This window comes from Erinaceus europaeus, chromosome 9 (genome assembly GCF_950295315.1).
Source record: "Erinaceus europaeus chromosome 9, mEriEur2.1, whole genome shotgun sequence".
Taxonomy (NCBI): Eukaryota; Metazoa; Chordata; class Mammalia; order Eulipotyphla; family Erinaceidae; genus Erinaceus; species Erinaceus europaeus.
The window spans coordinates 55,806,563-55,878,651 of NC_080170.1; the positions used below are offsets into that span (position 1 = coordinate 55,806,563).

Below are 72,089 nucleotides of genomic sequence, written 5' to 3' on the forward strand. Positions count from 1 at the left end.
ACTTACTATTTCAGATTTGTCATAAAAGTATTGGGTTGTTGGAAAAGTCATGATGTATTTTGCATAGAAAAAATGTGTCATGACTTTTCAGAAAGCCCAATAAGTACAATGAAGCATTTGTCCTTCGGTTACTGGCTTATTTCACTTAATGTGATATAATCGAAGTTCATTTATATTGTTGCAAGTGGCAAGATCTCCATCTTTTTTTTAAAGGATCCCATGTGCTTTAGAATCTATTCATCCACTGATGGGCATTAAGTTTGTGTTTATATCTTGGCTTCCTTGCTATTCTGAATAATGCTGCTTTTGATACTTGCCAGGAACTGTTACATATATTACCCTGTTTTGGGCAAAGGTTAATTATCACTTCAATATTTGTAAATTCCCTACTTGGATATTCTCAGTCAGTAATGTTTAATAACACTGGTATACATGTAACTAGATTCACATATATGTATTCACACTTGTATGAAGATGGAAATGATTTTATTTTGCCAGAAACTGATTTTTTTTGTCTGTAACTCCCATCTGACAGAGTGTAGGAAAATGAGCTAAGTAATAAATTAATTTAAATTCTCTCTGATCTTACAGCCTGAAGATGGTTCAGTCTGTAAAGTACATGGTGTGTCATGATTAAGAGCCTTCATAGGAGGACTAGTTGGTGGTGTGTACCCAGGAGAGCACATGCCACTATACACAGTTAAACACCAGTCTTAGTCTACTTGAGCTTCTATGACAAGTGCTCAGGCTGGGTGGGTTATGAGTAGCAGAAATTTACTGCTTATAGTCTTGAGCCTGGAAATTGGTAAGGGGTCTAGAATAGAATGCAAACCTCTCCTGTGTTCTACTGTGATGATAGGCCCTAGGAGCTGTGTGGCATCAACTTTATTTTGTAAACAATTATTTCTTTTCATTTTTATATTTTTATTTAAAAACCTCCCACCTTCTGCACCCCATAAAAATCTTTGGTGCATATTCCCAGAGTGATAGAGAATAGGGAAATATTATATAAGCATGCATGTGTATAGAGTAGCATAGGTATAGAACAAAAAGCAACCTGACAATGCTGATGACAACCACTTTTTCAAATAAGAAAATGTTTGGACACATTGCAAACTAATAAGTTTACCTTGTCAAAAAATGAAGACCTGATTATGAATTTCTGAATCTAATTATATTTTATCTCTCCATAATTCTGGGGTTTCCACAAGCATAATTCAACTGGTAATGTTATGGTCTATCTATGAAGAAGGTTCTGTTTCTTGAGGTGAGATAATCCTTCAAATAAATTTCCAGCCAACCATCTCTTTGACTCTCAGAAAAGCCATGGACTCTCCAGGGGGTAAAGTAATATGTAATTGTGTAATTAAAAAAAAAGAATAGGGACTTTCCAATGGAGGGGAGGGGATATGGAACTCTGGTGGTGGGAATTGTATGGAATTGTACCCCTCTTATCCCACAATCTTGTTGATCATTATAAAGTAAAAAAAAAAGAACATCCTTTAATTTTTTTCCCTACAGGGTTATTGCTATGGCTTGGTGCCTGCACTATGAATCCACTGCTCCTGGAAGCCATTTTTTCCTTTTTGTTGCCCTTGTAGTAGTTATTATTGTTGCTATTTCTGCCATTGTTGGTAGGACAGAGAGAAATGGAGAGAAGAGGGGAGACAGAGAAGGGAGAGAAAGACACCAACAAACCTGCTTCACTGGGACTCTAACCGGGATTCTTGCACTAGTCCTTGCCCTTTGTGCCATGTTAACTTAAGCTGCTGTGCTACTGCTCATCCTCCCTCCCAAAAAGAACCTTCTTAGCACTATATGGGAGCACCATGCACAGCACCAAGGGAACTTCATGGATAGTGGAGCTATGCTTTGGTTGGTCGCTCTCTCCCTAAAAAGTACACAATGGGGGCCAGGCAGTAGTGCATCAGATTAAGCACACATGGTGTAAAGCACAAGGACAGTGTAAGGATCCTGGTTCAAGCCTCTGACTCCCCATCTGTAAGGGAGTTACTTCACAAGCGGTGAAGCAGGTCTGCAGGTGTCTGTCTTTCTCTCCCCGTCTTCCTCTCCTTTCTCAACCTCTCTCTGTCCTATCCAACTACAATAACAACAGCAATGACAACAATAACACTAATAACAAGGGCAACAAATAAATGGGAGAAATGGCCTTCAGGAGCAGTGGATTCATAGTGAAGGCATGGAGCTCCAGCGATAACCCTGGAGACCAAAAAAAAGGACAGAATAATAGGTAAACTGAGGAAACCACTCAGTGGTATTTGGCATGTATAAAACCTTGGGTGCATTCCCTGAAATAATAAAAAATTATATTCTTCTATCAAAATGGTCACCTAGGCTCTGTGAGAACAGTTATTCCCAAATAATAAAATGTTTTAACCATTCAAATAACCTCCTCAGGTTCTCCATGGCAGTGAATTCTGAGAATGAAGAGGGAAGGAGAGAGGTGACCAGATCACCTTGTGATCACCTTGACAAGCGCTGGAGGGGATGGAGGTGTCCTGGCCCATGACCAGTCCCTCTTCCTGGACCTCTGTGCTTCTCTGACTGTGGGAGATGTGGAAGCTGGAGTGGCATCTGTGCTTAGAAGCTCCTATCTCTACCTGAGCAGACTGAGCTGACTCCCTGTGCCTCACTGGCCTCCAGACAATGTTCCTGCATCCTGAACAAGGTCAGTCTGTCCCAAACACCATAACTGACTCTTGCAAGGCGTCAAACACACTCAGTATTCTAGGATCAGACTTTCCTATGAGGGCCCTGGGGACCAGACTGTGATCAGGGCTGGTGTAGATACACACCTGCACTCAGTATTGTCAGCTGTGCATGACCAGCCTCCAGCTTCCAGTGCCAAAGCCAGAATGGGGCTGAGGACACCAGAGCAGGTCTCTGTGTTCTGTTCTCCCATCACCTCTCTATTTCCATTAACTCTTGGTTTTATTTCAATGTCTTATTTTAAATTATACAATTAGTGATAAACAAAGCATTAAAATTTTTACATAAATGATTCCTTAACACACTGATACAGTGAAAGTAACTGTGGCCACCAACACCACAGAAGCAGTGGCCTTCCCCACCTACCTTTCTTTATACTCAGAAAGCAGACTCAGGCCTAATGCAGACCAGCACTTCCCCCTAGAACTCAGCGGGGGGGGGGGGGGACAGAACTCCCAGGTCACAAAGGGGAGGAGGAGTCAGGGTGGAATCTCACAGAAGGGGCTGAGTAGTCACAGACTCAGCCACACCCATGACCTCCCTCTCCAAGGGCTTCCTGAGGTTCTCAGAGGGTCATATGCTCTGCCTTGCAGGTGAGGACACCACCTTGGGGACAAGATAATGATAACCCCTGAACAATACCCCCCTGAGCTGAGATCCTGCTTCATCTCTTCAGCCCCTGGAAGACAGCCTGGTGTGGGGGGGGGGGAGCTCAAAGGTCCTAGGTAGGTTCTGGACCCCTCCTCTCCAGGGATCTTGGCTGTGTTCTCACCAGGGAATTTCGCTTCTTTTCAGGCTTCAGTTTTCTTTTCTGTAAGATGAGAATGTAGGCAGTCATGCTTTACAGTACTTTACCACTGCGCTTTACAGAGACTTATTACACACTGCAGATGTGTTCAGCAAGTCTGTCAGTGCACATCTCTACCAGCACATGCTCATACCATCATGACTACGTGTCACAGTGAAAGGGACACTTTGTTCTAATGGAACAAAGGAACTTAGGGAAGAAAGTCTGAACTGCCTGCTGGCCTCTAACCTCCAAGCACTAACCAGCGGCTGCCAATAATGCGATTGTCCACAGGGCAGCAGCAGCAGTGACCTGGGCCATCACCAACATCAGCTGGCCATGCCCCAGAAGAACCTGCTGTGATACTCAACAGCAGCCAGTCGCCTGCAGCCCCGGGGGCAGAGAGGAGAGCAGCCAGAGCCCAGTGTCCCTTCACCAGGTCCCAGGACTGTGTGAGGATAGAGCTGACTCGAGGCTGCTCCTCAGGCTTTCCTGTGAGAATGCCCACTGTGATTAGACACCAAAACTGCTGAAACCTCTCACTTTCCCAACATCCTGATGGCAGAGTGTCACCTTGGTGTCCCCAGAACACTGTCACAGCAGTGGGGACATCAAGGAGGGGAAGGAGGTGTCAGTCTATTTTGGATTGCTGATATTCCAGAGGCCATGTCTGAGCCCAGAGAAGTGTGACTGCTGCCAGGGGCAAGGGCTTCCACACAGCTATTTCTGGCCTGTCCCTGGGTGCTGTGTCACTGGAGGAGCTGTGACATCATAGTCACTGCTGATCCACCAGAGCTTGACACCATAATTGACTCACAGAACATCAGCCAGCCGTGGGGGCTGCCAGCCTGGCTCAGTCTCATGTAGAGTGGCTGGGTCAAAGCACTCAGACACTCCTGGGGGACTGGGACTAGAAATGACCCTCCTTTCCTCCTGTGAAAAGCCCCCTGTGAACACATGCCTCTGACACCATGTCCCTGACATGGGAATGCTCTCCTTCCCTAAAGACATATGCAGCCTTTGTCATCTTCTCAGCAGCTGTTTCAGGATGGTTAGAGCCACAAGTGACAGATATTGAGGAATACACTTTCCACACCTCATGGAACCAGAAGTCTGGACAGAGGAACTGGGCATCAGCATAGGCTGGTGACTCAGGAGTGTCTCAAGAATCTACAGAAAAATCAGTGATGGTTTTCCTTCCTGGCCCCATGATTTCCTCCCCATCTGACACTACTGGACCAGGAAAAGTGGTGCCACTGGAAGCTGATCTCAAGTGTCTCTGTCTTTCCATCCAGGTAGATGCCTTCCAGGCCCCAGAACACTGCCCACCACCAGGACAGGATGGCATGCCAGCCCTGAGCACCACTGCAGGGGGAGAGGATGCCCTGGCTGGCCCTGACCATGGTGGTGAACCCACTGCCTCTGAACAAAGAATAGATTTCTACACAGAGAAACGGGAGGCCTGACCATTATGCAGACAGTCAGCCATGTCTGCTGACAGCCCAACCCATCTGGGTCCTTGCAAAGCCACTCACAACACTGATTTGGAAACTGCTTCTCCACATTTATCTTCTTAGCTACAGACTCCACATCTACAATCACATATCTCATACATGTATGCATATAGTGACTTTAAAAGCATCTGAAAAAAGCATGGATTGTTCTAGAAAATTTTCCAAATTTCTGAGGTCTCCCTTGGGAGTTAGGACACAGAGGAGGCCTGGAGTCAGGGACCCTGGCTCAGCTCCCAGCTCTGTGCACTCGCTGAGTAGTTTGGAGAAATACTTTAACCTCTCTGTACCAATTTCTTTCTGGAAAAAGAATAGAATGACAGCTTACCTCACAGGGCTGCTTTGAAATCAGACAGTTAATGAATGTGAAGCACTCAGAACCGGGCCGCCTGGCATGTGCTTGGTATACTAAATGTCCCTTACTCCATGGCGAGGTTTATTTTTGGTTGTTCTCTTCTATTGCTGTTCTACTTATCTGCACCTCTCCCAGACAGTAGAAGCAGAAAGCTTTCCTCTAAACTGCTCAGTATACCCTGCATTCAGTCATGTCCTTCATGGCTTCTGCACAAAAATCAAACAGCAATAATGATCTTCCATGCACCTCTGCTAATACATGACTTCAACATGCAATTGTAGATTTGGTTTTTTTGAACTCGGACAAAAGGTTTACAATGTAGTTCTGCCTCATCCCATGGCTGCCCAGCAGGATGAGAGGTTGCCTGTCACTACAGGAGGAAACGGGGGCATGAAACCCCAGGATTCTCAAGGCTGCTAGTTCTTCATCCCAAAGTTCACCTTCTTCATCACCCCTTCACTCTACCACATGGATTTCACCCATGTCTGAGCTTAGTCTCTCAGCCATCAGCAACTATGGGAGCCTAGGGCAGTGCTATAATCTAAGTTATACCCTCCCTAAATTCACATGTTGAAGTTACAGTACTCAGAATGTCACTTGAAGATAAATTCTCCATAAGGTAAGATAAGTTCACCTGAGGCTTCTGGGGTGAGCTCCAAACCAATCTGAAAGGTGTCCTTCTACCAAAAGGAAGCTGGCCCCACTCACATAGACCTTGGGACTGTACACAGAGGAAAGCCCATGTGAGGGAGGGCATGCAGAGAAGGCTCCCCTCTGCCGGCCAAGGAGAGGGGTCTCAGAAAGCAGCCTACCTGCTGATACCTGCACCTTGGACTCCCAGACACCAGAATCATGAGAGGTGGGCAGATTAGTCTTTGTAGACTGGGTGAGCTGACAGAAGCTCCAGCAACAACACAGCCTGAGCAGTCTCTGTGCTCTCATCAGGAATACCACTGAGGGGAGGAAGAGAGAACTCACCAGGTGGGGTGCCTGCCTAGTCACATGGGTGACACAGGCTCAAGTCCCTAGTATACCACATGGGGACACTACAACACTGGAGGGAACATCACTGCTGTGGTGTGTCTGTGCCTGTCTGTCTCTTCTCTGTATCTGAAAAAGTCAGCTGGGATCAGTGAAATCCACACATGCAGAAGGACCTGAAGATTCAAAGAATCTTCCTGCCTGAGAAGTGCCTCTAACCCTCCTGCCCCACCTCTGCCCCTCTCCTGTTCTCTGTGTCACACAGAGCATTCTTGGTCACTGCTGCCCAGCTTTACCCACTTCACTAATCAAGGTGCCTTTGGAGCCCACAGGAGTGAATTGTGCCTCTCAGACAACAAGATCAGGAGTAGGAAGGACACCCACACTAAACAAGGTTGCAGAGTGAACCTCTTATCCCCAACCTGACCACCAATGAATGGCCAGAGCACAACAGTGTCAGCAAGCTGCAGGCTGCCTTCGATCACAGATATCTGGGGATGAGTTTGGGGAGAGACCTAACAAGCCTGTCCTAAACAGGCTTCATCTGACTTACTAGCACTAACCCCTAGGTGTCCTGCCAGAGTCAGTCAGGCTCTGGGAGCCAGCCGCCCTCTCTCAATATGGAAAATGTCCAAGGGCCTAATAAAGGGAAAGGGTGGGGAAAGAAGGCAATAATGAGAGCAGAAAGAATATGAGACAAGGTAGGGTGGGACAGTATTTAAAAGTATTTTTTTTTACTAGAAATTTAATAATTTACAAGATTATAAGATAACAGAGGTATAGTTCTGCACCCATCCCACCACCAAAGTTCTATGCCTCCACTCTCTCAATGATAACCACCATAGTTCTCCCAAGGTCTTAGATATGGGTTGACCTTTTTTTTTGTTTGTTTTTTCAAGTTCATGTGCTTCAAGTCTGTATATCCCACATATTAGTGAAATCATCCAGTAGTTTTCTTTCACTTTACTTACTTCACTAAACATAATCACCTCCAGTTATATCCATTTTGTCCCAGAATATTTTTTAGTTATGAATAGTACTCCACTGAGTATATATCCCATAGCTTCTTTATCTAGTAATCTGTTGATGTACTTTTAGGTCGCCTACGTATCTTTGCTATTGTAAATAATGCAAGTATGAACACAGGGGTGTATCTCTGGTCAGTGACATGGATGGTCAGATGCACTGTCAAGCTCAGGACTCACCCCAGTCTAGTCCCAGTCCTGTCACTCTATAATGTTATCCTAGAGGTCAGGGGACCTTCTGCCTTTGTACACAGAGAGGGAAAAATGCACTTGGTGTTATCATAAAATCTAGACTGTGTGTTCTATGATATAAAATGTAGAACAGCTTGCTTCAGGGGAGGACAACTACTCGGGCTGTCTATCTTGTTTATAAATTCAGCATTAGGGCATTCATTTACTTGTCCAGCCTGCCAGCAGGCATGTATTATAGACTTTATGTGTGCAGGTCAAAGACAGAGGACAACAGAGAAAACAAGCCCACGTCCCCCCAGAGAGGCTCCCAGTCCAGTGGAGGAGAAAGACAATTACAAGAGCAAGTGCAGAGTTCTGACCTGTCAGCGTCCATACGCACCAGGTGAGATATATTTGATGTGGATACATCTGGTGACTCTGTCTTTTCTCCACAGTCCACAGGCAGCACTGAGCCCTAGCTGGCATGCCACCTGTCATGGGCATGACCATTCTCTGGGCAAGTTCTCACAGAGGGATCTGGCCATTGTTTACCTATCTGCACTGTGAAAGTGCTGGGCTCATCATGCCTTGCACCTGGGGGCATAGAGGGAGAACGTGGCCCACATGAAAAGGGACCTGGGGCCACTAGTCCAGACAGCAGGGTGATTTCTCTTTGTTCTGGGACCACTAATGAGCTAAGTCCCCCACCCCAGCACAGCTTCTCCCAGAACCTGGTCAGATGTGTCTATTAACTCTAGCCCACCATCAGGACTATCTCTCTGTGTGAGGCTCACACACTGTCTTCCCTCAGCCAACAGGATACTTCACCAGCACGCACACAAATGACAACATGGAGTTAGGATACTGAGGAGAGCAACATGGCTTTTTTTCACCTGAGTCATGCAGGGGAAGAATTGAATACAAATAGCCCAAATTTTAAAATGGGATAAAGACTAGAACAGGCATTTCTCCAAAGAAGGTATACAAATAGGATTATGGAAAAAAGTTCAGCATCACTAATCACTAGAGAAATGCAAGTCAAAACCTCTATATCTCCAACAGTATGGCTGTTACCCAAATAGAAACAAGTGTTGGCAAGGAGAAGAAATGGGAACAATTGTATGCTTTTGGGAAGGTGAAGTGGTGCAGCCTCCATGGAAAACAGACTGATGTTACTCACAAAATTAAAATAGATCTACTTCCAAATAGATTCTCTTCCAGGGCCTTGAGGAGATCTTTGCACATCCATGTTGGAAGAGGAGATATCCCAAGAGTCCATCAGTAGATGGAAGGGTAGAAAAAATGTAGTCGCTTCATACAGTAGGAAACTACTCAGCTGAAAATAAGGCAAGGGAATCCTGTCATAGGATGTGATGTGGATGGCCCTGTAGGACTTATGCTAAATTAAATAAGCATGTCATAAAAGGATAAAATCCTGCTAATCCACTTCCCTGCACTATGCAAAGAAGCAACTGCTAAGAGCAGAAGGTAGAGTTGTGCTTGGAAAGAGGAGGACAGGATGAGCTGCAGGAATATGACTGATGTTTCAGTGGCACCAGAAGGAAAGGCTACTTTTTTAGTCTGTCATATGACACTGTGCTATGATGAACAACACCTTACTTTTGACTCTGGAATTTAAGAGAGAAGATCACATGCTATGTGTTTTTTGATACAAAGACATGTTTCAAACAACTCTGTCTCCAGTTTCTTTTTAATTGTTGAACTCAACAGTTATAAGCTGATAGTTATATCTTGCATTACAGCATCACACCTACTGTGGCAAATGACAACAGTTATTATTTATCTTTCCCCCCAGCATTATCTGTGGGGCTCAGTGCCTGCCCAATTTCCCAGTCACTATTTTTTTCTTTTTATCTCTGTTTTGATGAGAGAGAAAGAAAGAGAGAGAGAGAGAGAGAGAGAGAGAGAAACAGAGGAGAGACATCTTTAGTACTGTTCAACAGCTCTTGAAGGTAGGAGGGATCTAGGGCTTGAACCCAGGTCATCATGTACTCTACTTGGTGTACCATCACCGAGCTTCTAACAGCTATCCTCCTAAGAAGTCTAGAACCATCAGTGTCAGTTGCTGTTTTCAGAACTGAAAAAATAATCATGAACATCAACCCCAGGAAAAGTGAGAGCTGATCTAACTGCTTTCCTATAGCACAACTGAGAAACCTGGGAACCAGGGCTTATAAAAGACTAACATAAACCCCCACATAACAAGATAATGTAAATAATAATTGGACTCCTTTCTTCTTTTAGTTTTATCTTTTTTTTTTTTAGTGCCACCGGGTTATCACTGGGGTTTGGTACCAGAACTATGAATCTACCACTCCCAGTGCCCCCCATTCTCTCTCTCTTTATTGAATAGGATAGAAAGAAATTGATAAGTGGGGGGGGGATAAAGAGAGAAAGATAGACACCTGTACACCTGTTTCATAACTTGCGAAGTGTCCCCCCTGCAGGTGGGGAGGAAGGGACTTGACCTTGGGTCCCTGCACATGGTAGTATGTGTGCTTAGCTGGTTGCACCATTGCCTACCCCCCCACACCTAGCTTTTCTTTTTTGCCTCCAAGGTTATTGCTGGGGTTTGGTGCCTGCACCATGAATCCACTGCTCCTGGAGGCCATTTTTTCCCCTTTTGCTGCCCTTGTTGCCTCGTTGTGGTTATTATTATTATTGCCATTGTTGATGTTGTTCGTTGCTGGATAGGACAGAGAGAAATGGAGAGAGGAGGGGAAGACAGAGAGGGGGAGAGAAAGATAGACACCTGAAGACCTGCTTCACCACCTGTGAAGTGACTCCCCTGCAGGTGGGGAGCCGGGGGCTCAAACCTGGATCCTTATGCCAGCCCTTGCACTTCATGCCATGTGCGCACAGCACTACTGCCCGACCACCCCCCAGCTTCTTTTAAACCAGTATTTTGTTCACAGTAATTTCTAGAACCTGATTATGTGCCAAAACCATTTAGAAACCCAAAACATAAATACATACATCCTAACAAAACTGTTGAGTCCCAAACCTCTGGACTAGAACCCAGAGCCCATATCTAGAAAAGCTTCCCTAGTGAGTCTTGTGCAGGTAGTCTTCCAACTGGTGCTCCCCACCTCCAGATAATCCAAGCCTGTGGCTCTACCTAGTGCACATCATATAGTGGAAAATCAAAGCCCAGAAGCCCAGCAGATGCTCATTCTAAATTACTCAGTATGGTCTCCCTAAAAAATGAGGGAAGGACTATGTCATATGCTTAATTGATAGTAACAGTTTATCAATAGCTATATATTCATCCTAGATAGTAAATATGAAAGTTAATTGATAGTAACAGTTTATCAATAGCTAGATATTCATCCTAGATAGTAAATATGAAAGTTGTTTTCTGTGAGAATTTTCTTCATCCAGCCTAAAAATCAGGTTTCTTAAGTCAAACTCCAAACATAACACTTCTTGGAATGGAAGATTAATCATTTTAGTAACCTCATTTGCCTCACTGACTCTTAGGGTGGATGGATGGTGACAAGACAGAGCATCCAGAAGGGCTTGTTCCTAACCTTGTAGTAAACAGTGAGACCAGAGGTGCTGTCACAGAGGTCATTCCAACAAAAATAAGAGCACAGGGAATGATTGCCACTTCAAGGTGACATTCAAACCATCAACTTTTATTAAGGGACATTTGACCTGTGCTCCGTACCACCTTTAGATCCATTATATCCTCTTCCGCCCTGTGTGCTGTCTTCTCTGCTTATACTGAGGAGATGGTCCAGCCACAAAGAGTAGCCAGTGATTGATGGAGCTGATTCTCTCACACAGTCCTCCCTGGGACTATAAACCTGTTTTTTTTTTTTTTTTTTTTTTTTAGCCCACACCCTGGGGCTCAAGAGGGAGTGTGTGTCTGTGTCTTAGATCCTACCTTTGCCCCAAAGATCTGAGGGTCCAGCTGGGAGACAAAATGAATACAGGAAAAGGCTCCATGTTGAAAAATATACTCAGAAACAAAAAGCACACAGTCTACTACATAGTACTGGCCAGGTTACTTGTCCTCCCTGGCTTTTGGTTTTATATTTTCCACAAAAATGTCAATCTTATGAATCCAGACTCTGGTATTCTGATTTGAAGTACAGCTCCTTCTTCATTAAATACTAGATCTAAGTCTTTTCTGCAGAAGCATTAGAGTCAGATGCTTATCTAAACATAGGAGAGGACAGCATTGGGAAAGTATCATATAAATATAAAGTACTGCACAACACTCTAATGCAATATGTAAATATTACACATGCTATCCTTGGAAAGGTCAGAAGCAATCCTTACAAATTAAACAGAAATAGTTTTGCAATGAAACAGTTATAATTAAGTGAGAAATAATAATACACAGTCTATCAGGTCCAATCAGTATTTGCGAGAAACTTACTCAAATTGGATCAAATAAGTTGACAAATAATAAGCTGACAAATAAGTTCCTTAATGAGTAAATTTCCATTTCAAGGGCTTTTGGGCTTTAACTAATTGAACCTGTAACTGGCACCCCTATTGTAACTAATTTCTTTGTGCTTTTGTTTTTCTCTTTTGTAAAGTGGGGCTGAGAAATTCACATGGTTTTATTTAGATTGCATGAACTGATTCAGGTAAGCCACCTTAGGTAATTCAGAGTTCTCAGATAATACTCACATAGCTACCAACTAGCTCAGTTTTAATACCCTTCTGTCGCTTACACTTCTGCTACTGTATGATTCAAAATGAGCAAAAGAATATTCACACGAAGCTTGAGTCCACTGTAGAAGAGATTTTATGATGTACAACACTATGGAGTAATTGCCACAAGCACTAAATCATTACAGTGACTCCTAATAGGGAGTTAAGCATCCCAGTATGGTGTTGCCAAAAAAAGTTTCATAGAAGAATTAGTTTTTGAGGTAACCTACAAAGTTAGTGGGGTTCTGTTTGCTGAAAAGGAAAGAAATTCCATTAGTCAAGAAGGAGAGAACAGGCTCTGGAATCAAACAGACTTACCTTTGGCTATGGCTGCAGCACTTATGACGTCTATCTTTCAAAATTATTAGGGTTGAGCAAGATAACTCACCTGGGAAGGTACCTGGTCTTCTGTGCCTAGGAGCAGGGTTTGAGGCACAGTCCCCATCACACTGGTAGAAGCTTCAGTGCTGTGGTATGTATGTATGTATGTATGTATGTATCTATCATCTATCTGTATCAATCATCTATCTCCATTGATATATCAATCATCTATTGATCTCTATTGATCTATCTTATATCATCATTTTCCATCTTTCACCATCTATACATCATCTATGTTCTATCTACCTACCTATCTATCTATCTATCTATCTATCTATCTATCTATCATCTCTCTTTATTTATCTCTCTCTCATCTATCTGTAAAAGTTCACCCAAAACAGTGGAACTTTTATAATATATCACCTTGGGAATTTGTGTAAATCACATAGAACAATGGCTAGGAAGCATTTTATAAGAAAGAAAAACAGATTTCAAGTCAACAGAAGGAAGAACTTTCTTACAGTTTCCTAACACTGGGCTGTTTTGTCTTGAGAAGCATTGAGCTTTCCATAGCCAGGGCTGTGTAAGGCCCTCTATCTCATTATCTATATCACTCCTCACAATGTTGTGACTTCATTATCAGACATTAGTTTGTATTATTTTGAAGTTCATTTTAAGTCAATTTTTCCTTGTAAGATCGGAGTTATAGGTACTGACGATTGGTAGTTTAATTAGAAAAGTTTGGTAACAAAAGAGAAAAAACTGCACAGCATGGAGGAACTTAGCTATGGCTATACTTGAATACCAGATGAGGATTTGGCTCCCAAAGGAAATAAGTGTGATGTGCTTCTGAGGCATCTTTCACTCTGATGGTCCCTGCACTATTACTCAGAGATGTTTCTTGCTTCCTTACTGCAGTAGAATTAGAATCCTCACTATTGGTCATTTCTCTGCTCTCTTCTGTTTTTCTCCTTCCATCCACTCCCTTGATTCCTCATCTCTAATCCCACTATCATTTTCTCCAGCATACATTTTCATCAACCCAAGGTGCTTTGAAGAAACCCCATGCTACAAGTTAGGGGGAACAACTTGGCAGCTTGTTCTCGCCTGTGTATTTGAATGTCCTCTCAACTCCTTGGAGGAAAGATACCAAATAAACTCAAGCTATTATTATCACACAGTACAGAGCATATTGCTGGTGCCACATAAATAATTCCCCTTGGCAAGTCAATAGATTGAAAGTGTGAGTAGCTGCAGCCTGGCTGGGACACAGTTACAGTGAAATAGAGCTTTGGAAGGAACCTTCCATCAAAATAATGGCCATGGCTGTCAAAGAGGGACTCATGTCCTCTCAAGTGGGTGATTTTAAGTAATTTAAAATTCAGGGAGGTTTTTCTGGGAATGTGTGTCCAGTCTCCCCCTTGGAGAGTCAGACTTGGGTCTGCTAAGGTCAATAAAACTTACCATAATCAACACAATGAGGACAGACTTGCCATTCTGCTGATATAGAATTTGTGATGTGTTCAGAATGCCTAATATTAATAGCCATAAATATAAGTAATTCTAGCCTTCACCCAGTATTATGTAACAGCTGCTACCTGATTAGAATCTTATAATAATCCTTCCAAAACAGGTATATTATGCCATTTTACTATTGAGAAAAAAGAATTTTTCTAGGACTATATAGCTAAAATTTAGTGAAATAGGATCATTCTGACTTCAATTTGACTTAAGACATAAGCCAAACTGCCTCCAATGCAAAAGAGCCAAGTGTTTAAAAAGAACAAATGGGTGGGGGTATAGCATAATGGTTATGCAAAGAGACTTTCATGCCTGAGGCTCTCAAGTCCCAGGTTCAATCCCATAAGCCAGAGCTGAACAGTACTCTGGTAAAAAAAAAAAAAAAAAGAAAGAAAAAACTAGTATTTTAATACATCCAGAGGAAATACTTGAGAAATCTCAGGGAAAATTATTTTTCAAGCATTCTCATGAAGATTAAAAGCATGCACTTATGTTTTAAATTATATATTAATTCTTATCATCTCATTAGTTACTCCAATAAAATTAACTAAGGATATCCACCAGGTAACACTTAAACTATTTTAGTAGATAACAGGATAGTGTTAGTCTCTAATTTTCAAATTTGGGCCAGTCTTATTACTTAGTGCAGAATTGCTCTAAAAGGCCTTTCAGGCCTTTTTACAATTAGATTCATGATATTGGTGCCAAAGCAGCTCTTCACTCTCAGTTCCATGAAATGCATCTCAATCTGAATTAGCCAGCTCCAGATTCATAAATCTCTGCTTCTTACTCTGATGGTCCTGAACTCACCAAATGCAAATTAGGGTGAATTAATTCTAGTCCTCCAAGCTCTTCTGCAGTCAACGATTGGAGGCTAGAAAATGGGATCTTTTCCCAAGAATGTAGTACTCCCATCTCCTTTTTCTGTGATTGAAAGTGGTTATATCTGCACACACTATTACATTTTACTGTTGACTGTAAACCATTAATCCCCCAGTAAAGAAGTAAAAGAAAGTGACTACATCATGATGGAATTGTGAAGGATCATTTTGTTTGTTTAAAGTAGGTGATTGGACAAGGAAGACAGAATTAAAATACCCAGTTTCTATCTCATCTTGGACCTACCACCAAATGACTAAAATCAAGTAAGTCTCTTTCCTTTCTCTAGGCCTGTACTTCCTCATGTGAAAAGCTGAGATTCTGATAGATGTTTTGTGAATGAATACTGGAAGAGAGAAATAAATTTGGCTGACCTCCAATGCACTATCACTACTACATTAATGACAGACCAGATTTCATCCTCTGGCTGGAGTAGGACCATAATGGGCTGAAAGAGCTTTATATTATAGGGGTAGAAGGAAGGGAGATTCTTAGTTGAAGAAACAGTAGCTGAGAACTTTCCCCCAAGTTAAAGAGATATATCACTGGCTCTAGCACACTTAAAGAGCTCCAAGGAAAAGAAATTCAAACCTAAGATAATCAATGCATATAATAATTAAAATGGCAAAGATCAAATACAAAGAGAAGATTCTAAAAGCTGGCAAAGAAAAACAAAGAGTTACTTATTTCCATAAGACTGTCAATTATCTCTCTATAGAAACTCAAAGGGATAGTAATGACTGGTGGGATATAATCAATTTTGAATGGAAAAGGCCTCCACTCAAAGATACTTTGTCCAGGTATCAGTCATGTTTGGAGAGACCCCCCAAAAAAAATTCAAAGAAGCAACAGTTAAAGGACTCTATTACCACTAAACCCAACCTACAAGAAACACTAAAGAGACACATATAAATGTAGAAAGACTTCACTCGGAGGAGGCAAACAGACAAATCAGGAAGATAAGCAAATTCCAATGAAGACTATGGACTTAAACTTTAGAACTAAAGTTAACAAAGGAGGAAGAGACTGGGAGTCCCATGGATGCTGCTGGAGGGGTACTAGTGCTTTTGGGGAAGAGGCTAGTGGTAAAATGATATTCTGAAAAGCTAGAAAACTGTACTTCTAAAACATCTGTAGGCATGTGAAATCAAGCTTAGATCAAAAGTAAAGACTATTATTAATGAAGAACTTTAATAAAAAGAAAAAGTCTTATTAACTTATGCCTGGCTTTAACCTAGAAAAGGGTCTATAATTCCATGGGTTCTATTCAGAGAGTAAAGATTATCAACTTAAAGCATCAGTGTGCACTTTAGTCATCTAAGGCAATCTCATCATAATATTAGCATCTCCAAGGGAGACTCTGATGCTTTAAATCAACAGTGAAACTGACACTTCAAGTTCCCAGCAAAGCCACAATGAAATGATACAACCCATGATCCACTTTATTTCTATAGGGAAGGCCAGGGTTCTTTCTTCTAGAACAAAAGCCTGAGAAAGTTGTTTCAGTTTTGCTTTTGATCTGGCCTAGTTTAGAAGATGAATCAGCAGCTTTCCAGAGGCCATGGAAAATAAGCTCCAATTTAAATCTTCCCCCAACCATACCAGTCCCTGTTCAATGAGTCTAGTTCCCTGGGCTGGAAAGTCCATACAGAAAGTCTAACTTGATGGAACTCAAAGTTGGAATTCCCAGACTCAATTACTCTATTTTTCTCAATGATCAATCAGTATTAAGTCAGTTTCAACTGACCCATGTCCAGATGCTAAACTGCTGGGAGAAACAGGCTTAATAGGGGGGAAAAGGAAATGCAAGAAAAAGTTCTCAGAATTTACCTAGGCAAAGTAGAGCTGCTGCTGTGGGAGGCTATTATGTCATTTCAGATCAGTCATTAGAGTCTTGGTTTTGACATAAATTAGCATCCTGCTGCTTCAATGTTGTTAAAATTCAATTATAAAGAGTGAAATAAAAATGTATAACATACAAACACAGGTATTGTAAAATTTAAATAGAAAAGGATAACTTTCTTCAAGACAATACGTTTCTACTTGCTCACTGTATATCTGTGTGCATATATTTATTCATTCAGTGTATGCTCACTCTATGAAACACTGTGATGAGGTCAAGTATACCTATAGAACCATTTTCTTACCTCAAGAAGCCTACAGTCTAGAGAGATAGATGAATAAACATAATAAAACACAGCTACAACAGATCCTATTTTCTTTCACCCCCCCCAATCCAATTTTAAACTAACTTTGACATAAGCCTTAAGTTTTTTCTCCTGCTCTATCTCAGCTATTACCTCCTTAGACCAAGCTCTGTCACTACTTTTTTTTGTTCATTTTGTTTTTGTTTCCAGGGTTATTGTTGGGGCTTGGTACCTGCACTACGAATCCACTGCTCCTGGAGGCCATTTTTCCCATTTTGTTGCCCTTGTTGTTAATTGTTATTATTGTTATTGCTGTTGTTGTTGCACAGAGAGAAATCAAGAGAGGAGGGGAAGACAGAGGGAAGGAGAGATAGACACCTGCAGACCTGCTTCACTGCTTGTGAAGCGATCCTGCCCCCTGAAAGAGGGGAGCCGGGGGCTCGAACTGGAATCCTTATACAGGTCCTTCAGCTTTACATCATTTGCGCTTAACCTGGTGCACTACTGCCCAGCCCCCAATTGCCCATTTTGTTGCCCTTGTTGTTTATTATTGTTGTTGTTGTTGCTGTCATTGTTGTTGGATAGGACAGAGAGAAATGGAGAGAGGAGGGGAAGACAGAAAGGGGGAGAAAAAGACAGACACCTGTAGACCTGTTTCACTCTCTGTGAAGCAACCCCTCTGCAGGTGGGGAGCCGGGGGCTGGAACCAGGATCCTTATGCCAGTCCTTGCGCTTTGGCCATGTACACTTAACCCACTGTGCTATCACCTGTCCCCAGTGCTATCATTTCTTATCTGGACTACTGATATACCTCCTTGAATGTCTCCCTTAGTTCATTACCATCTCATTTCTTTAATCCGTTGCTCACAATTAGCCAGAATAAGCTATTGACATATTAAAGTATACCACATACTAAAGTATATCAATTTACAACTTTAATTTTTATAATTTTTATTCATTTATTTTGGATGGAAACAGAGAAATTTAGAAGGAAATGAGAGTGAAATAGATAGATAGAAAGATACATGTAGCACTGCTTCACTGCTCATGAAGCTTTCCTCATGTAAGTGGGTACTGTGAGCTTTAACTTGAGTCCTTGAACACTGGAATGTGTGCGCTCAACCAGGTGTATCAGCCTCCCCAATTTACAACTTTAAATAAGTGAGTTTCTAGGGCCAAGGAGTTAGCTCAGCCTTCATGCCTTCCATGACACCACACTGAGCACCAAAGAAAAAGTGGATGGAACCCCATGGATGGTGAATCAGTGCTTTGGTGTTTTGCCTTCTCTCTTCTCCCTCCCTCCTCTCTAGTTTTCTCCTTTTAAGAACAGAAAATAAAAATTGGGCCAGGGAGATGACTCAGCAGAAGATAACATGTGTCAGTCCCTTATTCAATGCCAGGAAGATCTACCTGCGAACAAGCCCTGGCCCTCTCAACTTACATTGAAAATGGATTCCAGAAGAATTTAAAGACGGGTGCTGTCTTTGTTGCTCTCACAGCAGCCTATGACACGGTCTGGCACCGTGGTCTCCTAGTCAAGATCTCAAGATGCCTGCCTCCATGGGTGGCCAACACTATATCGTTTCTTCTCCAAAACAGAAGATTCCGGGTGCATCTGAGTGACAAGTCTAGCAGATAGAGACTTGTCTCAAGTGGCCTCCCCCAGGGCTCTGTTCTGGCTCCTACGCTATTTAATATTTACATCAATGACCTCCCAGAAACTTCTTCAAGGAAGTTCATCTACGCCGATGACATCTGCTGTGCAACTCAGGCATCCAAGTTTGACATCCTCAAGGAAACACTCATGAAAGACATGTCTCTGATATCTGATTACTGTAAAAAATGGCGACTAATCCCTAGCACTGCAAAAACGGTATCATCTGTTTTCCATCTACACCATGCCTCGGCTTTGCGTGAGCTTAATGTGCAGCTTGGCGATACGAGAATCCGGCATGAAGCCCAGCCAGTCTATCTTGGCGTTACTCTCGATCACACTCTGTCATTTCACTAACATCTCATAAAAACTGCAGCAAAGGTGGGCGCGAGGAATAACATCATTGCAAGACTGGCCAGCTCCTCATGGGGCGCGAGCGCTTCCATCATCACTACGATCATCATCTCTGGCATTATGCTATTCCACTGCAGAATACTGTGCCCCAGTATGGTTCTGTAGCCCCCATGTCTACTTGGTCGATTCCAAATTATATTCCTCCATGAGGATAATTTCTGGAACCATCTGTTCCACCCTGGTTCCATGGCTGCCAGTTCTTAGCAACATCGCCCTGCCAGATATTCGTCGGGATGCGGCATCATCTAAGTTCATTTCTCACATCTATGCTCGAGTGGACCTGCCAATATATGCAGATATCTTCGCCCACCCTGTCCAACGCTTGACGTCTCGTCACCCAATCTGGTCCCCTACGCCTACACTGAACTTCTCTGTTCCAGACTCTTGGAAACAGAGTTGTCAGTCAGCTGAGGTAAAGAACAAACACCTCATCACAGACCCCTGCAAGCGTCAACCTGGCTTTGACCTAGCACGTTATGATTGGGCCCTCCTCAATCGCTATCGAACAGGCCATGGCCGGTGCGCCGCCATGTTCCATCGCTGGGGAGCCAGAGACGACCCGAACTGCCCCTGTGGCTCCAGACAGACTATGACCCACATAGTCAACGACTGCCACCTCTCCAGATTCAAAGGAGGTCTCGAAACTTTACATCAGGCTCAACCTGATGCTGTTGACTGGCTACGGAAGAAGGGCAAACGCTAGAAGAAGATTCAATGCCTCATTAAAACATTAGTAGACTGCTGAGACACTTAGAATGAAAGAGTCTACAGTGTCATAGGTATTTTAACCCTGTTGATCTTTAATTGTCTTACTCTTCCACTTAGAAGCACCAGCTAGACTGGCTTTCTTTTTCTTCTTATTGTTGTAAATCTTGGCATGATTCACCTCTTCTTGAAATTCAAGCCTCAGCTTAAATGCCTCACCTTCAGAAATAGAATTTATTGATCACATTATCTATTGATAGTTACAGCTAGGTAGTCTTTCTTGATCACATCATCTATTCATAGTTATAGCTAGGTAGTCTCTGTTGTGATAGGCCATTTGATTATCTTTTGAAAACTTACCATATACACATGCATATGTACACACACACATACTCATATTTATGTATTGCCAGTATTCATGAGGACATGGATTTCTTATTTATTTTACCAGAGCACAGCTCAGTTCTGGCTTATGGTACTGTGGGGGATTGAATCTGGTATTTTAGAACCGCAGGCATGAGATTCTTTTTGCATAACCATTATGCTATCTACTCTCAACCAAGATTTCTTATTTATCATGCCATCCACAATGCCAGTAGTACCTAGCAAGTGGCTGGGATGGCAAATTCAAGCTTCATATCAGATAGAACAGTGTAGACTGGCAGTGCTGCAGGTGCTCCAAAATTATGAGCAGAGTGTCGTGTCTATAATTAAAGGCTCTTCATCCAACATGAGGGGTGACAAACATGGAGGCCTCTTATGTGACAAGTGCCATCACCCAACATGGTAGATCAGTCATCACAGGGACAGCATCTCACTCATGTTAGATGCAAACAGAGTAGTGACAGGGAAGAATCAAAGATATCTGTATTTCCCCCTCATAGTGAATAGTGCATAGTACTAATGTAACATAGTTTTAGCAAAAAAAAAAGTGACTTACTAAGTGACTCATAATCATTATAACATGCAATAAAAGATCAAAGATTCTATCCTCAAGTTAATAACTCATACAAATATAAGTACCTTGTGTTTGAATGCACACACACATGACAAGGAATACCCATGCAGGCAAAATCAGCTTCTAGCAGAAGTTTCTGAAAAGTACCCATTAAGTTAGCTAAGTATGTTACCTCCATGACTTGTTCTGGTAGCAGCACTGCCCATATACTTCATGACTTCAAGTTGTCATATAGAATTCCTTCTTCTAAGCTTAAAAAAAACCCATATATTTATAGTCATAAAACTGATTCCTGCCATGAGACCTGGTAGTGGCACTCCTGTCTGAGTATACATATTTTATTGTGCAAGGACCTGGGTTAAAGTCTAGTCCCCACCTACAAGGGGAAAGCTTTTTGTTTCTATCTCCCCTACCCTCAATCTGTTTCTGTCTCCCACTTCCCTCAATCTCTGGCTATCTCTATCCAATAAACAAAGATAATTAAAAAAATATATACATATACATATACATATATATGTATATTGCATAGAGACAGCCAGATATCAATGGGGGAAATGAGTGATAGAGAGGGGAGAGCCAGAGAGACATCCGCAATACTGCTTCACCATTATCAAAGCTTTCTTCTTGCAGGTGGGGACCAGGGGCTCTAACCTGGCTCTTTGCACACTGTAACATGTAAACTTAACCAGGTGCACCACCACCCAACTTCATAAAGATAATTTTAAAATTTTATTTAAAAATCTGATTCCTAAATAAGTCAGAGAAGGATGAATATGGGATGGTCTCACTCATAGACAGAAGTTGAAAAATACTACCGTGATGCCAACCTGCCTTCCTTGGGCAGATGACCTCACCAATGTGTCCTGAAACCCCACATCCCCAGAGTCCTACCCCATTAGGGAAAGGCAGAGACAGGCTGGGGGTATGGATGGACCTGTCAACACCCATGACTAGTGGAGAAACAATTACAGAAGTCAGACCTCCCACCTTCTGCATCCCATAGAGATTTTTGGTCCATACTTCCAGAGGAATAAAGAAGGGAAGCTTCCAATGGAGGGGAAAAGAATAAGTTGAAAAAAATAAGAGAACACAAAGCAGAACTTGGACTGGGCTTGGTGTATTGTTCTGGGGTGTAAAAGACGCAGGTCGGGGGCAGGTTCAGATCCTGGAACATGATGGCAGAGGAGGACCTAGAGGGGGCTGAATTGTTATGTGGCAAACTGGGAAATGTTACACATGTATAAACTACTGTATTTTACTGTTGAGTGTAAACTGTTAATTCTCCCAATAAAGAAAAAAAAAAGCTGATTCTTGCCTTTGCATATAACTTTTCAATTTATAAGATATTGCAAGTATCACCTCCTCTTCCCATCACAGGGTCTGCTGTTGCAATTTTACATATGAGAAAATGTGATGTATAGAAATGTATTGGGTTGTGGCAAGAGTAACAGCTGACTTACAATGTCAAGGTCAAAACCTGGGTCCTGGGGCTTAAAGGGAAAACCAGACCATAGGAACCTACACTGGTAAATTTGATGATGAAACAGGGACAGGCCCCCGGAAGCCCAGGCAATTCAGGGATGTGTAGTGGTGAAATGAAGTTTTATGCCCAAACAGAGACCTTGGTGGGAGTTAACCCATATCTGGGTAGAGTGTGCATTGGCCATTGCCTTTCCAGGGCTTCTGGCCTCCAGCTGTTCCTTTTCCACTGTGGCTAATCCATCACCAAACACACAGCCCTTTTCCAAGTTATTAATCATTTAGATGCAGTATTGCCTCTGCAAAACTCAGAAAGTAACTACTATAATTCAGAAGAGGATAAAAAAAAAATCCTGGGATGGGTAGTGGTGTCTCAGTCAGAGGGACTCTATAGACAACAGAGAAGAGTTGGAGGGACATTTGGGGCAGACAAATCACTAGGCTATAGAGCAGGTGAGCACAGGGAACTATTCCTATGATTTAAGAGCACAAGCTCTCAACTCCCTCTCTATCTAGCCACTATGCAGGAACTAGGATTTGCCTAACCTAGGATTTGAAGTCAGACCATTCATTTCTAAACTGTAAAGCAAAACCACCAGTAGATGATGAAGTCAGAAATCCCCTTGCATGGAACTCAGTTGAGAGCTGTCTTTGAAATACATGAAGTAAGTAGGTGCTATGAGTCCAGGAATTGCACTAGGCTAAAATCAGCCAGCGTATTCTGGAAGTAATTTCTGAGAAAATTTCCCCTCCCCATGGAACCCAATGTTCTGGGGTTCAGCTTACATTGGCAATGAGTCTAAGAGGACTAGTGTGATCCCACAGGGACAGTTTGCCTATGGCAAACCCAGTTCTGAAGGTGAGTGACAGTAAGGCCCTGCTCTCTGGGGAACAGACCTGATCTCAGTGATAAATGGTCAGACTGGCTCCTTTCACCACCCACAGACTTCCAGACAACCCTGGACATGATACCCTCTCAACCCAGCCAGATGCTGAGCCTAATCCTTACCATGGAACCAGGCTACTCATTAATTCTTAATGACTATCCAAGTGACAGATATGTGTGTGTGTGTGTGTGTGTGTGTGTGTGTGTGTGTGTGTGTGTATCTCAGGTTCTCTGATGCACAAAAGGGTTGTGGCAGTTAACAAAATGTCTACACCAAACAGACAAAAAGCCAGTGAATGACAATGTCTGCATATATTTACTACAATGATTTAGCTGCAAACACAACAGGACTCCAGGCCTCAGTCATTGAGTAATGCATTTCCTTCAGTCACATAGGGAGCCTTAGCCCTGGCCACAGACAGAGCTGAACTGAGGCTGAGCATCTGTGCCAACTGGAGATCTGCAGTAATGAAGGCAGAGATTCTTAACCCACTTCAGGCAATACTAAGATCAGGAGCCTAATAAAATATGTCTGATGGGTTACAAAAGCAATCACTCAGTACGTGGTGAGATGGAGAAGAGCCAAGTAAAGTTTCTAATAATATTAAAACAGAGAGAAGACACACAGGGGGATAAAGGTAGCATGACCCAGGAGCAGATGATTAAATCTGTTGTGTGTACTTTCATTATTACAATAATCACAAAATGGGGCTGGGTGGTAGTTCACTCAATAGGGCACAAATGCTCCCATATATGAGGATCAGGTTCAAGCTCTCAGCCCTCATCTATAAGGAGAAAGTTCATGAGTGGTGAAGCAGTGCTATGTGTATTTACTCTTCTGTCTGTCTCTGGCTCCTTCTCTGGATGGAGCTTGAAAGAGTCATGTTAAGTGAGATAAGCCAGAAAGAGAAGGATGGGTACTGGTTGATCTCACTTATGGACAGAAGTTGAGAAATAAGAACAGAAAGGAAAAACACAAAGTAAAACTTGAACTGGGTTTGTTGTATTGCACCAAAGTAAAGGACATAGGGTGGGGAGTGAGGTTGGGGGGTTGGGGAGGCTTTCAGCTACTGGTGCATGATGGTGGAGGAGGATTACTCTGGGGGTGAGAGTGTTTTGCAGCAAACTGAGAAATTTTGTGCATGCATCTATAACTATTTAAATAAACCATTAATCCCCCAATAAAAATATTTTTAAACTTACACCTATATAAAAAAGAATACCTACCAGGAATGGCAGCATGTATAGACACTGAGTGTCAGTAATAACTCTGGTGTCAAAATTAAAAAAACAACAAACAGAGCATGAGGTAGCTGCAGAAGATAAAGAGACTCTAGGAGCTAGAACAATGTCTAAGAGGAGATGGGAAGCAATTACAGAAGCCAGACCTTCTACCTTCTGCAACCCTCAACGACCCTGGGTCCATGCTCCCAGAGGGCTAGAGAATGGGAAAGCTATCATGGGAGGGGGTGGGTTATGGAGATTGGGTGGTAGGAATTGTGTGGAGTTGTACCCCTCCTACCTTATGTTTTTGTTCATTAATCCTTTCTTAAATAAAAAAAAAAAAAAGAGGAGATGGGATGTGAAGGGCCTGAATGTAAAGGATCTGCACACAAAGCTATGGACACTCATGCTGCTGCTACTTAAGAGGTTGGATGGACATCTTTGGACTAGAGGATTCCTTGAGAGCAAAATGCAGACTAGAGAGAAAGTAGAGCCATCAGCACCAAGCAGAAACTCCCAACAGTAAGAGAATTTGCTGGGCTGTTCAGTTCTGTTTGGAAAAACATTTATTAAGGATCATCCTTGAGCTTTTGATTCATTTTATTAATCCCAGAACTTAAGTTTAAATCCTTTAACAATACTCAAATGTGGAAGGAATAAAAATAAGAGGCAGGAAAATAGAAGGCAGGGAAGGTTTGTTGACATTCTCATCAAGGGAGTCATCATATGATTGAGAACTTGGAAATGTGTTTCATTTGTTCAGCTATCTTGAACAGTTTCTCAGAACAAGCTGCTCTATTCCCTCCACAGTGGGATGATATGGAGCTCTGGTTCCCAGTCACTCAGATTTCAGCGGTAGTAAAGCCATATTAAGTATAGGCAGTAGTAGGCTAGGAGCTCTGGTGATGGGAAGGTAGGCTGAGTGGCTTCTGCTGAAACCACTCAGTATGGTAGGGTGTGTGTGTGTGTGTGTGTAGATGTGTGTGTGTGTGTGTGTGTGTGTGTGTGTGTGTGTGTGTGTGTAGACCCTTAATAATCTCTTTCACAAGCTTTCTTTAACTCCAAGGAACCCTACCATCAGACCCACCTTCTAGCCTACTGCCAAAGAGTCAAATTACAAAGAGAGGAAAAATAGGATGAAAAAGGGAAACTAATTCACCTCAATTGGGTCTAATCCCATCCATAGCCACAGTTTGTGTTAGCAGTTAATCCAGTTAGCACAACTTTCATGGTGAGCTTTGATAAATCCTTTAGCCTCTTGCTGGGGCCACAGGCCTGTTAACATCAATAGCACAAAGATTTGGCAATTGTCATCCTTTTTACCCCAACACCCCTCTCAAGGCTGGGGGCCTGACACAGTCTAATTAGCCCTTGCTGAATTTTGTGTTACAAAACATCAGTTTTAATTCCCCCAACCTACATCCTATATTTTTAACCATGTGTTTTATATGTGATTAAACTGTTGTTTCCAACCAGATTGTAAAATCCTTGGGATTAGTAGTCACACTTTAGGTATCTATAGATAATTCCCAGCAATACCTAGGACAGAAAGTATCAGAGTAGAAACTTAAAACTACCTGTTTTCCTTTTCTTTTTTATTTCTTTATTGGGGAATTAATGTTTCACATTCCACAGTAAATATAATAGTTTGTACATGCATAACATTCCCCAGTTTTCCATATAACAATACAACTCCCACTGGATCCTCTGTCATCCTTTTTGGACCTGTATTCTCCCCCCAACCCACTCCAGAATGGTTGCATAAGGACAATTCCAGTTCAGTTTCTACTTGTGTTTTCTCTTCTGATTTTGATTTTCAACTTCTGCCTGAGAGTGAGACCATCCCATACTACCTGTTTTTCTGATTGATGAGTAATACCAAGTTCTCAGATAACAAGACTCAGGGTAGACATAATAAACCTGGAGTGTGTTAGTGGTCTTCTCCTCTCCTCTAGGTAACTGTGATCTGCTGAGCTGCCATCTTGGCTTGTTGTGATTTCATCTTGGAAATGCAAATCAAAGTTCCTTACCAGTCCTATACCATTCCTAGGCAAAATGGTATAGATCACAATGAACTAGTTTACTATTTCTCATCTACACTTCAGAATATTTTTATTATTATAAAAGATAAAATTTACATTTCAGAGGCCTTAATTTAAAAATTAAAATTTAGATTTCAGAGGCATTAAAAATACTCAAAAGTTTAACAAACACAACACTATCCTTTTCAAAAAACTTTTCATCACCCCAGATGGAAACTGTGCACTCATGACACAATCGCACCTTTTCTCCCCCTTGCCCCTGGTAAATTTTATTCATTTTCTGTTTCTGTGGGTTTGACTATTCCAGGTACCAAAAGGTCTTCTATATTTGTCGGACTTTTTTCACTAAGTGTTTTCCAGGCTCATGCCATTGGATGAGAGAAATCTCATGTCATAGCCTATGTTAAAGTCACATTCATTTTAGTGGTTGAGTAATATTCCATTGCATGTGCCACACTGTGTTGATTCACATATCTGTTGATTGGTTCTACCTATTTCATATTGTGAATGATGCTGCTACAAACACCGACTTACACTTTGCATTTATCTAAAAAACTGGCGGAAGGGTCCCGGTTTGAGTCCCCCAGCTCCCCACCTGCAGGGGAGTCGCTTCACAGGCGGTGAAGCAGGTCTGCAGGTGTCTATCTTTCTCTCCCCCTCTCTGTCTCTGCTCCTCTCTCTATATCTCTGTGTCTTATCCAACAATGACATCATCATCAACAATAATAATAACCACAACAAGGCTAAAACAACAAGGGCAACAAAGGGGGGAAAATGTAGCCTCCAGGAGCAGTGGATTCAAGGTGCAGGCACTGAGCCCCAGCAATAACACTGGAGGCAAAATAAATATATAAAAACTGGGAGTCGGGCTGTAGTGCAGCGGGCTAAGCGCAGGTGGCGCAAAGCACAAGGACCGGCATAAGGATCCCGGTTCGAACCCCGGCTCCCCACCTGCAGGGGAGTCACTTCACAGGCGGTGAAGCAGGTCTGTAGGTGTCTATCTTTCTCTCCTCCTCTCTGTCTTCCCCTCCTCTCTCCATTTCTCTCTGTCCTATCCAACAACGACAACAACAATAATAACTACAATAATAAAACAACAAGGGCAACAAAAGGGAATAAATAAATAAAATAAATATTAAAAAAAATAAAAAAAAATAAAAACTACAGTGTATCTAGTGGTATACTAACTTTGATCCCAAAAGATCTGAATTCAAAAGTACAGGATAAAGTAATCTTGCTCAGGCTTTCCCTAAAACCAAGAGGAAAAAAAAAAAAAAGAAAAGCCCTCCTTGACAAACTCAATCAATATCTACCCTCTAGTGGGGAAGCATGGGAAAGGGAGATGGTTTCAGAAAACTGTGGCCCCAGTCATTTCTGACAGCACAAGGAAACCAGTGTTTATTTGTTTATATTAATCAGGGGTTGGACCCATTTCCTCACACATGCAAAGCATACACTCTACCACTGAGCCAAGTTATATGGGTTCTGGTTTTCCCTGTGGGGATTAAATTAAGTGTCCTAATTGCAAAGTACATATTCTATCAGTGATCTCCATCCTTAGACCAAGACCAGTGTTTAGCAGTTACGTAACTAAACTATGTTTCCTATAATATTCACATGTTGAAATTTTAACCCCCAGTAGGATGGTATTATGCTGAGACCTTCAGAAGAAAATTAGGATGAAATGAAGTGTGGAGGTAGAATACTGTTTGTATGATATTGATATCTTTATAAAAGGGAGACAGAGGGAGCAGTGGGTTAAGCGCGTGTGGCACAAAGCGCAAGGACAGGCTTAAGGATCCCAGTTAAAGCCCCCCCCTCCCCACCTGCAGGGGAAGTCACTTTACAGGTGGTGAAGCAGGTCTGCAGGTGTCTGTCTTTCTCTTCCCCACCTCTGTCTTTCCTTCCTCTCTCCATATCTCTCTGTCTTATCCAACAATGACGACAACAACAACAATAACTACAACAACAAAATAACAAGGGCAATAAAAGGGAAATAAATAATAATTTAAAAAATTTAAGAAAAGGGGCGACAGATGGGGCCAGGCAGTGGCACACCTGGTTCAGTTCATATATGTCACCAATCACAAAGATCTGGGTTTAAGCCCTTACTTCCCACCTGCCGGGGAGTACTTTCAACGTTGCAGTGAAGCAACGTTGTTTCTCTTTTCCTATCTCCTCTTACCCTCTCAATTTCTTTCTATCTTGTCAAATGAAATAAATATGTTTTAAAACGTAATAACAGGTCAAGAATTCACCTCTCTTCCTCCCTCCCTCCCTCCAGTCACACTTGTGTTGGATAAAGGCTTATGTGTGGGTGGAGCCAGAAGGCATTCATCTGGAAAGCAGTAAAAGAGACCTCAACAGAAACTAAATTGGCCAGAACCATAATCTTGGACTTCTCATCTTGAGATCTATGAGAAAACATTTCTGTCATGCCAACTACCAATCTATGGCACTCTGTTAAGGGAGGCTATACTGACTAGCACAGCCATTACTGATCACCAAGTCACTTTCTCTCTTCTGAGGATTTACTTTCTTTGTAGGTGACTGTGCAGTGTCACTCCACCTAAGTATGGTCACCTAGTGCTGCTGCTACTGCCCAGTCAGCTGTTTTGCCTTTGAAGGGAGGGACAGTGACTGCACACAGCCCAGTGACATTGGGAAAACAAGTGTGCAGGCAGAGGGTGTGTTTGGTCAGCTTGGATGGAGTAAAGTGCCAGTGTTATTGTACTTACTTCCTGCAGAGACTGAATAGAAACAGGTGGTACTGAACTCTGACTCACTGGGCTTCCCCTGAGCACAAATGAACTTTCCATCTGTATCCTGAGTCACTCTAGTACCTAGTGCTGGAAATGTGCAGCTAACATATTGGGCTTAAATTCAAACTCTGCACCATTTGCAAGAAGAATATGTTTGAGAAAGTAATTTTACTTCTCTCAGCCTTATTATACTTGCCAGGAAAATGGTAAACAATAACTGCAATTATTACTTTACTATAAGGAAAACAAAATTACTGATGGAGAAATAATGAAGGTAGGCATTAGACTAAGTCAGATGTAGAGGATAATTATGAACCTTATAGAAATATTGTTTTACACATACTCTAAGGCATTGAGAGTGGTCAGAAACAGGCAGAAACTGTAGTGTACTCTGAGAGAGCAGAACAGTGTGTGGTCATGGCCATATTTATAAGGCCCTCTCCTGTGGGCACTGTCTGGTCCACAGGGTGCAAGATGACTTCAAGTAAGGCAGAAAGCTGCAGCTTCATTGGCCAATGGATTCAGAGGGTCTCAATACTATTGAGTGCTGGAAACTGATAGTGAACATTTGGGGAAGAGGGAAACAGTGGGAGAGAGGTACCAGACCTGAAAATAAATAGCTCTGGGATCTTCAGAAATTCCAGCATAGGATGTGAAGGGGAGACTCAAGGAATCCATCAGATATCCACAGTAGAGGTCCAGTAAGATGTGACTCAGTTTCTACCAACTTGAGAGGGCACAGTGTCTAGGTACTTCACTGGGCCATACTAGAGATGGCCTGGGACCATCCTTTAGTATCCCAGAGGCAGGACTACTTCTGGGGAATAAGGGATTCTTCCTATGACTAAGTGCAAAATAGGAACACACATACCTTAAAACTGGATAAATCAGTCCTCCCCCAGTTCAGCATGATTACTCAGAAACTTAACTGCTTGCTAGAAAAAAATCTGATGGTGGAACATTTTAAGATGCACAGTATCTATAATGTACCACTGGTGCTGGGTGGGAGTACCCAGTTCAGTGCACACAGTAGAGTGTGTGTGAGTATCTGGGTTCAAGACCCTGGTCCCTACCTGCAGGGGAAAGCTTCACAAGCTCTCTCCCTCTGTATCTTCTGTTCCCTTTGACAATGTCTCTCTGTCCTATCAAATAATTTAATAAATAAAATTAGAAAAAAGGAAAAAATATTTATTTATAATTATCATACACATTAGCAGATGTTACTCCTTGTGCAAAGAAGAAAAATATGGCCCAATGTAGTCATGGCTGGGTGGTTAAGGTGATGGACTAGAAAAATATGGCCCAAAGTCAACAGGTGAAAGGACCCAGAACAAGGGTTTCCATATGAATATCTGTAATGTGTTAAAAAAATATATAGTAGAAAAGTGATCACAACAAATTAAGAGGTGAGAGGGAGAGGTGAGACCATGGAATAACTGGGTTGAATCATCTCTCCTTAAACAACAAATAAATACAAGAGACCCAACTGAAGTCATAATCTATAGCTGAAAGATCTGCAGCCTCAGGTGGGAGCTTCTGTACAGTTGGGGCAAAAAGGGTTGTGGGTTGAAAAACAGCAAAGTCAAATCAGAGTTCTGGGTGTTGTGGTGCTGATCTGCACCATTTTGGCAATTTCACTTTAAGTGCAGCAAGTAATGGAAGGCTGTTGCTAGTGCTGGAAGGAAAGAGAAAGGGGCTTAAAACCTTTCTTTGACTCAGTTAAAAAAAATTTTTTTTTAGTTTTCTAAATTTAAGGCAAAGGCACAACATAAAACAGAGCATTTATGACCACAAGACAGCCCAAAACAACCACCCCCCCACCCCACCCCACCTGCCATGGATCACACAAACAAGAGAAGCCTAAAAATCACAATATCACCACCTACTGGGCAGCAATAACGAGAGAGAGAGAGAGAGAGAGAGAGAGGGAGAGAGAGAGGGAGAGGGAGAGGGAGAGGGAGAGAGAAAGCAAAGAAACAGAACTAACCAGCTAACTATGCCATATCAGCCAGACAGAAATGAAACAGAGGAAATCCAAGGAATTACAGATTTAGAGAGACTCTCAGAGATATACTACAGAAAGCTTATTATGAGGAATCTCCAAGAATCTAAGCAAGAATTGAAAGAGCATTTTACTATGGAATTAAAACACACAAGAGAGGAACTCATGACAGAGTTCACTAAGAGTCTTCAAAGCTTGAAAGAAGAATTTCAATAAGAACTCACTAAGGAGTTAGGAATCATGAAAGAAAAATTTCAAACAGAACTCCAGTGAGTAAAAGACACTCTAACTGCAATTCATGCCAAGGTAGAAGGCTTAGGAAGTAGACCCACACATTCAGAAGAAATAATTTCCAATCTAGAAGATATAGCAAGCCCACTCTTTCAATTCAAAGATGAGGGAGAGGAATGGTTCAGAAAGATTGAAGCAACTCTGTGAAATTGCACAATCTATCAAAAGATTGAATCTGAGGAGAAGGACAAGGCCAAAGGCCCAGAGTCCATTTTCAGAGCAATTTTAGCTGAGAACTTCCCTCACTTAGGAAACCATTAGAACATTTTCATTCAAGAGGCAGAATGATCATCCCAGTTTATAAATACAAAAAGACCAATGCGAAGGCACATTGTAAAACTATCAAAACTGGACAAGGAAAAAAAATTCATGCCATTAGGGAAAGGAACAAAGTTACATACAAAGGCAGAGCTAGAAGACATTCATTAGATTTCTCTTCACAAACCTGAGAGGCCAGGGGAGAGTAAATGATATATTCAAAGTTCTAAGGAGAGGAAATTGCAGCCATGAATCTTGTATCCTGAAAACTTAGCTTTCAAATATGAGGGAGAAATAAAGGTTTTCTCAAATATACAAAAACTAAAGGAATTTGCTACAATCAACCCTGCCTTACAAGAACTACTAAGCTGAGTCCCACAAGAAAGAAGGAAGCAAAGGAATACACGTTACAAGTGGAGTGAATAGCTGTAGACTAGAATCACATTAAAAATAAGAAAGAACAAGCAAATAGGGGAGGGAATTAAAGGACAAAGCAGTGCTAACAAATGTTTGTTAATCACAATAAACATAAAAAAGACTTTTCTAGATACACAATGTTAGTTGTTACACTTATGGTAACCACAAAACAAAGCAGGGAACAGAGATTTTAAACTGTGAAAAACTATAGTGGTTACTGAGGGGTATGTATAAGGGGTGGGGTGGACACAGACTTTCAGTGACATGTCAGAGAAGAAGTAGATGTAATACTTCAAGTTCCCTAACTGCTTAGCCCATAGTTCTAAGTAAAAACATTTGCTTTAGCCCAAGTAAAGAGTACCTAGATTTGTAAGATGATCAAACTCTAAAATGCATTAAACTGTTCAAGGAGCTCTAAAAATAAACCTGAATATACAGCTTTTAATATATCAAAGTCAACTACAACTTTAAACCAGACAGATCAAGGCCATTTAGCCCTGTCAGTATCTAAAATTTGAAGATGTTTCAATAACAATGGATTATTCCTATTCTAAACTCTAAGACTACAAGAAACTCCTTGCATTCTCTTTGGGGTCCTCATTTCTCCTAGTCCTGGAACCTCTAGGACTATACTCACACTTCTTGATAGTTCTTCTGATTCCTTACAGCCATATCACCTATGGTGACCTCAACCAAACCACTACTGGTGCTGCCATTCCACATTATGCCACTACTGAATACTTACAGTGGACTACAACCAGATGTTGGGATATTGTGCAGATATTGTGGGATATGTGGTTGAACATTGGCAGGACCCACAAACCACTATATTTCCATGCAAGTATTATTATTTACATATCAATCTGCCTTGTTTTAAAATGACTCCTCCACCACCATATTACCCCCTCAGGGTATCGCTCTTCCGCCAGCTAAAACTATAGCAACCCTTGCTATGGAAGCTTTCTACCTTCCCAGAGTGCCTTGTTTTCTCCACCCCCTTTCCTAGCTCTCTGCATTTCACCTAGCAGCTCCCCCTTCAGAAGACACGCTTCCAGCTGCCACCGCAGCTTCTGCGCCCCCTGCCCCCCCCACACACTATTACCGGAAGTAGTATGCCCTCCGGGACTTATAATGCAACATAGCAGGATCTAAAAAAATCTGATTCACAGAGCCCATAAACAAAACCTCCCTGCCGCTTCTCTATTTCCACCTCGTTCTCTCTGAATATCTTAAGCTTGCTGTCTACCCCCTCTGCTTTCAGTTGTGTTCTGTGAGTGAGCTGAATGACTAAAAAAAATTTTTTGAGTGAGTTGAATGACCAAAATTTTTTGTATGACACATTTTGATCAGAGTACTTTGAGACTTAATTGACTTTATATAAAAATGCTGGACACAGTCATAGTCTCTGGAGACATCCAAAAACAGTCCAAAAATTTGGTTTTTCCTCTTTCAATTTTTTTTTAAGTCTTGGTATAAATGTGAAACGTTTAGTCTTAAACTGAGTAGAAATGGTTCAACTAAGACAGTCCAGATCTAAATTCGTGTTTGAAATGATATGTCTTCGTAACAAAAGTTTTTCTCCTCTTGTGTGTTAAAGATGACATATTTATGTGTGTGTTTGAAGTTTGGTAAACATTAACTTTAACGTTAAAAGTGTAACTTTGAAGCTACATTCTTACCAGGAAGGGTTAGATGAAGAAATTTTCAATACGATTCTCATAAAGGTTAAATTAATTTGCTAAAGTAACTGAGTATTTAAGGTAAAAGTCTAAATATTTAACGTGACAATTCATCTCCAAAATTAAAATGCAAATTCTCTATACAGGACATTTTTGAAGGGACCCCAAAAATGCCCTGTAAACTAATCTTGTGGAAATTAATCCACAACAAATCTGTTACCAATCTGACATTGCAAATGTTAAAAAAAAAAACATTGTCACTAACATGCGTTAACTCTCTAAGTAACCTGGGTTTGTTTTAAGTCCAAAGTAAAAAAAGTAGCTAAAAATTAATATATTTTAACTAAATTTGGTCTGAAGATCCTGCTGTACAGAGACTGCTACACGAGGTCACATAAGATGACCTTTAAAAAAAATTATAGAGATACTTAAACCAATTATAATCATTGAGTTATCAATTATAGCAAACTTCTAACTTGTTAAAAGTTTTTTTTCTTCACAAGTAATTGATTACAACTATGTCAAAGCCTTCACATGAAGAAGTATCTGCTCATATGGTAAGATATTAGACTACATAAGAAGTCCCTCCATCTACAACTTATGTAAATTAACAACAACATTCACATATTTGTCTACACTCAACTGGTGTATCTCATTTTGCCACTACAGGCCTGCCTTTGTCAGCCAACAGTTAAAGTTTTTTTCCCTTTATAACATCACCCATACCACAGACATCCCTTTCAAATCCCAAAGACAAATGGTTGTTGAGAAAGCCCACCAAACATCTAGGCCCAATTAAGTAAAGAAAAAAGGGGGATACATCCCCCAATATTCAGTTAGCTAAGGTACCAACTACATTAAACCTCTTTTAATATCTATAAAAATTCAAACCAGATGCCCTGCCAACCATGGTAAGCAGATTTGTTTGTGTTTCTTTCACAGGAATCCCCAGAAATCCATTTGGACCCCTGTCCTCTAACATCACCCACAAGATGGCATGACTACAGTGCCCCCCCGAAACCCATGATGTGACCTGACACAGTCTGAAGAACCTGATTCACAGACTCCAAGGATAGAACTTTCTCACTGCCTTTCTCTCATCTATAGCTGTCTGCCCTTCTTGCTTCTGCTTCACCTGTCATGTTTTGGCTGTTCCAGCTCACTCTCTACAGAAAAGTGGAATTCCAGTGGCTGACCTTCCCCATTGAGATAGACATGCAGCGTTTCATCCCCTGGCATTTCTTCCCCTGGTTGTTGGCATTGGACTGACACTTCTTTTTTTAATTTTTCTTTTTTTTTTTGGGCCCCGGCTCCCCACCTGCAGGGGAGTCGCTCCACAGGCAGTGAAGCAGGTCTGCAGGTGTCTCTCTTTCTCTCCCCCTTCTCTGTCTTCCCCTCCTCTCTCCATTTCTCTCTGTCCTATCTAATAATGACGACATCAATAACAACAATAATAACTACAACAATAAAATAACAAGGACAACAAAAGGGAATAAATAAATATTTAAAAAAGAAGAAGAAAGGAAGGAAGGAAGGAAGGAAGAAAGAAAGAAAAAAAGAAGGAAGGAAGAAAGAGGAGAGAACTAAGGCATCGCTGAGGAAGGCAATGGCAGGGACCTCATGTTCTAAAATCCAGTGCTCTAGCCACAGCGCCACCTCCCGGCTGCTTATTAGATGTTTTAACCACTTTTTTTTTCTGGTTCTTAACCCATCCCACCTGGGAGGTCCAAGCTTGCAAGTGCATCTGTTCTGGCTGCAACAGTCAGATCTTAGACCGCAATGGAGGCCTAGATGGCAGTCTCGCCTGCTGCAAGGCTGGTGCGCATGCTGGGGCCCACCTCAGACCTGGACTGACACTTCTATCAGACTTGCTGGTACACCTCTTGGACACTTTACACCACTTTACAGCAGCTTCCCTTTAGGCTGCTGGGTTTCTCAAAGACTGACCACAGCAGTCCATGGACTTTGCAGGTTGCTGCCTTGGGGCTAAACAGGCCACGCCCCCTTGCCTGCAGGCCGTGCCCTCAGAGTCAGGAAACCCCCCTTGTTACTAGGCCCTGCCTCCCAGAGTCAGGAAACGCCCCCAGAGGCAGGAAACACATCCTGAGGCAAGATACGCCCCCTCTGAGGCAGGAAATGTCCCTTCGCCTGATAGGCCCTGCCCTTTGAGACAGGAAATGCCCCTTTTACCACCAGGCCTCCCCTTGGCACCACACTGGCTCTTGCTGGTCTCCTACTTGTCCCTTCCTGTCTTGTTCCAGTTCTTTTGAAAATGCCTGCACAATATCATTCAGGTTTCTTCCCAAAAGGTTTCTGTTCACCCCTACAATGCTATTCCTCTGTCAGAGATGGAGTCTTTTATAGACATTGACCTATTTAAATGTGACAATTAGATAGGAAGATAAGGGAAAGATGCAAGAAAATTGTGAGGAGATGGTGGAGCCTGGCAGAGCTTAACATATGAGATGAGTCCCTCCAGGTAAGTCTCTCCCTCTATAGAGGGGCTGAACAAAAAGAGGGACTCATAAATCTCACAAGGTTGAAGGCTATGTAAGTCTTCCCTCCCCCACAAAAACATCCTACATCTTCCCACCGGAGCCTGGCATTCATTAAAAAACATTAAGCCTGCTCCACTCTAAATTTCATACTATGGCCATTAGATAAAAAGAAAGGGGGAGGTGTTGAGATATTGTGCAGATGTGGTTGAACATTGGCAGGACCCACAAACCACTATATTTCCATCCAATTATTATTATTTAAATATCAGTCTTCTGCCTTGTTTTAAAATGACTCCTCCACCACCATATTACACCCTCAGGGTATTGCCCTTCTGCCAGCTAAAACTATAGCAACGCTTGCTTTCTACCTTCCCAGAGTGCCTTGTTTTCTCCACCCCCTTCCCTAGCCAATTCTTTCTTGACTCCGGAATTCTCCTATAAAAGTCACTCCTGTTTCTGCTCTCTCTTTTTGTCTTCCACATCCCGACCTGGAAAAGGGCTGTCGTGCATAGTGACATTTTGCTAGCTCCACGTGGCCTAAACCCACTGTGCTCACACCCAACTCTGGGGCGTCTGCATCAATAAAGAATTGTATTACCATGCCGCCACAAGTTCCTTGTCTCTTCTCTCCTGCGACGTGCAACCCAACAACCAGAGAAATGGAGCTTGAGATGTCAACCTTGCAAATCTTCAAACTGGTGAGATCTTTCCTAATACATGGGACTACCTACATCCACTTTAGATGGCACACCATCTAACAAAGTTACAGATGCAAGTATGGGGAAGTGTATAGGGTACTGGGTACAGGTGTACATGTAGCCATAAGCTAGGGGCAATTATATAACTCAAATAGTATTCAATAGTCCTTGATTAGCAGACTTAGACCAGATATATCTGGATTCTTATAGTTTCTAAAGAAAGCACAATAAATTCTCTAATCTATTAGAATAAATTATCTTAGCAATATAACAGAAAGGCCCAAAGAAGACAGCCTAAAAAACTAATTCTGGTTGAGCTGAATAAATGACACTCAATGCTTAAACAACTGGGAGAAAGTTTAAGGTCATCAGACAAAGAGAGGACTACAAAAGTAGAGTAAGACTGTGGAGTTTACAGAGGTGGGGCTACAGAGCAACAGCAGCTGTGTTTCTCTACTTTCCTCTCCCAGGTCAACTAGGAATACCAAAAGAGATGATCTGGGACTGAAACAAGGCAGGATCACAACTACTTCAGGAAGCCACCAAATCACCAGTGAGTGCAAATACATGTGGCTCATGGACAGAGAGGAGCCTAGGGAGAGATTAAGTAGCTGGTAACTGTCCAACAGTTTACCAGTTAAGGCACCACTTACAGTATGTTTCATCAACAAAAAGATGGCTGAATGGAGGAGAGGACTCCCCTAAGACTCACTAAATGCAACTGTGAGTCTCCACTGCTACTGACCTCAGAGGCTGGAGAAGCAAGGGGGAGGCTCTGTGCTGACATTAGGTGACAGAGAACTAGCCAGGTAACTCAGGAGATCTATACCTCAGTGGCCTAGTGGTTGGGCTGTGTGGTGGGAGCCTTTCCATGTTGTTCTCCTGATGAGAACATAGTGAACAGTTACCTCAGAACCAGCAGACTATAAATGGCACTTGTTTAGAAACTCACAACGCCCAGCAGTGCTGCCTGGATTGACAGAGAAGCTGAATTGAGCCTGGAGCATTGGATCCTTGGGGTTTGAGAGTCTCATTGCATAACCACTGTATTATCTTTCCCCACCATGCTTTATCTTTTGGTCAGGAGTGAGGGATTAAGCTAAGAAGCCTACTTATAGTTTAAAAGCCCTCAGGCTCCCATAGCCTACATGGAAAAAGAAGAATAAAAGAGTTTCAGGGTGTCTCTCTCCTTCTCCGGCAGGGTGTCCTCCAGGGGAAAGGTAACGGGCTGGTTCTTTCTCGCTCATGACAGGGGTGACACGAAGTAAAAGACACCAGGGGACTCTTAGCGTGAATCTAGAATCTGAGTCCTTGAGTCCGAGAATCCTAGAGTCCGTTTATTAGCAAAATTGACATGAGTTAAATAGAAAAGCAATGGAGGTAATTATTGTTGCAATATGACAGAAATTACAGGTTTCTTAACAGTCAGCATGCCCCTAAGGTAGGGGGTTGGTATGACAGGAATTGATGAGATACAAGACAGTTATTTTCCATAACACAAGCAACTTAATTATCCAAAGGTATTTGAGAGAAGCATAGGGGTTAAACCCGTAGGGTGAGACAGAGAGAAGATGGATATCAAAAGGCCATATAGTTTGGCATTTCTCTTGTCTGGGGTCTGAGGTGTGTGATGAAGTGTGTGATAAGGTGTGTTCTTCTGTGATCAGAAGGTGACTTTGAATGAGTGAATCTGTGGCCATGTGGCCTGCAGTTAATGGAGGGAAGTACTGGGGTATCTGTGGGCCTGAGAGTCAAGAAGGAAAGAACCAAGTCTGAGTTTCCCCCCTTATGCTCACCTTGGTTGAGAGAGACTTACCAAGAAGTTATCTTCTCAGACCTCCATCCAAAGATGGGGGTGGTTCTCCCTAAGCTCTATAAGGCTCACACATGTTCCCAAAAAAAGAGACTTTTAAAGCCTCTGCGCTCCAACTCAGGGATTAAAATTATATTGAGGCAACTGTCAATTTCCACAACTGTGAACCTTTTACTTACCTTACTTAGACACAAGTCAATCCAGGCAAGAGTGATCACTAATTTGAAAAGTACTGAGAGAGGGACCTCATAACATAATAAATAGAATGGTTAAAGCAACAAGAAGAAATATTGGAGAAATGAGCAAGGACAAGAGTCCAGCTAAAAGCCCCCCCAAAGGTTGAAGCACAAAATAATGAGGTAAACATCCAAACACCAGTTAAGGAAATAATCACAGGTGTGAGTAAAGAGTTTGAAAGAATTGTCATCAGAAATGCAGAAACAACAAATGAGACTCTGGAAGAAAACACTAATTATCTCAAGGTTTTTAGAGAGCTGAAAGCTGAAATAGTTGAGGTAAAAACACAAATAGCTGAACAAGCTAAAACAGTATCAAAACAGGGTAACAAAATAAATGAACTCCAGAAAACAATAGAGGAGAGAGAATAGAATCAATGAGACTGAAGACAGAATTAGCAAGTTCGAGGACAAATTAAAGACAATTAAAAAAGAAGTAAGAGATCTCAAAAAGAAATTAAGAGACTGTGAAAAAACAACAGAGACCTATGGGATGACTTCTAAAGAAATAATATATGCATTAGCAATATATTGGCTTACCAGAGGAAGAAAGAGAAGTAAGGGAAAAAAGCATTCTTCAGGACATAATAGCTGAGAACTTCTCTAGCACAGAAAACATAAAAACAAAAAGGTTCAAGAAGCCCAGAGGGTCCCAAACAGAATTAACCCAGAATTAAAGAAAACAAGACACATCATATTTAGAATGGAAAGGAATAAGGATAAAGAAAGGATCCTGAAGGCTGCAAGAGAAAAACAAAAAGTCACCTACAGAGGAAAACCCATAAGAGTAGCAGCATATTTCTTCACAAAAACAGTACAGGCCAGAAGAGAATAGCAAGATATTTATCAAGTACTCAATGAGAAAGGTTTTCAACTAAGATGACTGCATCATGCTAGGCAGACATTCAGACTAGATGGAAGCATAAAAACATTCTCAGATAAGCAACAGTTGAAAGAATCAACTATCACCAAGCCTGCCCTGAAAGAAGTTCTGAAAGGTCTCCTATAAATGGTCAGACCACCATAAATAGGCCATATATCAGAACACTCTAAAAATCTAAAAGAATGGCGTTAAAATATCTTCAATCTTTGATATCAATATATATCAATGGCCTAAATTCACCTATTAAAAGTCAAGAGTAGGAAGATGCATCAGAAAACACAACCCAACAATATACTGTCTACAGGAGACCCACCTAATTCAACAAGACAAACACAGACTCAAGTGAAAGGACGGAAAACTATCTCACAAGCCAATGGCCCACAAAAAGGGCAGGAACAGCTATTCTCATATCTGACATGATAGACCTTAAAATAAATAAAATTTAAAAAGATAGGGATGAATAATACTTAATGCTCAGTCAATCAAGAGGACTTAACAATTATTAACATCTATGCACCTAAATGAGAAGCCATCTAAATACATCAAACATCTACTGAAAGAGCTACAGCAATATATTAACAGTAACACAGTCTCTCAAAGTTTTTCAAAACACAAACTGAATCTTTTCAATATATAGGCTGTGTAATTGATATGCAGACTCTCTCAAAAGCCTAGACCAAGTAGATCAGAAGCATCCACTAGTACAGGTATATACAAGATACTGGGTACTGTACAGCAAACCCTAACAAAAGGACTTTTCAAAGTTAACCCAATTACCAGATAATGTGATGATAACATTAACTATCAATTGTCTTTTTGAACCCTAAGACAGCAGGAACCTCACATCTCCACTATGGAGCCTCTACTTCCCCCAGTCCTGGAACCCTTGGATAGGGCCCACTTTCCTGTATGCCTCTCCCAATCCATATCAAATAATATTGCATCTGCCGATCACAAGCTAACCAACGCAACGATTGCCACCTCAACATGCTTCACTTCAGACTGTGTCCAGAGACTTCACGTGTGGAATGACAACCCTTCAGCTTCATTACTCGGGTGAGACCTTTCCTTTCATAGTATACTCTAATTCCATCTCAGGTGGTTCACTTTCTAACAAAGTCCCATAACCTAGATATATACCAGTTTCTGTGAGAGAGAGCATATGTTCACACGTATCCGTAAACTACTGCAAAATATATACCTGAAAGCAGAAGTACACTAGAGTTTGCAGTGAGTACCCCCCTAACACTTCCTCTCCACTATTCCAAGCTTTGGGTCCATGATTGCTCGACAATTTGTTTGGCTTCGTATGTTAACTCTCTTTTTAGTCACCAGGTTCCAGATGCCACCAGGATGCCGGCCAGGCTTCCCTGGACTGAAGACCCCACCAATGTGTCCTGGAGCTCCACTTCCCCAGAGAGCCATCCTACTAGGGAAAGAGAGAGGCAGACTGGGAGTATGGACCGACCAGTCAATGCCCATGTTCAGCGGGGAAGCAATTACAGAAGCCAGACCTTCTACCTTCTGCAACCCACAATGACCCTGGGTCCATGCTCCCAGAGGGATAGAGAATGGGAAAGCGATCAGGGGAGGGGGTGGGATATGGAGATTGGGTGGTGGGAACTGTGTGGAACTGTACCCCTCATACCTTATGGTTTTGTTAGTTAACCCTTTATTAAAGAAAAAAAAACAGTAACAGAGTCATGGTAGGGGACTTCAGCACCCCACTCTCTCAACTTGACAGATCATCCAGGCAGAAAATCAATAAAGAAATGAGGGAGCTCAATGAGGAGATAGATAAACTAGAACTATTGGACATTTTCAGAGTCATTCATCCCAAGAAACTGAAATATACATTCTACTCAAGTCCACATGGGTCATTCTCAAGGATAGACCATATGTTAGGCCACAAAGACAGCATCAGCAAATTCAAGAGCATTGAACTCATCCCAAGCATTTTCTCAGATCACAGTGGAATTAAACTAACACTTAACAATCAACAAAAGATTAGTAATAGTTCCAAAACGTGGAAGCTCAACAGTACACTACTTAATAACTACTGGGTCAAAGAGGAAATGAAGGAAGAAATCAAACTGTTTTGAGAGTTTAATAAAATTGAAGACACAAGCTATCAAAATATTTGGGACACAGCTAAGGCAGTGCTGAGAGGCAAGTTCATAGCCATACAAGCACACCTTACGGAACGAGAAAAAAACACAAATAAAGAGCCTGATTGCATATCGTAAAGACCTAGAAGAAGAAAAACAAAGGAACCCTAAAGCAACCAGAAGGATAGAAATAACTAAAGTTAGGGTAGAAACCAATAACACTGAAAATAAGAAAACCATACAAAAGATCAACAAATGTAAAAGTTGGTTCTTCGAAAGAGTGAACAAAATTGACAAACCTTTAGCCAGACTCACAAAACAAAATAAAGGAAAAGACCCAAATAAATTGGATTGTAAATGAAAGAGGAAATATCACAACAGACACCACAGAAACTCAACATATCATGCAAGGCTTCTATGACCAACTCTATACCACCAAGCTAGAGAACCTGGAAGAAATGGACAATGTCCTACATATCTACAAACTTCCAAAATTAAATAAAGAGGAACTACATAATATGAACATGCCCATCACAGTCAATGAATTGAAGCAGTTATCAAAAACCTTCTCAAGAATAAAAGTCCTGGACTGGATGGTTTTACAAATGAATTCTACAAAACCTTCAAGGAAGAGTTAATACCTCTACTTTTAAAAGTCTTCCAGAAGATTGAAGACTCAGGAACACTCCCTTAAAGCTTCTATGAAGCCAACATCACTTTGATACCAAAAGCAGACAGGGACACAATCGAAAAAGAAAACTACAGACCAATATCTCTGATGAACATAGATGCTAAAATATTGAACACAATTCTAGCCAACCAGATATAGCAGTATATTAAAAAGATTGTTCATCATGACCAAGTGGGGCTTACCCAGGCATGCAAGGTTGGTTAAATATATGTAAATCAATCAATGTGATCCACCACATCAACAAAAGCAAGACCAAATACCACATGGTTATCTCAATAGATGCAGAGAAAGCCTTTGACAAAATACAACATCCCTTTATGATCAAAATGCTATAAAAATGGGAATAGATGGAAAATTCCTCAAGATAGTGGAGTCTGTACATAGCACACCTACATCCAACATCATTCTCAATGGTGAAAAACTGGAAGCATTTCCCCTCAGATCAGGTACTAGACAAGGCTGCCCACTATCACCATTACTATTCAACATAGCGTTGGAAGTTCTTGCCATAGCAATCAGGCAGGAGCAAGGAATTAAAGGCATACAGACTGGAAGAGAACAAGTAAAACTCTCCCTATTTGCAGATGACATGATAATATACGTAGAAAATCCTAAGGAATCCAGCAATTATCTTTTGGAAATCATCAGGCAATACAGTAAGGTGTCAGACTACAAAATTAACATTCAAAAGTCAGTGGCATTCCTGTATGCAAACACTAAGAAGAAGTTGAAATCCAGAAATCAATTCCTTTTACTATAGCAACAAAAACAATAAAATATCTAGGAATAAACCTAACCAAAGAAGTGAAAGACTTGTATACTGAAAATTATGAGTCACTACTCAAGGAAATTGAAAAAGATACAAAGAAGTGGAAAGATATTCCATGTTCATGGGTTGGTAGAATTAACATCATCAAAATGAATATACTACCCAGAACCATCTACAAATTTAATGCTATCCCCATCAAGATCCCAACCACATTTTTAGGAGAATAGAACTAATGCTACAAATATTTATCTGGAACCAGAAAAGACCTAGAATTGCCAAAACAATCTTAAGAAGAAAGAACAGAACTGGAGGCATCCCACTCCCAGATCTCAAATTGTATTATAGGGCATTGTCATCAAAACTGCTTAGTACTGGAACATCAATAGACACAGAATCCAGTGGGATAGACTTAAAAGCCCAGAAGTAAGACCCCACACCTATGGACATTTAATCTTTGACAAAGGTGCCCAGACTATTAAATGGGGAAAGCAGAGTCTCTTCAACAAATGGTGTTGGAAACAATGGGTTGAAACATGCAGAAGAATGAAACTGAACCACCATATTTCACCAAATGCAAAAGTAAATTCTAAGTGTATCAAGGACTTGAATGTTAGACCACAAACTATCAGATACTTAGAGGAAAATATTGGCAGAACCCTTTTCTGCATAAATTTTAAAAACATCTTCAATGAAATGAATCCAATTACAAAGAAGACTAAGGCAAGCATAAACCTATGGGACTACATCAAATTAAAAAGCTTCTGCACAGCTGAAAAAAAACTACTACCCAAACCAAAAGAATGGGAGAAGATCTTTACATGCCATACATCAAACAAGAGTTTAATAACCAACATATATAAAGAGCTTGCCAAACTCAACAACAAGAAAACAAATAACCCCATCCAAAAATGGGGAGAGGACATGGACAGAATATTCACCACAGAAGAGATCCAAAAGGCTGAGAAACACATGAATAAATGTTCCAAGTCTCTGATTGTCAGTGAAATGCACATAAAGACGAGATACCACTTCACTCCCGTGAGAATGTCATACATCAGAAAAGGCAAGAGCACCAAATGCTGGAGAGGGTGTGGGGTCAAAGGAACCCTCCTGCACTGCTGGTGGGAATGTAAATTGGTCCAATTTCTGTGGAAAACAGTCCGGAGAACTCTCAGAAGGCTAAAAATGGACCTACCCTATGATCCTGCAATTCCTCTCCTGGGAATATATCCTAAGGAACCCAACATACCCATCCAAATAGATCTGTGTACACATATGTTCTTAGCAGCACAATTTGTAATAGCCAAAACCTGGAAGCAAGCCAGGTGTCCAACAACAAGCAAGCTGTGGTATCTATACACAATGGAATATTACTCAGCTATTAAAAACAGTGAGTTCACCATTTTCAGCCAATCTTGGATGGATCTTAAAAAATCATGTTAAGTGAAATAAGTCAGAAACAGAAGGATGAATATAGGATGATCTCACTCTCAGGCAGAAGTTGAAAAACAAGATCAGCAGAGAAAACACAAGTAGAACCTGAACTGGATTTGGCATATTGCACCAAAGTAAAAGACTCTGGGGTGGGTGGTGGGGAGAATGTAGGTCCAAAAAGGATGACAGATGACCTAGTGGAAGGTGTATTGTTATATGGAAAACTGGGAAATGTTATGCATGTACAAACTATAATAATTACTGTCAAATGTAAAACATTAATTCCCCAATAAAGAAATTTTAAAAAGTAGAATAAAGGCAAGAGACTGGCGCACTTAATAATGGCCCTTTTGGCCACCTCACTATCTGGCGCCCTAGTCAGGGAATCCTTGGATTCCCACACAAACATGATGGGCCTAGACCTCTAATGAATCCCTTGCACCAACACTGGTCCCTTCTATCAGGAATATCATCATTAACACTGGTCCCTTCTATCAGGAACGTTATCACTAGCCCTCTTGTGAGCCCTCTAAGGACCTTGCCATCAACAAAGAACATTTATTGTAGGGACTGCCCCAGGGTCTCAAGGGATCCTGGGTTATCTCATCCTGCCATTTGAGGAAGACTGGTCCAGAAATGAGTGCAGCCTGCACTGTTCTCAGCTTTGACCATGAGCTTCAAGCTCAGACCAGTAGGGGCTTATGGTGTTAAATATAGATGTATGTATGGGTCCTGAGTCAGGTGGATGGAAATAGTTTATTCTATCCATAGAATTTTTTTTTTAAGAATGGGAGTTACTCTCTGTCCTAATCCAACTGTCTAGTTCTTTTCTCTACTCTGACACCATTTTCTCAGACAATAGTTTTATCCAACTTCATGCTAGCTATCAAACTCAAGCAAAAACTACCAAAGATAGTTGTGGGTCCCTAGAAACATACCTAAAATAGATTTTCAAGTTTTCTTCCATCCCAAGATCCCCAATCTCATCTGCCCTTTTCCTACATTGTAGTTCCTGTTCATTAACTATTTTGTCTCACTTTATCTCCTGCCACCTTCCACACACCAAGTTGCAGACACTACCATGATTCCACTCTGACTTCTCCAGGCAGATGAACTCACCAATGTGTCCTGGAACCTCACCTCTCCAGAGCCCTTCTCCACTAGGGAAAGATAGAAACAGGCTGAGTGTATGGATCAACTTGCTAATGTCCAATTTCAGCAGAGAAGCAATTACAGAAGCCAGAACTCATACCTTCTGCACCCCAAAAACAACTTTTATCAATCCTTTCAGTGGGGGAGAAGTGACATGGGAAGAGGATAAAAGGGCTCTGAACTCCAGCACTCTCTGGTCCCAGAGAGAGGGGAGGAAAAATATTTGGATGTAGTAATAGGGTTATATGTGGCTTGGAGAGGGAGAGAGGATTGGACCTGGAATAAAAAGGGGTCAAATATGTACAAATGTAGACATATAGTCATAGAGATGAAAGTTAATCCATATCTGCAACCTAGGGAGAACCTTGGTGGTTTGCAATGGGGGACTTGGGATTCAGAACTCTAGTGGTGGGTACGGTGTGGAATTATACCCCTGTTGACATGTAATTTTGTAAATCAATATGAAATCACTAATAAAAATAAAAACAAATTAAGAAAGTTTGCTATGACAAGATAAGACAAGAAACATGCAATATTAGATATGAAATATCAATTGAATGCGATTACCAGAAGAATGGAAATGATGGGCAAAGGAGTAATAAAACTTGAAAAGAGATCTGTAAGAATTTATCCAAATTTTAAAATAGAGAAAAAATACTTGGAAGAAAAGATAGAGGCTCAATGATATGTTGAAAAGTATCAAGCAATATAATTTGTGTAATTAGAAGCATCTTAGAAGAGGAAAGAGAAAACAGGGGAAAAATTGAATAAAATCCAAACCCAACAATCAGAGAGGGAGAAAAAGTAAGGTACCACACAGAGGATCAGTATATAGAAAGTCAGAATTGGAGCCAAGCTTTAAAAGTTAAAGATAAGGAGCAAAAGCTACCAGAGACAAAATGCACAGTATATAGCAGGCAATAAATGTATTGTGATAGTTGATTTCTCTTTTTTTTGCCACCAGGGTTACCACTGGGACTCTGTGCCTGCATTATGAATCCTCCGCTCCTGGTGCCCATTTTTCCTTTTTTTTTTTTTTTTTTAAATTTGATAAAGAGAAATTGAAAGGGGAGAAGGAGATATAGAAGGAGAGGGACAGACATTTGCAGCACTGCTTCACCACTCAAGAAGGCTTTCCCCCTTTTAGTGGCAGCTGGGAGCTTGAACTAGGTACTTGGGCAGAGTAATGTGTGTGCTCAGCTGGATGCTGTCAACTGGCTATGGAAGAAGGGCAAACACTAGAAGAAGAAGAAGCTGGATGCACTACTGCCCAGCCCCAATGGTTGCATTCTTTCTTTCTCTCTTTCTTTTTTTCTTCCAGGGTTACAGCTGGAGGTTAGTGCCTGCCCGCACTACAAATCCACTGCTCCTGGTGGCCATTTTTCCATGTTTGTTGTTTTTGTTGTATACAACAGAGAGAAACTGAGGGGGGGTGGCAGAGAGGGGAAGAGAAAGACACCTGCAGACCTTTTTCACAGCTTGTGAAGTGACCTCCCCCTGTAGGTAGGGAGTCAGGAGTTTGAACTAGGATCCTTGCTCCAGTCCTTGGGCTTTGCACCATGTGTGCTTAACTTGGTATGCTACCACTTGGCCCCTTGATGTCTTATAAGAGAAAATAGAAGCACAAGAAGCCAATGGGATGACATTGTTAATGCTGTGAAGAAAGTAAATTGTCCAGTGAAAATATCTTTCCATAATAAGTAAAATAAAGGAATAGTCAGGTAAATAAAATTTTGGAGGTTGAATTTCCAGCAGATCTGCATTAGCAAGCAGCAAGGGGAGCTTTCCAGGCTGAAGAAAGATGAGAGCTTCTCAGTTACATACAACACTGGTGATGGGTTCCACGTGGGCATGATCATAGTGTGATGGTGAAAGCTTTCTCATCTCTTTACAAGGTACTCAGTGAATCACAGATATCAACATTTAAAAGTTAAGCAAAAAGGAAATATCCTTCCAGCATATGTTAGGTAAATAGTTCTTAAATACAACATGAAAAATCCTAACTTAGAAAAAAAAACTACTGCAGAATATATAGACAGCACTATACTCCTACTAGAGAGGTTAAAATAAAAAATACCAACACAAATACTGGCAAAGATGTAGACCAACTGAGACTCTCACACATTTCTGGTGGGAGTGTAGTGACCCAACCGCTCTGGAAAACTCACTGGAAGTTTCTTTAATTGTTAAAGATCTAGCTCATGATTTAGAAGAAAAGAACATCTACATCAACCAAAAGACTTGTACAAAACCTGTCCAATGGAATTTGATTTATAATACCTCAATACTGGAAACCACTTTCTATCAGTAGTGAATACATTTATTTAAAAATTTTTTATTGGGGGGTTAATGGCTTACAGTTGACAGTAAAATACAAGTTTGTACATGTGTAACATTTCTCAGTTTTCCACAAAGCAATTCAACCCCCTCCAGGTCCTCCTCTGCCATCATGTTCCAGGAACTGGATCCCCCCCATCACCCCATAGTCATTTACTTTGGTGCAATACTCCAACTCCAGTTCAAGCTCTGTTTTAATATAGTGAATAGGTATTTTTAAAAAGCTGTGGTACAGTACCACTCAACAATAAGAAAAAAGTGATCATAACTTACAATTTATGGATGACTCTACAAAACATGCAGAGTTGGTTGGCAGCGAGAGGGAGAGGAAGATGGCGGCCTGAGCAGCGAGCGCTCTGACGGCATCGTCAGCAACGGTAGGATTTTCTGCCTTTAGCAGGCCAGTTAATAAGGAGTGACACCAAAGAGTGGGTACAATTTAATTTGGGTTAAGAATTAGAGTAAAGGTGACACGGACTAGCGGGGCTCCAGAATTCCCAGGGCGCCGGGCAAGGAGAGTGCGCCGGGCATTGTCCTCCGCCCGCCCAGGAAGGCGGCTCCTCCGCCAGTTGCAGAGCGCGGCGGGCAGAGGACCCGGAGAGAGCACTTTAGCTCGGGGGCTTCCTCTTGGGAGAATCCAGGGTCCACCGTGACCCTGAGAGCAGATCCAAAGACTTCTTGAGTATAGCTCTCATTGGATCAAAGGATTTGGAGCTAGTTTTCATTTTTGAGAAATCCTTTAAAAAAGTCTGGAGGGGGGGGTTTCCCGGAAGATGGCGGACAAAGGAGAAGTGGCTAGCCTTTGAGCTCCGGACACATCTCGTGTAAACAATAGGATTTTCTGCCTTTAGCAGGCCAGCCAATAAGGGGCCACAGCAGTCATACCAAAGAGCTGTCTATAACTTAATTTGGGTTAAGAATTAGAGTAGGGGAAAAAAATTCTTTTTTCTTCCTTTTAATTTTCAAGCATACATCCTTCCCGCCGCTCCCCCCCACCCCCCACCATAAGCAGTGCCTGGGACCAGCTTCTAGCAGGATACCCCATACCACCAAACAGGGTTTTTTTTTTGTTTTTTTTTTTTTTAAACTCACTGATAACACATTTGGGAAGTTCCTCGCACTGCTCTTTAATTACAACCCTTCTTCTTATATTCTCCCTTTTCTCTCTCTTATCTCTCTCTATCTCTTTTTTTTATTTTTTATTATTATTATTATTTTTTTATCTTGTCATACACTTCTTTCTTCTTTGCCTTTCTGAATTTGTGAATTACTTTGGGGAAGAAATCTGACCCAGAGTGGACTCTCTATGTGTGTATCTCTGCTCTAGTTCCCTTTACACTCTTGTTACCCTAGAATATACACTGGATAGTAGATTTTCATAACTGTCTATTCTTGCTATCCTCTCTTTCTTTTCTCTTTCTTCACTGGGATTTGGTTACTATTTTTTCACGGACTGGAGAAATTGTTTGGCTAACTGGTAATGATTAAACTCCTTCAATACTTACTTCAGTTGCTACTGTAATTCCGGAGGTTGGTGAGTGCAATTGTCATAAAGGTATTTAGTACAGTGTTACTTGTGCTCAAAACACAACAACTGAGGAACAACAGAGCATTAAAAAAAAAAAAGAGAGAAACACATAAATAAAAAAAATGGGTAGATTAAAAACAAATAAAACTGCTACCCCAATGAATGAAGACAAGAGCCCAGAAGAAACCATAAATCAGTCAGAAGTAACCATAGATAAGAAAAGTATGCAAGCAATAATAAACTTATTAATCACAGAAATGAAAACAACATTGGAGGAAAGGAATGGCAGTATTAGGGAAACAACAGTTGAGACACCCAAGGAAAATACTGATTATCTTGAGACAATTAGAGAACTGAAAGCTGAAATAGCTGTAATGAAGAAAGAAGCTGAGGCAAGGGAAAGCAGACTAACAGAAGCAGAAAACAGAATTAGTCAGACAGAGGATGAGTTAGAGAAAACTAAGAAAGAGGTGAAAGAGCTTAAAAAGAGATTGAGAGACACTGAAAACAACAACAGAGACATATGGGATGATCTCAAAAGAAGTAACATTCGTATAATTGGCCTGCCAGAGGAAGAAAGAGAGGAAGGGGAAGCAAACATTCTAGAGGAAATAATACAAGAAAATTTCCCAGACCTGAATAACAGAAAGGATATCAAGGTGCAAGAGGCCCAGAGAGTACCAAACAGAATCAACCCAGACCTGAAAACACCAAGACACATCATAGTCACAATGAGAAGAAGTAAGGATAAAGAAAGGATCCTAAAGGCTTCAAGAGAGAAACAAAAAGTCACATACAGGGGAAAACCCATAAGACTTTCTGCAGATTTCTCCACTCAAACTCTAAAAGCCAGAAGGGAGTGGCAAGATATCTATCGAGCCCTGAATGAAAAAGGGTTTCAACCAAGGATAATATATCCTGCTAGACTTTCATTCAAGCTAGACGGAGGGATCAAAACCTTCTTAGACAAACAACAGTTAAAGGAGGCAACTAACACCAAGCCGGCCCTGAAAGAGGTACTAAAAGACCTCTTATAAACAAGAACATCACTATAATACTTGTAATATATTAGAGTAAACAAATCGTTTTTTAGAACAATGGCACTACAATACATTAAATCCATAATATCAATAAATGTCAATGGCTTAAACTCACCCATCAAAAGGCACAGGGTGGGGGGATGGATCAGAAAACATAACCCAACCATATGCTGCTTGCAAGAATCCCATCTGTCACAACAAGATAAACACAGACTTAAAGTGAAAGGATGGAAAACTATCATACAGGCTAACGGTCCACAAAAAAGGGCAGGAACAGCCATTCTCATCTCAGACACGATAGATTTTAAATTAAATAAAGTAATAAAAGATAGGCAAGGACATTACATAATGATTAGAGGATCAATCAGCCAAGAAGAATTAACAATTATTAACATCTATGCACCCAACGAGGGACCATCTAAATACATTAAACACCTACTGAAAGAATTTCAAAAATACATCAATAGTAATACAATAATAGTGGGAGACTTCAATACCCCACTCTCACACTTAGACAGATCAACAAAGCAGAGAACCAATAAAGATACAAGAGAATTGAATGAAGAGATTGACAGACTAGACCTCTTGGACATTTTCAGACTCCTCCACCCCAAAAAACTGGAATACACCTTCTTTTCAAATCCACATAACACATACTCAAGGATAGACCACATGTTAGGCCACAAAGACAGCATCAATAAATTCAAGAGCATTGAAATCATCCCAAGTATCTTCTCAGACCACAGTGGAGTAAAACTAACTTTTAACAACAAACGGAAAATTATTAAAAGACATAGAATTTGGAAACTAAACAACATGCTCCTTAAGAACCACTGGGTCAGAGACTCACTCAAACAGGAAATTCAAATGTTCCTGGAAACTAATGAAAATGAAGACACAACCTATCAAAATATTTGGGACACAGCGAAAGCAGTACTGAGAGGGAAACTTATAGCCATACAATCACATATTAAACACCAAGAAGAAGCCCAAATGAACGACCTTACTAGACACCTCAAGGACTTAGAGGAAGAGGAACAAAGGAACCCTAAAGCAACCAGAAGGACAGAAATCACTAAAGTTAGAGCAGAAATAAACAACATCGAAAATAAAAGAACCATACAAAAGATCAATGAAGCCAAATGTTGGTTCTTTGAAAGATTAAACAAAATTGACAAACCCCTAGCCAGACTCACCAAACAAAAAAGAGAGAAGACTCAAATTAATAGAATTGTAAACGATGCAGGAGATATCACAACTGACACCACAGAAATCCAGAGAATTCTGCGAAACTTCTATAAAGAACTATATGCCACCAAGCTAGAGAATCTGGAAGAAATGGAACAATTCCTAGAAACCTATGCACTTCCAAAACTGAACCAAGAAGAACTACAAAATCTAAATGCACCAATCACAGACAAAGAAATTGAAACCGTTATTAAGAATCTCCCCAACAACAAAAGTCCTGGACCAGATGGCTTCACAAATGAATTCTACAAAACTTTCAGGAAACAGTTAATACCCATACTTCTTAAGCTATTCCATAAGATTGAAGAAACAGGAATACTCCCTTCCACCTTTTATGAAGCCAACATCACCCTGATACCAAAAGCTGATAGGGACAGAACAAAAAAGGAAAACTACAGACCAATATCTCTGATGAACATAGATGCCAAAATATTAAACAAGATCTTGGCCAACCGGATACAGCAACACATCAAAAAGATTGTTCATCATGACCAAGTGGGATTCATCCCAGGAATGCAAGGCTGGTTCAACATCCGTAAATCAATCAATGTCATTCATCACATCAATAAAAGCAAAGCCAAAAACCACATGATTATCTCAATAGATGCAGAGAAAGCCTTTGACAAAATCCAACACCCATTCATGCTCAAAACTCTACAGAAAATGGGAATAGATGGGAAATTCCTCAAGATAGTGGAGTCTATATATAGCAAACCTACAGCCAACATCATACTCAATGGAGAGAAGCTGAAAGCATTCCCCCTCAGATCGGGGACTAGACAGGGCTGTCCACTGTCACCGTTACTCTTCAACATAGTATTGGAAGTTCTTGCCATAGCAATCAGGCAAGAGAAAGAAATCAAAGGGATACAGATTGGAAGGGAAGAAGTCAAGCTCTCACTATTTGCAGATGATATGATAGTATACATAGAAAGACCTAAAGAATCCAGTAGAAAATTACTGGAAGTTGTTAGGCAATATAGCAAGGTATCAGGCTACAAAATCAATGTACAAAAATCAGTGGCATTTCTTTATGCAAACACTAAATCTGAAGAAGAAGACATCCAGAAATCACTCCCATTTACTGTTTCAGCAAAATCAATCAAATACCTAGGAATAAAGTTGACCAAAGAAGTGAAAGACTTGTATACTGAAAACTATGAGTCGCTACTCAAGGAGATAGAAACTGATACCAAGAAATGGAAAGATATCCCATGCTCATGGATTGGAAGAATAAATATCATCAAAATGAATATTCTCCCCAGAGCCATATACAAATTTAATGCAATACCCATCAAAGTTCCACCAGGCTTCTTTAAGAGAATAGAACAAACGCTACAATCATTTATCTGGAACCTGAAAACACCTAGAATTGCCAAAACCATCTTAAGGAAAAGAAACAGAAATGGAGGCATCACACTCCCAGACCTTAAACTATATTATAAAGCCATCATCATCAAAACAGCATGGTACTGGAACAAAAATAGGCATACAGACCAGTGGAACAGAATTGAAAGCCCAGAAGTAAATCCCAACACCTATGGGCATCTAATCTTTGATAAGGGGGCCCAAAGGATTAAATGGAAAAAGGAGGCTCTCTTCAATAAATGGTGCTGGGAAAACTGGGTTGAAACATGCAGAAGAATGAAATTGAACCACTTTATCTCACCAGAAACAAAAATCAACTCCAAATGGATCAAAGACCTAGATGTCAGACCAGAAACAATCAAATACTTAGAGGAAAACATTGGTAAAACACTTTCCCACATACACCTCAAGGACATCTTTGATGAATCAAACCCAATTGCAAGGAAGACCAAAGCAGAAACAAACCAATGGGACTACATCAAATTGAAAAGCTTCTGCACATCCAAAGAAACTATTAAACAAACAGAGAGACCCCTCACAGAATGGGAGAAGATCTTCACATGCCAGACATCAGACAAGAAACTAATCACCAAAATATATAAAGAGCTCAGCAAACTCAGCCGCAAAAAAGCAAATGACCCCATCCAAAAATGGGCAGAGGAAATGAACAAAACATTCACCACAGAGGAGATCCAAAAGGCTAACAAACATATGAAAAACTGCTCTAGGTCACTGATTATCAGAGAAATGCAAATCAAGACAACACTAAGATACCACCTCACTCCTGTAAGAATGGCATACATCAAAAAAGGACAGCAGCAACAAATGCTGGAGAGGATGTGGGGACAGAGGAACCCTTTTACATTGCTGGTGGGAATGTAAATTGGTACAGCCTCTGTGGAGAGCAGTCTGGAAAACTCTCAGAAGGCTAGACATGGACCTTCCATATGACCCAATAATTCCTCTCCTGGGGTTATACCCCAAGGACTCCATAACACCCAACCAAAAAGAGGTGTGTACTCCTATGTTCATAGCAGCACAATTCATAATAGCTAAAACCTGGAAGCAACCCAGGTGCCCAACAACAGATGAGTGGCTGAGAAAGCTGTGGTATATATACACAATGGAATACTATGCAGCTATCAAGAACAATGAACCCACCTTCTCTGACCCATCTTGGACAGAGCTAGAAGGAATTATGTTAAGTGAATTAAGTCAGAAAGATAAAGATGAGTATGGGATGATCCCACTCATCAACAGAAGCTGACTAAGAAGATCTGAAAGGGAAACTAAAAGCAGGACCTGATCAAATTGTAAGTAGGGCACCAAAGTAAAAACCCAGTGGTGAGGGGTAGGCATGTAGCTTCCTGGGCCAGTGGGGGGTGGAAGTGGGCGGGAGGGATGGGTCACAGTCCTTTGGTGGTGGGAATGGTGTTTATGTACACTCCTAGCAAAATGTAGACATATAAATCAGTAGTTAATTAATATGAGAGGGGGAAATCAATTGTATGTCTCAAAGTTTCTCAAAAGACAAACTGAATCTTTTTAATATATAGGCTATGTATTTGATATGCGGACTCTCTCAAAAGCCTAGACCAAGTAGATTAGAAGCTTCCAATAGCACAGCTATATACAAGATACTGGGTACTGTCCAGGAAACCATAACAAAGGGACTTTTCAAAGTTAACCCAATTAACAAATAATGTGATGATAATATTAACTATCGATTGTCTTTTTGAACCCTAAGACAGCAGGAACCTCACATCTTCACTATAGAGCCCCTACTTCCCCCAGTCCTGGAACCCTTGGATAGGGCCCACTTTCCCGTATGCATCTCCCAATCCAAACCAAACAACATTGCATCTGCCGATCACAAACTAACCAAAGCAACGATTGCTACCTCAACATGCTTCACCCCAGAATGTATCCAGAGACTTCACGTGTGGAATGACAACCCTTCAGCTTCATTACTCGGGTGAGACCTTTCCTTTAATAGTACACTCTAATTTCATCTCAGGTAGTTCACTTTCCAACAAAGTCCCATAACCTAGATATACACCAGTTTCTGTGAGAGAGAGCTTATGTGCACACGTATCCATAAACTACTGCAAAATATATACCTGAAAGCAGGACTACACTAGAGTTTGCAGTGAGTACCTCCCTAACACTTCCTCTCCACTATTCCAAGCTTGGGATCCATGATTGCTCAACAAATTGTTTGGCTTCATATGTTAACTCTCTTTTCAATCACCAGGTTCCAGATGCCACCAGGATGCTGGCTAGGCTTCCCTGGATTGAAGACCCCACCAATGTGTCCTGGAGCTCAGCTTCCCCAGAGTCACACCCTACTAGGGAAAGAGAGAGGCAGACTGGGGGTATGGACCGACCAGTCAACGCCCATGTTCAGCGGGGAAGCAATTACAGAAGCCAGACCTTCTACCTTCTGCATCCCTCAACGACCCTGAGTCCATGCTCCCAGAGGGATAGAGAATGGGAAAGCTATCAGGGGAGGGGGTGGGTTATGGGGATTGGGTGTTGGGAATTGTGTGGAGTTGTACCCCTCCTACCTTATGCTTTTGTTCACTAATCCTTTCTTAAATAAAAAAAAAAAAAAAAAAAAAAAAAAAAAAAAAAAAAAAACATGCAGAGTTAAGAAAATCAGACTCAGTTTGTGTTTTGAGAAACTTTGAGACATACAATTGATTTTTCCCCTCTCATTTTAATTAACTACTGATTTATATGTCTACATTTTGCTAGGAGTGTACATAAACACCATTCCCACCACCAAAGGACTGTAACCCATCCCTCCCGCCCACTCCCACCCCCCACTGGCCCTGTATTTGATATGCGGACTCTCTCAAAAGCCTAGACCAAGTAGATTAGAAGCATCCAATAGCACAGCTATATACAAGATACTGGGTACTGTACAGCAAACCCTAACAAAAGGACTTTTCAAAGTTAACCCAATTACCAAATAATGTGATGATAACATTAACTATCGATTGTCTTTTTGAACCCTAAGACAGCAGGAACCTCACATCTCCACTAAAGAGCCCCTACTTCCCCCAGTCCTGGAACCCTTGGATAGGGCCCACTTTCCCGTATGCCTCTCCCAATCCAAACCAAATAATATTGCATCCGCCAATCACAACCTAACCAATGCAACGGTTGCCACCTCAACATGCTTCACCTCAGACTGTGTCCAGAGACTTCACGTGTGGAATGACAACCCTTCAGCCTCATTACTCGGGTGAGACCTTTCCTTTTACAGTATACTCTAATTCCATCTCAGGTGGTTCACTTTCTAACAAAGTCCCATAACCTAGATATACACCAGTTTCTGTGGGAGAGAGCTTATGTTCACACGTACCCATAAACTACTGCAAAATATATACCTGAAAGCAGAAGTACACTAGAGTTTGCAGTGAATACCTCCCTAACACTTCCTCTCCACTATTCCAAGCTTGGGATCCATGATTGCTCAACAAATTGTTTGGCTTCATATGTTAACTCTCTTTTCAATCACCAGGTTCCAGATGCCACCAGGATGCTGGCCAGGATTCCTTGGATTGAGGACCCCACCAATGTGTCCTGGAGCTCAGCTTCCCCAGAGACACACCTTACTAGGGAAAGATAGAGGCAGACTGGGAGTATGGACTGACCAGTCAACACCCATGTTCAGCGGGGAAGCAATTACAGAAGCCAGACCTTCTACCTTCTGCAACCCTCAATGACCCTGGGTCCATGCTCCCAGAGGGCTAGAGAATGGGAAAGCTATCATGGGAGGGGGTGGGTTATGGAGATTGGGTGGTGGGAATTGTGTGGAGTTGTACCCCTCCTACCTTATGTTTTTGTTCATTAATCTTTTCTTAAATAAAAAATTAAAAAAAAAGAAAATCAGACTCTAGTTCTAATGTATAGTACAGGTTCATATGTGTCAGTCCACAGAGCAGCAACAAAGCAAAGTCACTTCTTCAAGAACAGAAAGGGGGAAAGAGGCACACAGAAACTTACCAGAAGCCTGGAGATGTTCTATTTCTCTCATCTGGAACCATGGCTATATGGGAGTACATATATTTATCAAAATGTACTCAAGCTAGAGTTAGAATCTGAATTAGGATTTGGAATTTCATGACATATATATTTCTTTCCATAAATAGGATCCTAGAGATAGCTCAGTGCTTAAGCTTCTTCTGAGCAAAAGCAACCCCATTCATTTAGTGATGAGCTTTGAGACTCTAGGCCCTCTGAGTAGTCACAGGATCTCCCATAGGATGGGGAGAGAAGGAGCAGCTCCTGGCAGTGAAATAGGGAGCAGGGTCTGCTGGGATGAACTGGGGGAGGCCTCAGGAGCAATATGTAGAGAAAAGCCAGAACTCAGTCACCAGGATAAACAACAGTTTTGAAGATTTATTTATTTGCTTATTTTTAAAAATTTATTTATAAAAAGGAAACATTGACAAAACCATAGGATAAGAGGGGTACAACACTACACAATTTCCACCACCAGAACTCTGTATCCCATCCCCTCCCCTGATAGCTTTCCTATTCTTTAATCCCCTGAGAGTATGGTCCCAAGGTCATTGTGGGGTGCAGAAGGTGGAAGGTCTGGCTTCTGTAATTGCTACCCCACTGAACATGGGCGTTGTTGACAGGTCCATCCATTCTCCCAGCCTGCGTCTCTCTTTCCCTAGTGGTGAAGGACTCTGGGGAAGCGGAGCTCCAGGACACATTGGTGGGGTTGTTGGTCCAGGAAAGTCTGGTTGGCATCATGCTAGCATCGGAACCTGGTGGTTGACAAGTGAGTTAACATACAAAGCCAAACAAATTGTTGACCAATCAACAGCCCACACAAGAAACTACAGCCCAGCAAGGCAAACCTCAAAAATCTAATGAAGATCTTGCCCTAAGGCAGGGGCTCTACATAAGAATACATTTCAAGCTCTGCCTATTTTTCAGTGACAGTTTTGTTTGTTCTTTAACAAGCCAGAAGCCAAGGACTCCCACAGAGGAATAACAAATGATCACCTCCCAGCATGCCCCAGGGCTGCCTTTCCATTAGGAGCACCTGCAGGCTGTCTTCCAGTGACAGTCACCTCAGGATGACAGTTTGCCTCTTCAGAAAATGACACACAGGTATCTCGGAGCAACATGTACTTCACCAGCTGAGGTGACAAGGAAACAGCACCTGGCACTCTGCTGCCCTCCATTTCACTGCTGTTACTCTCCTTCATTCATTCATCCTTAGTCTCACTGTCCCACCATTTTTGTAATACTCACTAAGCACCTGGCTCTGTGCTGGTGTTGGTCACAGATATTTGTGAGTTCTCATAACAGTACTGCAGAAGAAGTATTGGGATGCACCTTGACTCTGAGACTTCGGGCTGTTCAGTCTCTTCTCCAGTCACAAAGCTCATTGCAGGGCAGACTAGCCAGACATACACCTGCTTTCGGAGTCCAAAGTGAGGCAGATCTCAATATGACCCAGACAGTGGCCCTGGACCTTGTTACTTTGGCAGTCATTATCCACCTTCATGAATGAATTATCATCTTGGCTTACTTTTTCATATCTGTAGATATTTTTAAAGGAAAAATCTATACTAATACATTCATGAGATTTTTTTGTGGCACTAGGTATTTGTACATGTGTGGTTCTTTTTTCTTTCTTTTTCTTATAATCAACAGTTTATGCTAGTGATCACCCTTGGTGTTTTATAGGTTTGAGCACACATATGTGATTCCTCTAACTTTTTCATTTTGTTCAAGTTAGAGAGAATGAGAGGGAAGGAGAGACACCACAGCACTGGAGCTTCCCCTGGTGCCTGGAGATCCCATAAGGTGGTAGGGCTTGATTCTAAGCCCTGTGCAAGACACACATCCTACCAGGTGAGTTATCTCCTGCACCAAAAATTTTTATGTGTCAATCCATTTGGGGACTATGGGGACAGTTAAGTGGTAGAGTACCTGCCTTGCATTTGTGGAGCCCTGGATTCAATCCCCAGCAACACAAAAAAAATAAGCAAAAACAAAACTGGGAGTAAACAAATAGTGGAGTAATGCTTTGTTCTTTCTCTCTAAAGAATGGAAAAATATTTTTTTAAAAGTGGATCAAGAAGCTGATTCAACAGTAAATCACATGGATTACATGCATTATGTTTAGTCCTAAGTATCACATCAAAAACTAAGATAAGTAAAAAAAATTATTTAAGTGAAAAGCCCTCCAGAGATCACAAATGCAGCCCTAGAGTAGGGAACAGCTTTTGACAATCCTACCTCAGGCCAAAGCCAACAACAAGAAATATGAAAAAGGACTGATCAGTCAACTAGGTTAAAAGTCAGTGGATTCCTCAAAATCTCTCAGTTAAGGAGCAGAGTGGATGCACCTTGTGATTCCCAGGGCCATGCTTATGACAGACTCAACAGTTTTCTCTTCTCGTATGCTCACAAGAAAGCCTCCAAGAACTCCCCAAATACCAAGAAGTTACATACTATAGTACTCCCCTTTCTCTCTATATGAAACCATCTGGCCAATACTGTGGGCATGCAGAAATTTCCTGGAGTTATTTAATCAGTATTAATCAAGAATTTATTGGATTGAGTGAGGTACTAGGTACAGGAAAACAGCTCTGAAGAGAGTGTCTGATCTTGGCACTTACAGCCCAGGAGAGGAGGCAGACACCAGACAGACAGAGAGCCCCACAGATTTTTCAATGACATGTAATTGAGTAGATAACATGAAGTGTGGGAGGTGATGGGAGACTCACCAAGTCTGGATAATTAAGGAGGGATTCCCAGGAGTGGCATGCAAGCTGAGCCTGAAAGACGAACTCAAAGGAGGAAAGCGTTTTCTAGGCAAAAGGAACCAAGTGTAAAGCTCTAGAGGCACAAAAATACAGGAAACACTGGGGAGATTTTAAGCAGATTATAATGGATATAAAGCTATAAAGGCAATTCAGGGAGCCAAAATAGCCCAATGGGCCTTTCTTGGGGTTTTTGCTTTTGTTTCCATTTCCCACAAAGGCATGGAGTTATCTCTATCTGGACTCTAATGATAAATACAGAATATCACATAGGAAATTCTATTAAGTGGCACTTTATCTGTAAGTGTGAATACAGATATGCACACAGGCATAAAATATGCTCATGTATATGAATACATGTATATATAAGATATATCTGTTTATATACATACACATGTATACATAAGTTTTTTTTTTTAAAGCAGTGCCAGGGAATTCACTCAGAGCCTCGCATATTTTCCATTGCACTTAGCCACTCCCTGATTCAATGCTCTATTCTACACTTTGAAACAGAGAAGTAGAGACCAAAGTATAGTGTATTCTTTCAATGAGTGACTGGTCTAACATTCTCAGTTTAAAGTTGTTTTCAAATAAGGACATATTGAAAACAAAACCCAAAAGATACCATCTGTGAGTCACCATCAGTAAATTGGGAGGGAGGGAAGATTTTGACATAAAACATCAGTTATAAAAATTGATATAACTGAACTAAAGGCAGCCTTTTCTAGAAGTAGGAATTCTAGACAGTATCTCTATGAAGACAGGCAGACAAGCAGATAGGAAGATAGACAGAGCAGCCCTGGAACCCATTGCTCTGGGACCTGTGGAACCCATGGGGCTGCTTCACCCAAAAAATGTGACCTGAAATCTGACTCCTGTGACAGCACTGCATGCACCATCAACTAGGAAAGGAAAAAGGAAAAGCATTGACATTGCTAACTGTGCAGAGAGAGAGTGCACTGACAGCACTGTGGATACAGGGAACTCAATAGTAAGGCTTTGGTTAGGTCTCCCTCTTTAATGAAGCAAAGATTAGAAAATGTGAGATCACTTGCAAAGTCTGGTGCTGTGTTTCTGTTGGTACAGCTGGTCTGGGGCAGCTCTGACACAGCCCAAGTGGGGGACTCAACAAATAACATTTACAGAAAGGAAAACAGAGGAAGACTGAAGATGACACCCCAGGTACAACATGGGAGCATTAAGACATTGGGAGCAAATACTATGCTGTGGTGTCTCTGTCTCTAGCAGAAAATAAGTCATCCTGGAGTGGTGAAACCTGGCAACAAACCAATGATAGTGACACAGATCTAGTTGAGAGACCTCCAGGTGGAAGCTAGGAAGCAAGTGCCCCTCTCCCTCCCCAGGTGAGGATGAGTCAGCACATGGCTCTCTGAATGGCACATAGGTCCCTAGCTCATGTGGGATTCACTAATGGGGGCCTGGCTTCCAAAGCTGCCTCATGAGCCCTTTTGGCTACAATAGGCTTTCTGGATAGACATGTGACTTCCCTCTCTGGTGCATGGCTGATATGAGATTTCCCTCCCTTCCCCAAGTGGGCTGTCACTCAGAATACTCCACCAAACAGGAGAGTGACTTTATGTCTTCAAAGAACCCCCAGAAGCTCACCCAAAAGAACACATGTATTATCATCTATAAGGGCCAGGGGTTAAGTTCCTGGTTCCCACTTATAGGGGGAACTTCAAAAATGGTGGAGTAGTGCTACAGGTATCTCTCCTCTATCTCTCACTCTTTATGGAAAAGAAAAAGAAAAAAACAACAAACTTCCAGCAGTGGTGGAATCATGTAGGTACTGAGCCTATGTGATAAACCTTATGGCAAAAAGAAAAAAAAAAAGAATCTCCAGAGAGGAAGCCTTGAGACCTTGAGAAGCCTGTGGACAACACAAGTCAGCACGTCACAGTAATTACCATGTTCCTGCAGCAGCCTCCAGCTGACTGTGACTGCAATGGAATCCTCCTCACCACACTGTCAGTCACTTTCAGCCAGAGGCCTTACCTTTGACAGAGAAGCCAGCAGGGGAAGAAGAAGGGTCCCATTCACTAAGCATTATCTCTTAGCCAAGATCCAGAAAAGCACCCTGTCTGAAGGTGGCTCAGCAGGTAAGAGGGTAGGATGTGGATGTTTGAGACCAGGGTTTGATTCCAGCTTTGCTCCTGCATTCACATACCAGGGGAGCAGTGCAATCTCTCTCTCTCTCTCTCTCTCTCTCTCTCTCTCTCTATATATATATATATATATATATATATATATATATATATGTTAATATTAAAGTACTTCCTTAAAGCACTTTGTGAGAGTTCAAATGGTGTCTTTCCAATAATTATATGCTGGAGACTTAGCCCCAGAACCCCCAAATGTGACCTAACTTAGAAACAGTGTCTTTATAGATGTGATCAAGGGTGGGTTCTAGTAAATAATGATCTTAATGTTCCTAATGGCCTTAGAAAGTTAGGTGCTGAGGGATGGATCCAAGGTGGTGGCTTGGAGACAACACCTGGCATGAGCTCTGAAAAGAAGCAGCTTTCAACCTGGAAATCTCAGTGAGGGTTGGACTTTTGGGCCAGTGGTGGAGGAGGAGTGCAGGGGGTAGTCAGGGTGGTCTTTTACCAGAAGAAACTCCAAATAAGTCAGGAGCAACTATAAATAAGGAAAATATCCAAACAGTAACTGACCTATCAATTACAGAAAAGAGGACAGCTATTGAGGAAAAGGCAACCACAAATAGGGAGACAATAGATGAGACCCTCAAGGAAAATATTAGTTATGGTGAGGTAATTAGAGAACTGAAAGCTGAAATAGTTGAGCTAAGAGGCCAGCTAGCAGAACAAGCTGGTATAACAAGCTGGTATAACTGAGCAAGCTGGTATAACTGAGCAAGACAAAAAAAAATTAGCTGAACTGAAGAAGGAAGCTAAGGGAAGGGAAAGCAGATTAACAGAAGCATAAAACAGAATTAGACAGAGGATGAGCTAGAGAAAACTAAGAAGGAGGTAAAAGAGCTAAAAAAGAAATGGAGAGACACTGAAAACAACAGAGACATATGGGACGATCTCAAAAGAAGTAACACTCATATAATTGGCCTACCAGAGGAAGAAAGAGAGGAAGGGGGGTGTAAACAACCTAGAGGAAATAACAGAAGATTTACAGCCATAAACAACAGAAGGGACATTAAGATTCAAGAAGCCCAGAGAGTCCCAAACAGAATCAACCAGACCTGAAGACACCATGACACATCATAGTTACAATGAAAAGAAGTAAGGATAAAGAAAGGATCCTAAAGGCTGCAGAGAAAAACAAAAAGTCACATATGGGGGAAAACCCATAAGACTATCAGCAGACTTCTCCACTCAAACTCTAAAAGCCAGAAGAGAATGGCAAGATATCTATTGAACCCTCAATGAAAAAGGGTTTCAACCAAGGATAATATATCCTGCTATACTTTCATTCAGACTAGAGGGAGTGATCAAAACCTTCTCAGACATGCAACAGTTAAAGGTGGCAACTATCACCAAGCCTGCCCTGAAAGAGGTTCTAAAAGACCTCTTATAAAAAAGAACATCAACTAGCAGAGTAGCGCAGCGGAAGCGTGCTGGGCCCATAAAAAAGAACATCACCATAATACTTGCCATATATCAGAGTAAATAAAAAATTGTTGAATAATGGCACTTCAATATTTTAAATCCGTAATGTCAATAAATATCAATGGCTTAAACTCACCCATTAAAAGGCACAGAGTGGGAGGATGGATCAGAAAACACAATGTTACTATATGCTGCTTGCAAGAACCCCATCTGACCCAACAAGACAAACACAGACTTAAAGTGAAAGGATGGAAAACTATCATACAGGCTAATGGACCACACACACAAAAAAAGCAGGAACAGTGATTCTCATTTCTGACACAATAGACTTTAAACTAAATAAAGTAATAAAAGATAGGCAAGGACATTACATAATGATCAACCAAGAAGATTTAACAATTATTAACATCTATGCACCCAATGAGGGCCCATCTAAATACATCAGACACCTACTGAAAGAACTACAAAAATACATCAATAGTAATACAGTACTAGTATGAGACTTCAACACCCAACTCTCACACTTAGGCAGATAAACTAAGCAGAGAATCAACAAAGAAACAATAGAATTAAACAAAGAGATAGATAGACTAGATATCCTGGACATTTTCAGAGTTCTTCACCCCAAGAAACTGGAATATACATTCTTTTCAAATACACACAGCACATCTTCAAGAATAGACCACAAGTTAGTCCACAAAGACAGAAATTCAACAAATTCAAGAGCATTGAAATCATCCCAAGCATCTTCTCAGACCACAGTGCAGTAAAGCTAACAGAAAATTAATAAATGTCATACAATTTGGAAACTCAACAACATACTGCTTAATAACTGCTGGTTCAAAGAGGAACCCAAGCAAGAAATTCAAATGTTCCTAGAAACAAATGAAAATGAAGACACAAGCTATGAAATATTTGGGACACAGCTAAAGCAATACTTAGAGGGAAACTCATAGCCATACAAGCACAAATAAACAAATTTACTGCATGCCTTAAGGACTTAGAAGAAGAGGAACAAAGGAACACTAAAGTAACCAAAAGGACTGAAATCACCAAAATTAGAGAGGAAATAAATAATGTCAAAAATAAGAAAATCATACAAAAGATCAATAGAGCCTAACAAAATTGACAAACCCTTAGCCAGACTCACTAAAAAAAGCATAGAAGATTCAAATAAATAGAATTGTAAATGATAAAGGAGATATCACAACAGACACCACAGAAATCCAAAAAAATCATGCAAAGCTTCTATGAACAACTATATGCCACCAAGCTAGAGAATCTGGAAGAAATGGAAGAATTCCTTCGAACATATACCCTTCCAAAACTGAACCAGGAAGAACTACAAAACCTAAATGCACCAGTCACAGACAAAGAAATTGAAATAGTTATTAAGAAACTTCCCAACAAAAGTCCAGGACCAGATGGCTTTACAACAAATTCTACAAAACCTTTAGGAAACAGTTAATACTTATACTTTTAAAGCTCTTCCAAAAGATCAAAGAAACAGGAACACTCCCTTCCACCTTCTATGGAGTCAACATTACTTTGATACCAAAAGCAGATAGGGACACAACAAAAAAAGGAAAACTACAGACTAATATCTCTGATGAACATAGATGCTGAAATATTGAACAAGATCCTGGCCAACCAGTTACATCAGTATATCAAAAAGATTGTTTATCACAACCAAGTGAGATTTATCCCAGGAATGCAAGGCTGGTTCAATATACATAAGTCAATCAATGTCATTTAACACATAAATTAAAAAACCCCAAAACTACACAGATGCAGAGAAAGCCTTTGACAAATTCCAATACCCATTCATGCTCAGAAAAGTACAAAAAATGGGAATAGATAGGAAATTCCTCAAGATAGTGGAGTCCATATACAGCAAACCTACAACCAACATCATACTCAACAGACAGAAGCTGCAAGCATTTCCCTTCAGATCAAGGACTAGAAAGGGCTGTCCATTATCACCATTACTCTTCAACATAGTATTGGAAGTTCTCACCATAGCAGTCAGGCAAGTGAAAGGAAGCGTAGCAATATAGATTGGAAGGAAAGAAGTCAAACTCTCACTGTTTGCAGATGATATGGTACATACATAGAAAAAATATCTAAAGAATCCATCTGGAAATCATTAGGTAATATAGCAATGTATCAGACTACAAAATCAATGTACAAAAATCAGTGGTATTTTTTTATGCAAACACTAAGACCAAAGATGAGAATATCCAGAAGTCATTCTCATTCACTGTTGTAGCAAAATCAATAAAATATCTAGGAATAAACCTGACCAAAGAAGAGAAAGCCTTGTATACTGAAAACTATGAGTCACTAGTCAAGAAAATAGAAAATGATACCAAGAAATGGAAATACATCTGAAAACTCTTAGAACTGTCAAAACTATCTTGAGGAAAAGAAACAGAAATGGAGGCATCACACTCTCAGAACTCAAACTATATTATAAGGCCATCATAATCAAACCAGCCTGGTATAGGAACAAAAATAGGTACACAGACCAGTGGAACAGAATTGAAAGCCCAGAACTAAACACCCACAGCTATGGATATCTAATTTTTGATAAAGGGGCCCAAAGTGTTAAATGGAGGAAGGAGGATCTCTTCAATAAATGGTGCTGGGAAAAATGGGTTGAAACATGCAGCAGAATGAAACAACCACTTTATCTTACCAGAAACAAAAGTCAACTCCAAATGGATCAAGGACCTGGATGTTAGATCAGAAACTATCAAATACTTAGAGGAAAACATTGGAGGAACACATTCCCACCTAAACCTGCATGACATCTTTGAAAATACAAACTCAATTGCAAGGAAGACTAAAACAAAAACAAATCAATGGGTCTTCATCAAATTGATGATCATATGCACAGCAAAAGAAACCATCACCCAAACAAAGAGACTCATACATTAGACAAGAGACATAACCAAAATACATAAAGAGCTCACCAAACTTAGCAACAAAAAAAGCAAATCACCCAATTCAAAAGTGGGGAGAGGATATGAACAGAACATTAGCTATAGAAGAGATCCAAAAGGCTAACAAACACAGGAAAAATTGCTCCAGGTCACTGATTGTCAGAGAAATGCAAATAAAGACAACATTGAGATACCACTTCACCCCTGTGAGAATGGCATTTATCAAAAAGGACAGCTGCATTTTGTAATAGCTAAAACCTTTAAGCAAACGAGGTGCCCAACAACAGGTGAATTACTGAGAAATCTGTGGTGTATTTACACAATGGAATACTACTCAGCTATTAAGAACAATGAACCCAACTTCTCTGACCCATCTTGGATGGATCTAGAAGAAATTATGTTAAGTGAGGTAGATCAGAAAGACAAAGACAAGTATGGGATGATCACACTCATAAACAGAAGTTGAGAAAGAATAGAAAGGGAAACTCAAAGCAGAATCTGACTGAGTTTGGAGTATGGCACCAATGTGGATCAACAACAGTAGAGAATGTTCCATCCTCTGAAAGGAGGCTGGACAATATACTCTATCTACCTGAGGAAGATGGGACCTGAAACTGGGGCAGCTTGGAATGTTCCTACTCATGACCACAGAATATGAGCTCAGATCTACAGGGTTGCAGAGGTTACATAGGCTCCTAAGCTGAATATGGGCCCCAGATCAAAGCAATGAGGTATACAGTCAACAATATTTATACACTTTTCCCCTATTTGGGAACTACTCTCTTCCCTGATCCAGCTTTCTGGTCCTTTTTACAGCCATGACATCATCTCCCCAGACAATAACTTGGATCCACCTGCATTTCAGATGTCAGCCCCCCCCCCAAAAAAAACAGCCTAGTATAGTCATAGGCTCTTTTTGAATATAACTATAATAGGCCTACTAGCTATTTACAAAACAGAGACCCCCCAATCTTCATTGGCAACATTCCAGCCTTTAGGTTCATTATTAGTCAACAATATGTTTGGCTTTATATGTTAATTCTTTTTCTCAGCCACCAGGTTCCAGATATTAGCATGATGCCAACTGGACTTCTCTGGGCAGACAACCCCACCAGTGTGTCCTGGAGCCCGGCTTCCCCAGAGCCTTCCCCCTCCCCCCCAACTAGGGAAAGAGAGAGACAGCTTGGAGTATGGATCAACCTGCCATTGCCCATGTTTTGCGGGAAAGCAATTACAGAAGCCAGACCTTTCCCCTTCTGCACTCCATAATGACCCTGGGTCCATACTCCCAGAGGGATAAAGAATAGGAAAGCTATCAGGGGAAGGGATGGGATATGGAGTTCTGGTGATGGGAATTGTGTGGAGTTGTACCCCTCTTATCCTATGGTTTTTTGTTAGTGTTTCCTCAGGATTTGTAGGAGCAGGAAGTCACAATGAGTATGATTCTCTCCAACAACATCAGCAGCTCTGGTAGGAGTGAGTCACCCATAAGAGCAGAGTCAAGGGGTTCTATCAAAGAGCTTTGGGAGTAGAACAAACATCTGGGTAATTAGAGATGCTGAGAGACTCTGCAGGCCACACTCCCAGGAGGGGGACAGAACTGTGAGTCCTCAATCTCATTCAAGATGGCAGCCTACTACCTCATTGTGCTTGTGATAGTGCACTACAGCAGTGGGGTGAGGTTGGGTGACTTCCACCATCCCCACTCTCTCTGAAACTTCACCCACCTAATGTTATTGCCTTTCCACACCAGACTGTGGCTACTGCAGGTAGGGCCACCCCACATCTTTCCATAGTCAGCATGTACTTCTTTTACTGTTAGCAGTGAGCAGAAACATGAGCACTGGCTCAATCCCAGCTCCAACGCCCCTAATAGAGGTACACTGAACAAGACTGCTAAACCTCATCTAATTATTGGAGATCCTATTCATTAAGAGAGGAGCTTTAAGGTTTAGACAAACTCTCTACATGGGACCCAGCCATAACCAAGCTCTCAGTACATGCTGGCAGTTAACACACATGCACATAGTGGTTTAAATCAGCATGAAGCACATTTGTGAGAGGTGTGGAATGATCACTTCTGATCCAAACAGAAGACATCAGGCAACTTGTGGAGGAATGGAGAGAAGACAAGAACATCATAAGATCTATGACAAATGTCCCCATGGAACACTACCTAAGGAAAGGTATCTATCTACCTATGTCTCAAGAGCCCAGACCCCTCCTGCCACATAACTGAGAAATATGGCCCATGCCTATTTGGAGGAGTGCAGATGGCAAAGGCATTTGCTTAATGAAATATGTCCATTCGACTAAGCTGGGCCATTGGGGATTTAGGGCTTGAATGCAATCTCATTGTTATTCCCCCCTCTTTGGAGACCAAGGAAGTTTCATAGACTTTAACAAACTTGGGTTAAAGATTGGAGAAGGAATAATGCTGTATAGGAATCTAGAAACCTAAAGCTAAGCCTCTGAGTTTTTCTCCCTAGTTTTCCACCTGCACAAAAGCATCTCATTGAGACTGTCACTGTTACTCAAGCATGCAGAGAACACAGACTCAACCCACAGAGCTAAATGGACTGTACCAGATCATATCAATACAAGATTTTCTTGAGCTATGTTGATTTCCTTCATCAAAGGTGAGGGCTAAAGAAGTAGCCCACTCATTATAGCCTTGGCTCTTCAGCTCAACAGTTTCAGAGAAACTCTAAAAATAGGATGTAAGAGAATAAAATCCCAACTCTTTTCCTCACTCCCTGATTTACCCACCCACCAAGAAGGAAAGTCAATAGTTGGTGGAGACTTGAGATGCTGTCTTCCTTCACCTTCTGTGGTTCCACATGCTCATTTTCTCCCAGATTCACCTTACTTTAAGAATCCTTAGCTCAGTCTTCCTTCTCTTCTAGGCTCTTTTCCCTGGAACACAAAGTATCCCAAGCCTCCTTTGACCTCCCAAACCACCTACCCATCTTCTTGCTCTATCACACAAAGGAAGCCTCTGGATTCCACCCCACCTTCCTTACTCCAGTCAAACACTGTCTGACTCTTACATCCTCTCCAGCAAGCTCAAGGCATATGGTGTCTCTCCACTATATGGTGGAAGGAGTGGGGTCACAGAACTTTAGTGATGGGAATGGTGTGGAACTATACCCCTGTTATCTTATAAATTTGTAAATTAATATTAAATGATTAATAAAAACTTAGATTTAAAAAAAGGTCAAAATTGTGCCTCATATGCCAGGCATCTTTTCTTCCCTCTCCTTCAGGGCCACACTTTCTGAAGGTTCCAACAGATAGTCTATACTCTCTCACCTCCCGTCCTTCCACCTACTCATTATCGTGTTGTAATGTGGTTTTCTCCCATTATTTATGTAATATGACTCTTGCCAAGGGCACCAGTAGTAACCTTTGTGACAAAATCCAAAGGACAACTCTTAGTCCATTTCTGAGACTAGTCCTTAATATCTAGCAATGAACACTGAATAATCACTGAAAGGACTTTTTAAAAGACCTTTGGTATTATAAGCCCCTTGGTCTCCTCATACATAGTTAACTACCTCTCTCTTTAATATTTCAGATGGAGACATAAAGGCAGAGAAAGAAACCATGGCACAAAAACTTCCTTCAGTGAGGTGGGGCCCAGACTTGAACCTGATCCATTCCATCCCAGTTCCATGGCTGCCAGTTCTTAGCAACGTCGCCCCACCAGATATTCGTCGGGATGCGGCATCATCTAAGTTCATTTCCCACGTCTACGCTCGACCAGACCTGCCAATATACGCGGATATCTTCGCCCACCCTGTCCAACGCTTGACGTCTCATCATCCAATCTGGTCTCCTACGCCTATACTGAACTTCTCTGTTCCAGACTCTTGGAAACAGAGTTGGCAGTCAGCTGAGGTAAAGAACAAACACCTCATCACAGACCCCTGCAAGCGTCAACCTGGCTTTGACCTAGCACGTTATGATTGGGCCCTCCTCAGTCGCTATGGAACAGGCCATGACTGGTGCGCCGCTATGTTCCACCACTGGGGAGCCAGAGATGACCCGAACTGCCCCTGCGGCTACAGACAATGACCCACATAGTCAACGACTGCCACCTCTCCAGATTTAAAGGAGGTCTCGAAACTTTATATCAGACTCAACCTGACGCTGTTAACTGGCTACGGAAGAAGGGCAAACGCTAGAAGAAGAAGAAGATGGCAAAGCAGTGAACTATTTCACTGGCCCATGAACTATTTCTTCTAAATCTCCTTCAAAGTCTCCTCTTTCTCTGTCCATGCAGTGAATTTTTATGTTCATTAGGATTTTATCCTTCTTCTCTTCTTTTCTCTTCTCTTCTCTTCTCTTCTCTTCTCTCCTCTCCTCTCCTCTCCTCTCCTCTCCTCTTTTCTTCTTGACACAAATTCTTCTTTAAGAAACCTCATTAAATCACTAGCATTCAATTACCATATGAGTTGGTGACCATCCTGTATGTGTGCCCACCCTGGAGATGTGTGTGTGTGTGTGTGTGTGTGTGTGCATTTGTCCTCCCTCTTTAATTAGTCTTCACACACCCTATAAGTACTTAAAAATTGAAATGCCCAAAGCTGAGATCACTACTTTCTTTTTTTTTTTCAAGTGGGACCAAGCCTTCAGTCTATTAGTATACAGTACTTTCAACTGTTTCCACCCAAACACAAGAATCTTCCTCCTCATATTAGACCTCCTCACTTCCATGAAGTCTTTCTAATTCTACATTATTCTCATGCCTACCTACTTTGTTCAAATCCAATCTCTGAGTCAATACAATCTGCTGCATTGTGGGTCTCCTCATCTCTAGACTTTATGCTCTCCAACAAATGTCCTCATGAAAGCTGAACTGATCTTAATCTAAACTTCCCTTCGCCTGACACTTCTTATGGCTCCATGTTGCCAGTATAATCAATCACAACTCCTTCCCTTGTTCCAACACATACCTCCTGCTTCTTACTCTAGCTATGTTCCTGTTACTGACAATCTCCCTGCTAAGCTGGGCTCCAGCAAAACTAAACCCCTCTCCTACAAGACAC

The 72,089-nt window shown here is 41.3% G+C and overlaps 1 long non-coding RNA gene across 1 annotated transcript; it reads left to right on the plus strand.

Annotated features, from left to right (window-relative positions):
* The first annotated feature begins 5,349 nt into the window (after positions 1–5,349).
* Positions 5,350–32,971, plus strand: LOC132540211 (uncharacterized). The gene is made up of 4 exons (XR_009551420.1): positions 5,350–6,002; positions 7,835–7,963; positions 15,155–15,236; positions 32,878–32,971. It is a non-coding gene; the product is annotated as an uncharacterized LOC132540211 (long non-coding RNA).
* Positions 32,972–72,089: the final 39,118 nt, after the last annotated feature.